Source organism: Pseudophryne corroboree, chromosome 3 (genome assembly GCF_028390025.1).
Source record: "Pseudophryne corroboree isolate aPseCor3 chromosome 3, aPseCor3.hap2, whole genome shotgun sequence".
In the NCBI taxonomy this organism is placed as follows: domain Eukaryota; kingdom Metazoa; phylum Chordata; class Amphibia; order Anura; family Myobatrachidae; genus Pseudophryne; species Pseudophryne corroboree.
The window spans coordinates 6,668,299-6,740,387 of record NC_086446.1 but is presented as its reverse complement, the minus strand read 5'-3'; the positions used below and the strand labels follow the sequence as shown (position 1 = coordinate 6,740,387).

Here is a 72,089-nt window from a genome sequence, read left to right as displayed (position 1 = left end):
CCAACCTCCTACAACCCATGGTTTCCCTGTGGACCCTATGGACTTCGAAGAAAAATAGTTAACAAAGGTAGGTCTACCACAACAATTGTCTCAGTGATGAAGATAAAGAAATCCCCACTGACCCTCCTGTGAAACTAATATAAAGTAAAAGTGGAAACCGTAGCAATGATCACTGGCCAATTGCAGAAAATGTCTACTCATACATATAACATAAGCAGGCAATCTTCTGGACTGATGGCTCAAGAACAAAATGTTAAAGAGGGTACAGTCATTTTATTGACGGACTTCTTTTAAAATGATGCCATTCAGTTTCAAAACGAAGTCATGGCAGCTGATTGGGCTCATCCTGATGATGCAACAGTAACAATATATACATCTGCTGTATATTTCCAAGAAGAAGGAAATCTGAAAGAAAATCCATTGCCATTATGTCAGATGCAAACACACACAACTACAGAAGGAGTACTGTGGAACCATCTACTCTTGTAGGACCTGAGAAGGTTTACTGAAGGAGAAATTACACATCTAGAAACATGGACTGATGGTGCATCCCAACATTTCAAAAACAGAAAAGCAATTTCAGTTTGATGGAAATACCATGAATCATATCATGGTAAGGGTCCCCGTGATGGTGTTGGTGTCACCTTAAAGAGGACAGCTGTATTGCAATATTATGAAGAATTATTTGAGGTCGCCAGCCAATCCACAAAAATCCACTGTATAATTGCTGAGTCTACTCTGAAACAACAATTCATGTATGACAATCAAGAAACAATGTTCGCCAAACTCTAGGATGCGGAAAAGAACTCGTGGAGCAAGATGTGTGGTTCCTGTCGAGGAATTTGTTGTGAAATGATATGAAAAGACTGGGGAAAGTTCTCTTCTTAGTAAATGGCAAATAGAAAACACATTTCTGATGCTGAAAATGGTCAAGGTCAGAATTCAACAGTCTGCTGTTACAACTGCTAATTGTCACGCCTGAAGGTTGGGTTTGGCTTTGGTAGGCGCAGGGAGCTGGAGCTAAAGGAACATGGAGGAAGCTGCGAGGCTTAATCCAGCTCTTATTCATGGAGTGTTAGGGAAGAATGGAAACTGCTAGCTAGTGGACTTCAGGCGTTACGTTGGGTTCTAGCAGTATCTGTACCGAAGCCATGAGCAGGAAATAGCAATAAACTTTATTGTACAGGAAATGGAACATACTGGAACTGGATTGGTAACCGAACTGGATCTGGATAGTAACTGACCTGGAACAGGATTGGTGACTGGACTAGAACTGGAATGATGACTGTATTGGAAGTGGACTGGTGACTGACCTTGAACAGATGGGGAAACCGGAGAGTGAACAGACTGGAACCGGTGGGGCAACCAGACTGAAACTGGTGAGGTGTTGCTAGGGACATGTCCCTGAATAACCAGACTGGAAGCTGGAGCATAGCAGAGACTTGAAATAACCAGACTGGACCCGTGCTGATACAAAGTACCAGGGAGCTCAACACAGAGCTGTTACTTCTGCAGAAGCGACATTGAGGGTCATTCCAAGTTGATCGTAACCCTGAACATTTTTGCAGGGCTACGATCGTGTCCATAGACATTGCGGGGGGACGCCCAGCACAGGGCTATCCCGCCCCGCATGTCAGTGCCGCCCCCCCTTCCCCCCGCGCAGAAGTGCCAAAGCATCACACAGCGGCAAAGCTTTTGCACTTTAGGAGTAGCACCCGGCCAGCTCAGCTTTAGCGTGCTGGCCGGGAGCTACGCGTCGCTCCCCGGCCCGCATCGGCTGCGTGTGACATCACGCAGCCGCTGCGGCCCGCCCCCCGCACGGTCCGGCCACGCCTGCGTTGGCTTAATCGCGCCCGTCTTCCCCCCCCCCGCTGCCCATTGACCGCCTCTGCCTGCCGATCGTAGTGCAGCGACTGCATACGGCCGTCGGGCATGCGCCGGCGCACTGTGGCGCCGGCACATGCACAGTTCTGACCCGATCGCGCCGCTGCGATAAACTGCAGCGTGCGATCGGGTCAGAATGACCTCCTTTGTACTGGCAATTTGTGCTAGTAGTGACGTTCCCTTTATAGCTGGTCTGGAAGCAGTGCTCTGAGTGGCTGAGGAAAGTCAGGTGACTGATTCTAATATGACTACGCTCATACTGGTGTTCAGCCTGTGCAGCAGAATGCTGAGTGGAAGCGGAGCACTGTGGAGAGACACACTTTGGATTAGCCTCAGGACGCTGCAGGGACAGTGGGAACAGACCTCACTGCCAGCTGGGAGCAATGTGCAGCACGAGGGGACCTCAGCACCAGCCAGAACAGACACCACAAAGGTAAAAAGTTAAGTTTAAAACTTTGGAGCATGACCCGAATACCTAAGAAGTTGGATCCCAGATCACGGTTCCACGTGTGAACTCATTTGTAGTAGTGAAGTACCCCACAGTTATAAGGCATCACAAACACGACATTGCAGACATTATAAGTATCAGTAATGACAACTTTCTTACTGTACAATACTTGAAAAGAAAATTTGTTCTGGGTTTACAGGAATATTATGTTTTTCCTGAGAAAGATAACACGGACATCATAAGCACAGATTTAGGTGGTCATTCCGAGTTGTACGCTCTGTATTTTTTCCTGGCAACGGAGCGATAAGTCGCTAATGCGCATGCGCAGTGTCCGCAGTGCGACTGCGCCAAGCAAATTTGCTATGCAGTTAGGTATTTTACTCACGGCATTACAAGGTTTTTTCTTCGTTCTGGAGATCGTAATGTGATTGACAGGAAGTGGGTGTTTCTGGGCGGAAACAGGCCGTTTTATGGGTGTGTGCGAAAAAACGCTACAGTTTCTGGGAAAAACGCGGGAGTGGCTGAAGAAACGGAGGAGTGTCTGGATGAACGCTGGGTGTGTTTGTGACGTCAAACCAGGAACGACAAGCACTGAACTGATCGCAGATGCCGAGTAAGTGTGGAGCTACTCAGAAACTGCTAAGAAGTGTGTATTCGCAATTTTGAGAATATTTAGTTCGCAATTTTACTATGCTAAGATTCACTCCCAGTAGGCGGCGGCTTAGCGTGTGCAAAGCTGCTAAAAGCAGCTAGCGAGCGAACAACTCGGAATGAGGGCCTTAGTGTGGTGTACATGGCAGAGCCAGGTGAATTACGTGGCAAACATTATTTCTCTGATATGCTGAGTAATATTGAGTTTTGTTAAACGTTTATTGTTTTACTGCATAGAGTATCATGTATAGTCTTTGGGAGGTATCCTATAAACCATGATAATACCACGGCTGCGAATAATGGGGGAAACGGGGGGGGGGTTGCTATTTTTTAAATTTTATCACCAATGTTTCTCTAACGTCCTAGAGGATGCTGGGGACTCCGTAAGGACCATGGAGATAGACGGGCTCTGCAGGAGACATGGGCACTTTAAGAAAGACTTTGGATCTGGGTGTGCACTGGCTCCTCCCTCTATGCCCCTCCTCCAGAAGTCAATTTGATACTGTGCCCACTGGGAGCTCTCCTGAGTTTCCTGTCAGAAAGTATTTTGTTAGGTTTTTTATTTTCAGGGAGCTCTGCTGGCAACAGGCTCCCTGCATCGAGGGACTGAGGAGAGAGAAACAGACCTACTTCTCCGAGTTTCAATGCTCTGTTTCTTAGGCTACTGGACACCATTAGCTCCAGAGGGATTGGTACGCAGGTCTCACCCTCGCCGTCCGTCCCAGAGCCGCGCCGCCGTCCTCCTCGCAGAGCCGGAAGATAGCAACCGGGTGAGTATGAGAAGAAAAGAAGACTTCAGAGGCGGCAGAAGACATCTTGATCTTCACTCAGGTAACGCACAGCGGTGAAGCTGTGCGCCATTGCTCCCATTCACCTCACACACATCTGTCACTGTAAGGGTGCAGGGCGCAGGGGGGGGGGGGCGCCCTGGGCAGCAATATAAACCTCTCCTGTGGCAAAAGTACATGTATACATGTACAGCTGGGCACACTACATGTATATAAAGAGCCCCCGCCATGTTTTTAAGAATTTTGAACCGGACAGAAGCCCGCCGCCGAGGGGGCGGGGCTTCTCCCTCAGCACTCACCAGCGCCATTTTCTCCACAGCACAGTGCTGAGAGGAAGCTCCCCGGACTCTCCCCTGCTTACTCACGGTGACAGAGGGTTTTCAAGAGGGGGGAGCATACAATTGGCGCATATACATACATAAAGGCGCTACTGGGTAAACATTCTGTGTTTTTCCAGGGTCATATAGCGCTGGGGTGTGTGCTGGCAGACTCTCTCTCTGTCTCTCCAAAGGACCTGGTGGGGAACCTGTCTTCAGAAAAGAGCTTCCCTGTGTGTGTGTGGTGTGTTGGTACGCGTGTGTCGACATGTCTGAGGTTGAAGGCTCACCTAAGGAGGAGGGGGAGTGTATGAATGTAACGTTGGCAGCGCCGACACCTGACTGGATGGATATGTGGAATGTTTTAAGTGCTAATGTAAATTTATTGCACAAAAGATTAGACAAAGCTGAGGCTAGGGAACAGTCAGGGAGCCAAACCATGTCAGTCCCAATGTCGCCGGGACCTTCCGGGTCTCAGAAGCGCCCACTATCCCAAATAGTTGACACAGATACCGACACGGATTCAGAATCCAGTGTCGACTACGATGATACAAGATTACAGCCAAAAGTGGCTAAATGTATTCGATATATGATTATTGCAATAAAAGATGTTTTGCATATCACAGAGGAACCCCCTGTCCCTGACACGAGGGTACACATGTATAAGGGAAAGAAACCTGAGGTCACCTTTCCCTCCTCACATGAGCTGAACGAATTATGTGAAAAAGCGTGGGAAACTCCAGACAAAAAACTGCAGATTCCCAAAAGGATTCTTATGGCATATCCTTTCCCGCCAGGGGACAGAATACGGTGGGAATCCTCCCCTAAGGTAGACAAAGCATTGACACGCTTATCAAAAAAGATAGCGCTGCCATCCCAAGATACAGCTACCCTCAAGGATCCTGCTGATCGCAAGCAGGAGGTTACCTTGAAGTCCATTTACACACATTCTGGTACCTTACTCAGACCGGCAATTGCGTCAGCCTGGGTTTGTAGTGCTGTAGCAGCATGGACAGATTCCTTATCAGCGGAGATTGAGACCCTAGATAAGGATACCATTTTAATGTCCCTAGGGCATATAAAGGATGCTGTCTTATATATGAGAGATGCTCAAAGAGACATTAGTTTACTGGGTTCCAGAATAAACGCTATGTCTATTTCTGCTAGGCAAGTCTTATGGACCTGACAGTGGACAGGTGATACCGACTCAAAGAGGCATATGGAGTTTTTACCTTACAAGGGTGAGGAATTGTTTGGAGAAGGCCTCTCGGAACTCGACTCCACAGCTACGGCAGGTAAATCGAATTTTTTGCCTTACATTCCCTCACAATCTAAGAAAGCGCCTCATTATCAAATGCAGTCCTTTCGTTCAAATAAAAGCAAAAGAGTGCGTGGATCGTCCTTTCTTGCCAGAGGTAAGGGCAGAGGGAAAAAGCTGCACAACACAGCTAGTTCCCAGGAACATAAGTCCTCCCCGGCATCTGCAAAATCCACCACATGACGCTGGGGCCCCCCTGAAGGAGTCCGCTCCGGTGGGGGCACGTCTTCGACTTTTCAGCCACATCTGGATTCACTCACGGGTGGATCCCTGGGCAATAGAAATTGTTTCTCAGGGATACAAGCTGGAATTCGAAGAGGTGCCCCCTCGCCGGTATTTCAAATCAGCGCTATCGACTTCTCCCCTAGAAAGGGAGATAGTGTTAAATGCGATTCAAAAATTGTGTCTTCAACAAGTGGTGGTTGAGGTTCCCCTACTTCAAAGATGAAAGGGATACTACTCAACTCTGTTTGTGGTCCCGAAACCGGATGGTTCGGTCAGACCCATTTTCAATTTAAAATCCCTGAACCTATACTTAAAACGGTTCAATTTAAAAATGGAATCGCTCAGAGCGGTCATCGCCAGCCTGGAAGGAGGAGATTTTATGGTATCTCTGGACATAAAGGATGCATATCTGCATGTTCCCATATATCCTTCTCATCAGGCGTACCTGAGATTTGCGGTACAGGATTGTCATTACCAATTTCAGACGTTGCCGTTTGGGCTTTCCACGGCCCCGAGGATTTTCACCAAGGTAATGGCGGAAATGATGGTGCTCCTGCGCAAGCAGGGTGTCACAATTATCCCATACTTGAACGATCTCCTCATAAAAGCAAGATCACGGGAGAAGTTGCTGGACAGCGTATCACTTTCACTGAAGGTGTTACAGCAACACGGCTGGATTCTCAATATTCCAAAGTTGCAGCTGAATCCTAAGTCTCATTTGACCTTCTTGGGCATGATTCTGGACACAGACCAGAAAAGGGTTTTTCTTCCGATAGAAAAAGCGCAGGAACTCATGACTCTAGTCAAGAAACTGTTGAAGCCGAAACAAGTGTCAGTACATCATTGCACTCAAGTCCTGGGAAAGATGGTGGCGACATATGAAGCCATTCCCTTCGGCAGGTTCCATGCAAGGACTTTCCAATGGAACCTACTAGACAAGTGGTCCGGGTCACATCTACAAATTCATCAGCGGATCACCCTGTCCCCCAGAGCCAGGGTATCTCTCCTGTGGTGGCTGCAGAGTGCTCACCTCCTAGAGGGCCACAAGTTTGGCATTCAGGACTGGATCCTGGTGACCACGGACGCGAGCCTCTGAGGTTGGGGAGCAGTCACACAGGGAAGAAATTTCCAAGGTCTTTGTCAGACTTGGTTTTGTCTGTGTCCCCGGAGGGGGCGCTAGTGGGTCAGTGGAGGTGGATGGGAGAAAACGAGGAGGCTGGATTATGTTTCTGCGCATGAGCGCAATGATATTTATTACACAGATGATTCACAAACGGCAGCAGAAAATAACAGTAGAAATGCAAATGTCAATTGTACAGCGTAACAGCTGAAAGTCTATGGAACAGAAGGAATGATGACTGATGAAATGATAACCGGTAGTGATGATAACAGATGAGTGATAACTTGGTAGAGAATATTCTGGTATGGGAACCAGAGCAGATTAAAACATGGAACTTTAGCAGAGATGATGTTGTATGGCAAACCTGGTAGCAGAGGCAGGAGTCTGACTATGTCCACAGTGCAGGTGATGAGGCACTGACAGCAAGCAAGCTGTATCACAGGTGGAGAGATGGAACACACCTGGAGTCAGTCTCTACTGCTAGGCTGAAGCACACAGAGATGGTGGTGAGTGTGAAGCCTGTAGATGGAAGCAGGTATTGCAGGAGCTTGTAGTTCCACGGAGCTGTGAGAAGTAACCAGGAGTACAGAGTCTCAGGTAGATAGCCAGGAACACGGAACAGCAGGTAGGTATCCAGGTACACGGAGGAAACAGGAACCAGATCCTTACACATGAGTCGCAGGAGTGACACAAAGTTCAGGATGCCTGCAGACTGATCCTGCAGCTTCATATATACCCCTTGTTACACAGTCATTGGTGGAGTGAGGAAAAGTGGGTGCGGCCAAGCACCGGATTGGCCGCCGTATGCTGACTGCTGGAGGCTGTCATGGCGGCGCCCATGCCGCGGCCTAGCGGGAACGTGGCGTGCTACACGCCCGCTATCACAGGAGCGCTCCCAGGCCCAGGATGGCGTCTGATGGCAGAGACGTGGATGACAGATGAACGCAGGGACCCGGGACAGAGTCCGCAGCGGCGGACAGATGTCAGCTTGGTGAGTCGATTCCTGACAGTACCCCCCCTTTAAGGGTGGGCACCGAACACCCACGTGGCTTGGAAGGATGAGTGTTATGGAAGACACGGACCAACCTTGGAGCATGGACATCCAACGAATTTACCCAACTTCTCTCCTCTGGGCCATAACCGGACCAATCGACAAGGTATTGAAGACGTCCATACCGGCAACGGGAATCCAGAATCTTGCCAATTTCGAACTCCACGCCCCTCTGAGTTCGAACTTTGGGGCCAACTGGAAGAGCTCTTTGGAAACGATTCAGGACTAAAGGTCTGAGGAGAGAAACATGAAAAGCATTAGGTATTCGTAGAGAAGGTGGTAACTTCAGCTTGTAGGCCACAGGGTTGATGACTCTTTCGACAGGAAAGGGGCCAATGAAACGTGGTGCAAATTTCATAGACGGGACCCTAAGACGGAGGTTCCGGGTAGACAGCCAAACCTTGTCCCCAGGTTTCAGGCTAGGAACTGCGCGTCTTTTGCGATCAGCAAAGTATTTATACCGGCTGGAGGCCTTTTTGAGAGAAGTGTGAATCTTCCTCCAGATTGAAGAAAACTGACTCAGGGCAGTAGTGGCAGCAGGAACATCCATGTGAGGGAGTTCTTGGAAGTCTGGAACACGAGGATGTTGCCCATATACTGCAAAGAATGGAGTTGTCTCAGTAGCAGTGTGGTAGCGGAAGTTGTGGGCAAACTCGGCCCATGGGAGCAGATCAAACCAGTCATCCTGAGAAGATGAAACATACAATCTTAAAAATGTCTCTAGTTCTTGATTTACCCTCTCTGTCTGCCCATTCGTCTGAGGGTGGTAAGATGACGAGAACTTCAGTTTAACCTGCATGGCAGAACAGAGAGCCCTCCAAAACCTCGCTACAAACTGTACACCTCGGTCGGATATTATTTCTGAGGGTAGACCATGTAAGCGGAAAATCTCCCGTAGGAAGATTTGGGCGAGTTTTGGGGCAGAAGGGAGACCCTGGAGAGGAACAAAATGGGCCATCTTGGTAAATCTGTCCACTACAACCCAGATGGTATTGTATCCTTGAGAAGGAGGAAGGTCGGAGATAAAGTCCATGGACAGGTGTGACCAAGGGCGACTAGGAACAGACAATGGTTGTAACTGACCTGCTGGAGACTGACGAGGAGTCTTGTGCTGCACACACTTAGGACAGGATGCCACGAAATCCTTGATGTCAGCTTTCATCTTTGGCCACCAGTATGTCTCAGAGAGGAACTTGAAGGTTTTCAGGACACCGGGATGACCAGTGAACTTGGATTGATGGGCCCAAGACAGCAACTTGGGACTGAGTTCTGGGGAAACAAAAATCTTACCAGGAGGAGGAGCTGGGGAGACTTGAGATGCAGCAAATACCACTGGACTCAGGATGGAATGTGGAACTGAGTCAGGCGTTTCCTCTTCGGATTCCATAGATCGGGATAAGGCGTCAGCTTTAACATTCTGCGAACCTGGGCGGAAATGAAGCTTAAAGTTAAAACGTGAGAAAAACATAGCCCACCTGGACTGGCGAGGATTAAGGCACTGGGCTGCCTTTAAATATAGCAGATTTTTATGATCCGTGTAGATGTTGAACGGATGTTTGGCCCCTTCCAGGAGATACCTCCATTCCTCGAGGGCCAGCTTAATCGCCAGTAGTTCTTGATCTCCAACGGAGTAGTTAGCTTCTGCAGGGAGGAATTTACGAGAATAAAATCCACAGGGGTGGATTTTCCCATCGGTTCCCTTCTGGGAGAGAACAGCTCCAACTCCAACTGTAGAGGCATCCACCTCCAACTCGAACGGTCTGTTTACATCTGGCTGGGACAGAACTGGAGCAGACATAAAGGCCAGCTTGATCTTCTGGAAGGCCGCTAAAGCCTCTTCTGACCAGTTGGAATGGTCTGCCCCTTTCCGAGTTAAGTTGGTAATAGGAGCGATGAGAGTGGAGAATCCCCGAATAAATTTCCTATAGTAGTTGGCAAATCCCAGGAACCGCTGAATAGACTTGAGAGAATTTGGAATGGACCAATTGGCAATGGCTTCCAACTTTGTCGGGTCCATCTGGAGATCCGATCCGGAAATTATATAACCCAGGAAGGGTATAGAGGAAACTTCAAAGGTACACTTGGATAGTTTACCGTAGAGCCGGTTCTCACGAAGACGTCGGAGGACTTCACGGACTTGTAGACGATGAGAGGGAAGATCTTGAGAGAAGATGAGGATATCATCCAGATAAACAACGAGGTATTTATACAGAACGTCACGGAAGATTTCGTTCACAAAGTGTTGGAACACTGCTGGGGCATTACTCAACCCGAATGGCATTACCAGGTACTCGTAATGACCATCTCGAGTGTTAAAAGCTGTCTTCCATTCGTCACCACTCCGGATTCTGATGAGGTTGTAGGCACCGCGGAGATCTAGCTTGGTGAAGATGCGGGCTCCTTTAACTCTGTCAAATAATTCGGTAATGAGTGGTAATGGATAACTATTTTTAATGGTAATGTCATTGAGACCCCGGTAGTCAATGCATGGACGCAGTCCTCCATCCTTCTTTTTAACAAAGAAGAAGCCTGCACCAGCGGGTGATGATGAAGGACGGATGAATCCCTTCTGTAAATTCTCCCTGATGTAGTCACTCATCGCTTCAGTTTCGGGAACAGATAACGGGTAGGTACGCCCCCTAGGTGGCTTCTTGCCAGGAAGGAGATCGATGGGACAATCCCATTCTCTATGGGGCGGCAGGACATCCGCGGCTTTTTCACTAAAGACATCGGAGAAATCTTGATAAGCCGCAGGAAGACTTGACTGGGTCTTTACTTCAGTAGACTTGATTGGACAAACTTGGGCTAAACAGGACTGATGGCAATGTGAACCCCATGAAGTAAGTTGTAACGTGGACCAGTCAAACTGTGGATTGTGTAGCTGGAGCCAGGGCATGCCCAAAACGATCTCCTGGGTGGCTTGAGGGATGACTAAGAACTTTATTAATTCTGAGTGTAGGAACCCAACTCCCAAAACCACTGGTGCAGTTTGGTGAGAAATATTCCCCTTGGAGATTCGGCTACCATCCACGGCGGTAATGTAGACTGGGTAAGAAAGTTCACATACAGGCAAGCAAAATTTATTTACCGCAGCTTGGGTGATGAAATTTCCTGCGGCTCCACAGTCCACTAATGCTGATGCAGACTGAAGCCCAACTGAAGTCTCTAAAGTCACAGGAAGGATAAGGTCTTGATTAGAAGGAGCTTGTCTAGAAGATCCCAACTTGACTCCTCCTTTACAAGTCAGGATCTGGCGTTTCCCGAACGCACTGTGCAGGAATTAATCTGGTGACCTGCAGCCGCACAATAAAGACAAAGTCTCTCACGAAGTCTTCTTGACCGCTCCTCAGGAGTTAGGCGGGACCTATTTATTTGCATAGGCTCATCAGAAGGTGGAGACTGGAACTGTACGGAAGGTATCATCCTTGATCTGCGTGGCTCACTCCGAGCACGTTCATTGTTGCGTTCGCGGATGCGAGAGTCCAACTTGATGCACAGGGAAATTAAATCAGACAATTGTACAGGAAGATCGCGGGTTGCCAGTTCGTCCTTGATCCGATCAGAGAGTCCATGCCAGAAAGCTGCTACCAGGGCTTGATTGTTCCACCGAATCTCTGCGGCCAACGTCTGGAACTGGATGACATATTGTCCCATACTACGGGTACCTTGACGAAGTTGGATTAGGTCCGCAGAAGCTGATGTTGCACGACCAGGCTCGTCAAAGATCCGTCTGAAGGTTGACACGAATTCTGTATAGTTGTTAATCAGAGGATCGGCACGTTCCCACAGAGGAGACACCCAACTCAAAGCAGATCCAGAAAGTAGAGAGATGATGTAGGCAACCTTGGATCTTGACGTGGGGAAATTATGTGACAACAATTCAAACTGGATTTCACATTGGTTGAGAAACCCGCGACATAACTTTGGGCTGCCATCATACTTGCTTGGCACGGGCAGGTGCAGACGTGACACTGGAGCTGATGCAGCCGGCATAGAGGAACTCACAGTACTGGCAGGTGCTGGAGTAACAGGAACTGTAGAAGTGTGTACACTAGGCAGGGATTGCTGTAGTGTATCTATCCGGGAGGACATCCCTTGCAGGAACTGGAACATCTGCTGCTGCGCAGCCTCTTGACCATCCAGACGGGAGACCAGATTTTGCAAGGCCTCTGACCCCACACTCCGTCCACCATCCGAGTCCATCGATCCTGAACTTACTGTCAGACTTGGTTTTGTCTGTGTCCCCGGAGGGGGCGCTAGTGGGTCAGTGGAGGTGGATGGGAGAAAACGAGGAGGCTGGATTATGTTTCTGCGCATGAGCGCAATGATATTTATTACACAGATGATTCACAAACGGCAGCAGAAAATAACAGTAGAAATGCAAATGTCAATTGTACAGCGTAACAGCTGAAAGTCTATGGAACAGAAGGAATGATGACTGATGAAATGATAACCGGTAGTGATGATAACAGATGAGTGATAACTTGGTAGAGAATATTCTGGTATTGGAACCAGAGCAGATTAAAACATGGAACTTTAGCAGAGATGATGTTGTATGGCAAACCTGGTAGCAGAGGCAGGAGTCTGACTATGTCCACAGTGCAGGTGATGAGGCACTGACAGCAAGCAAGCTGTATCACAGGTGGAGAGATGGAACACACCTGGAGTCAGTCTCTACTGCTAGGCTGAAGCACACAGAGATGGTGGTGAGTGTGAAGCCTGTAGATGGAAGCAGGTATTGCAGGAGCTTGTAGTTCCACGGAGCTGTGAGAAGTAACCAGGAGTACAGAGTCTCAGGTAGATAGCCAGGAACACGGAACAGCAGGTAGGTATCCAGGTACACGGAGGAAACAGGAACCAGATCCTTACACATGAGTCGCAGGAGTGACACAAAGTTCAGGATGCCTGCAGACTGATCCTGCAGCTTCATATATACCCCTTGTTACACAGTCATTGGTGGAGTGAGGAAAAGTGGGTGCGGCCAAGCACCGGATTGGCCGCCGTATGCTGACTGCTGGAGGCTGTCATGGCGGCGCCCATGCCGCGGCCTAGCGGGAACGCGGCGTGCTACACGCCCGCTATCACAGGAGCGCTCCCAGGCCCAGGATGGCGTCTGATGGCAGAGACGTGGATGACAGATGAACGCAGGGACCCGGGACGGAGTCCGCAGCGGCGGACAGATGTCAGCTTGGTGAGTCGATTCCTGACAGTCTTTGGTCAAGTCAAGAGACTTGTCTCCACATCAACATCCTGGAACTGAGGGCCACATACAACGTCCTACGTCAAGCGGAAGCATTACTTCGCGACCAGCCAGTTCTGATCCAGTCAGACAACGTCACCGCAGTGGCTCATGTAAACCGGCACGGCGGCACAAGGAGCAGAGTGGCGATGGCGGAAGCCACCAGAATTCTTCGCTGGGCGGAGAATCATGTAAGCGCACTGTCAGCAGTGTTCATTCCGGGAGTGGACAACTGGGAAGCAGACTTCCTCAGCAGACACGACCTACATCCGGGAGAGTGGGGACTTCATCAGGAAGTCTTCGCGCAGATTGAAAGTCAGTGGGGACTGCCTCAAATAGACATGACGGCGTCCCGTCTCAACAAAAAGCTACAAAGTTATTGCGCCAGGCTGTGGACGCCCTAGTGACACCGTGGGTGTTCCCGTCGGTCTATGTATTTCCTCCTCTTCCTCTCATACCCAAGGTGTTGAGAATAATAAGAAAAAGAGGAGTGAGAACAATCCTCATCTTTCCAGATTGGCCACGAAGGACCTGGTATCCGGATCTGCAGGAAATGCTCACAGAAGATCCGTGGCCTCTTCCTTTAAGACAGGACCTGTTGCAACAGGGACCCTGTCTGTTCCAAGACTTACCGCAGCTGCGTTTGACGGCATGGCGGTTGAACGCCGGATCCTAGCGGAAAAAGGTATTCCAGATGAGGTAATTCTTACGCTAATAAAGGCTAGGAAGGATGTGACATCAAAACATTATCACCGAATATGGCGAAAATATGTTTCTTGGTGTGAGGCCAGGAAGGCTCCTACGGAAGAATTCCATCGAGGCCGTTTTTTCCACTTCCTACAAACTGGAGTGAATTTGGGCCTAAAATTAGGATCTATTAAGATTCAGATTTTGGCCTTATCCATTTTCTTTCAAGAGGAATTGGCCTCTCTCCCAGAAGTACAGACTTTTGTGAAGGGAGTACTGCATATTCAGCCTCCTTTTGTACCTCCGGTGGCGCCGTGGGACCTTAGCGTGGTGTTAAGTTTCCTAAAGTCACATTGGTTTGAACCACTTAAAATGATGGAGTTGAAATATCTCACCTGGAAGGTGGTCATGTTGTTAGCCTTGGCTTCGGCTAGGCGAGTTTCGGAATTAGCGGCTTTATCACATAAAAGCCCCTATCTGGTTTTCGATATGGATAGGGCGGAACTGCGGACACGTCCTCAATCCCTACCTAAAGTGGTCTCATCGTTTCATATGAACCAACCTATTGTCGTGCCTGTGGGTACGCGGACTTGGAGGATTCCAAGTCCCTTGATGTGGTCAGGGCTTTGAAAATTTACGTGGCCAGAACGGCTAGAGTCAGGAGGACAGAAACACCGTTTGTCCTGTATGCAGCCAACAAGGTTGGTGCTCCTGCTTCAAAGCAGACTATTGCTCGCTGGATCTGTAACACGATTCAGCAAGCACATTTTAAGGCTGGATTGCCATTACCAAAATCGGTTAGGGCCCATTCCACTAGGAAGGTGGGCTCTTCTTTGGCAGCTGTGCCGAGCTGCTACTTGGTCGGGGTCAAACACCTTTGCAAAGTTCTATAAGTTTGATACCCTGGCTGAGGAGGACCTCCTGTTTGCACAATCGGTGCTGCATAGTCATCCGCACTCTCCCGCCCGTTTGGGAGCTTTGGTATAATCCCCATGGTCCTTATGGAGTCCCCAGCATCCTCTAGGACGTTACAGAAAATAAGATTTTACCGGTAAATCTTTTTCTCGTAGTCCGTAGAGGATGCTGGGCGCCCGTCCCAAGTGCGGACTACTTCTGCAAGACTTGTATAAAGTTATTGCTTACATAAGGGTTATGTTATAGTTTCATCGGGTTTGGACCGATGCTATGTTGTTTTTCATACTGATAACTAGATAGTATATCACAAGTTATACGGTGTGATTGGTGTGGCTGGTATGAATCTTGCCCTTGGATTAACTAAAATCCTTTCCTCAGACTGTCCGTCTCCTCTGGGCACAGTTTCACTAACTGAGGTCTGGAAGAGGGGCATAGAGGGAGGAGCCAGTGCACACCCAGATCCAAAGTCTTTCTTAAAGTGCCCATGTCTCCTGCGGAGCCCGTCTATCTCCATGGTCCTTACAGAGTCCCCAGCATCCTCTACGGACTACGATAAAAAGATTTACCGGTAGGTTTAAAATCTTATTTTTTCCAGCGGTATCCAATTATATTGCCCCGTTTTTCTTGCGAAGATATATAGTGTCTGCGAAAAGCCATAGACCTATGTATTTTTGCTGCCTACGGCAGGTAAAACCGGGTGCGGTATTGAAGGTTGACAGTAACTAGGTCGGCAGTGCCTAGGTCGACCACTATTGGTCGACAGTAACGAGGTCAACAGGGTCTCTAGGTCGACAGGTTAAAAGGTCAACATAACTTTTTTTGGGGGGTCTTGGTGTTGTTTTCTTCGTAGAGTGACCGGCAACCCCAATTAGTGCACCATGTCCCCTCGCATAGCTCGCTTCGCTTGCCATGCAGCGGGCAAGGTGCCTCGCTGCGCTCAGCACAGGTTACTATTCCCAATCGTAGTCTACGTGGATCGTTAAGTATGAAAAAGTTAAAAAAATTGAAAATAAAAGTGAAAAACTCATGTCGACTTTTTGACCTGTCGACCTAGAAACCCTGTCTACCTAGTTACTGTCAACCAATAGTGGTCGACCTAGACAGTGTCGACCAAGAGACCGGATCCCGGCAAAAGCAATCCCCAATAAGTGCCGGCTATCGGGGCTAATAGGAGAGCCCCCGGCAAACCAATTAGCCACGGTAAATTATTGCAGCTTGTTGGAACTGATATCGCTGCTGTCTAGGTAGCAGTGGTCCGGTTCCTTCAAGTATCATGTCACCTCTGGATATCAGGTCATAATGTATTGCTGAGAGAACCAAATAAGACACACAGCCGTATGTCTCATAAGTAATCTGTTTACTGTAGTTTCCATAGGCGTGCGCAGCACATTTTATTAGGGGGTGCACTTTTGGAGGGGTGTGTCTAGCACCGCCTTTTGGGCATGTCTAGCACCATCTATTGACGGTCAACGCAATATAAAATATCCACCCTGGATATATGCAGATGCATTGTCAGATGTTGTGGTGTGCACCAAACAAACACCCCTGATGGCACTCACTGCAATTACACTGCTCCTTCTCAGCCTGGTCTGGCTCCCCCTCTCTTTCCCCTGCAAGCTGCAGCATCTTACTTACAAATCAGTCAATCACTGACACTGACAGACGCAGACTAGTACTGCTGCTGCTGGAAAAACGAGTGACGTGTCAATGCTGCTGCCGACCGCCTGCCAGTATTGAATTTGTCTTCCTAAAAGGAACGCTGGCTGCATGCTGCTCCTTACCAGTGGCTGGCATTGGCATAGAATAGAAGGAGAGAGGTGGGCGTGTGTGACGGGTGGGCGTGCGAGCAGCATGATGTCATGTCACATCACGCTGTTTTTGTACATTAAGTTGGATCCGGGAGTTTGAAAGCCAGTGGCAGTGGCTCCCTTGCTAACCCAGGCGTCCAGTCAGTAATGCAGTCCTGACAGGGTGAAGCGCAGAGGGAACAGTAATCAGCCTGGTCGGCGATCGCTGCATCAGGCATGTGAGATCGGGTTGCCGGACATTAGGGGGTGCCTGTGCGCACAAGGAACCCCCCCTGCGCACGCCTATGGTAGTTTCTTCAGAGCATATATAAGGCACATTGTACATATTAGTCATGGTGGTCAGCTCACATTACTGTCCCCGAAGGTGGGGGCACACTCAGTATAACATATGTTCTTTCCATCTTTGGTAATCAGCAAATGTGCAGTGTACAGTTCATTTTATAACAAAATTACATCATACACTCTCTATAGATGTTTTCTCCCAACAAACAGTGTATATTCTTAACTCTGTACTTATAAGCTGCATCCAGCTGTCCTTTACTTCATATAGATAAATATAGTACAGACAAGTTTGCTGACTGTCTCTAAGCTCAATACAGTTCATTAAATATGTTTCATATAGTGAGGCTTGTAACATATTCAGCCCTTACTTGGAACTCACTTCTTTATTCAACACAAAAACCTCCTATATGTGTATTTATCCTTTTGATTATTATAACACAATATAGTAATAAAACATTAAGCTAACAGAACCCCCCCCTTTGTGTACCATAGTTATATTATGTGATATTAGTTATAAAAACATACGCCTATTTTGATAAAAGGCAAAAATGGAAATTTATGGTATTTCATTTAACTAATTATATAATCTTATGCAGGACTATTGCTATTGTGAATGGAAAAGTTGTCATTTTATCTCATTTAATACATTTATAAAAACACATTTTTTAATACTGGCTTTTTTAATCATTCATGGCATGTAGTCCTAGCTTTTTCAAATAATGTGTGCAAAACATTATTTCTCTGATTTACCGAGTAGAATTTAGTTTATTCTTATTATACTATACTGAGAACTATTTTTCCTGTATTATATCCTCTCTATGTAACGCTAGTTACATGTGTTTAACGTTAGTTACTAGAACATCTGTTTTATAAATACTAAAAACCATTGAAATTCATGGTATTTCATTTAAATAAACCAACATGATAATTTTTAGTGCTGTACTAAAGAAAACAATTGCCATTTATAGCAACTATAATGAAAAGCAGAACATAAAATGGTAACAAAGGCTGTTACTTTTAATCACTTATTACATGTAATGTTAGTTACAGCAAACTGGATCCAAATTTTTAATTCACTATCAATCATGTGTTTAGTAAAGAAAGTCAACTACACTTATCGAAAACACATTAAATTCCACTTATTCCGTAATACTATATTTTATACATCTTCCATCTATTTGGAAGTTGTGCAGTGTTTTTCACATAATGGACAGTAGATATGTAACGTTAGTTACTTTGCACATTTTCACAAAATATTGATCATAAAATGTAATGTTATTTCCAACAGATGTATGTAGCAGAAGGAATATCTCAGAGAAAAATCTAATTTCATCTTCACATTGTAAAATAGAAGACGTCATCACACAAGATTCTCATGGACAACACCCTACTGGTCTACTTATACCTCCAGTTCCTCACAGTGTGGATGTGTCATCTGGCTCCTCTAATCGTGGGGAATGTTCTCATGATAACTCTGCTATTGGTGCATCTGTTTCAGCTCTTACAGTAGATAAAATATTTCCCTGTCTGTAGATGCCAAATGTTTAACACAGAACACAAACCTTATTACCCATCAGCCAGCCAAAGCAGGTTAAAGGCCATTTCCATGTTCTGAGGGTGGGAAATGTTTTACACGGAAATCAGATCTTGTTATACATCAGACATGTCACACAGGTGACAAGCCATTTCCATATGCTGAGTGTGAGAAATGTTTTCCACACATGTCAGCTTTTGTTGTACATACATACAGGAGAAAAACCATTCTTGTGTTCTAAGGGTGAAAAATGTTTTAGCAATAAAAATTCAAAACTTCACACACGTATGAGAATGTGTAACATGACAATAATCGAATCTTCATATACCATACTTTATTTACACGGGTGAAAATGCGCATGTTTGCAGATAGAAAATTATTTATCTTAAAAATAAATCTCATTTTAAACAATTTTTGTTAATGGGCTAAGTTGGCATTGTTTGTGTTCATTTTCTTTCCATCCATTGGTGGACACTAGATTTCCATAAGGTATAGGTGGTGTTGTTCAGAGACGGAAGCAGCTGCATCCACTCTAGCAACCAACATGTTTCGTCCATGTGGTTTACGCCTGAGGAAGCCTAGGGAAGAGGACATGGTTCCACTTGGACGAAACGCATTGGGTACTTGCTGCATGCTGATTTTCAGATGAGCTGTTTCTTATTATCTCTAATGTATGCGCATTCACGTGCCTAATTCATGCTCCAAGACTGTAAACTGGTTCACACTATGTATGTCCATTTTTTTAATGTTCTTTGGATTCCCGTTATACCATCTACAAATGTATTGGTGTAGGTGACCTTGTGAGTATCTCCATATGACATGAGATAAGCTGTTCAATTATTATTCACATGGTACGGGTTAATTTATAGCCCTTTTCACACATATGGTGGTGTTTATATTTTATTGCACTAGTGGGCGCCCTTGTTCTTTACTATTTTTCAGATTGAAGGAGTTGGTGTGCTTGAAAACAAGGAGCTTTGGCTGTCCACTGCGAGTGCATCTTCCTGGTCACTTAGCACAATCCTTGGACTTTATAATGAACACTGGCCCAGCACTAAATTTGTATATATAGTTCAAGCAAAGTCTTTATTCAAATATAAAACCATTGCATCCAAAAAGTATTAAAATTACTGTAAGAATTCCCGACTTGTTGGAAAAACTGCATTTTCCAACTTTTTTAGGTCAAATCTGGATTCGACCTATTCAAATCTAGAGCCGTTTTTCCAACAAGTTGGGAAATCTGACTTGTCGGAAAACACCTGGATCGGCGGGTTAGCCGTGGATCCACGTATTTGGTTGGATTTGCGGGGGTTTCCGACAGGTTTTTGGCCCGTTTCCGACAATGCCGATCCGACTTTAAAAAAAGTCAGAACAGCATTGTCGAAAACGGGCAAAAACCTGTCAGAAATGCCCGCAAATTGAATACTGAAGTGTTGGATCCTCTCCGTTGGAGTGGATCCGACAATAATTAAATAGACCCCTAAGTTGTTTATAGTAAATATGGTTTATTAAGTATCAGTGTTGGAGTGTATTATTATTGCAGAGCTGGAGAGATAGCCAGTAACTTAACTCTGTGTCAGTGATGAGAGCCTAACACATCTCATGTTACATGAGCAACTGGGTCCTGGTACAGTTGTCTCCCCAGAGTAGCGGGGCCATGATTTCCACTTTCACATTTCCACATTGATCCGTCTCCAACTGGCATTCTACCCAATCAAAATGTGTCTGTAAAGTTTCACAGTAAACACTAACCAAACTTTTTTATATGATGTCAAGAAGATAATTTCCAAGTTATCTAGTAAGATGGTCACATAACTCTGTAAAATAGAATAAAGAAAACCTCAAAATGTAAGCATTGATTTTAAGCGCCTTGAGTCCTATTGGAGAAAGAGCGCTATATAAATAAAATAATAATAATTATTATTATTATTTAAGACCAGTAGGACTACAGGAAAAATCCAAGAGAGGAAGAAGAAGAGGGAGGTGAGAGGGAGAGCATGATGACACAGAGAGAGAAGAACGCAAGAGCATTGCGAAGGAACCTATGAGGGCATCAAGGGGTAGAAGACCCAATGGGATTGAGAGGGAGAAGTGCACGGGGGCACTGAGAAAAAATAGCACAAGGACATCGCAAGGGAGCAAATGAGAGCATCGAGGGGTAAAGAACACAAGGGTGCTGAAAGGGAGAAGAGAACGGAGAGGGAGAAGAGCATGAGGGCACCAAGAGGGAAAACATGAGGGTGTGGAGGGGAAGAAGAATACATGATGGAGCCCAGAGGGAGTTGAGTGTGAGATGGAGAACGGGAGCACATTGATGGGAAGAAGTACACTATGGAGCTGAGGGGTATGGGTCGTTGGGTTGATCCAACTTAGGTTGACACTCATTAGGTCGACCACTAAAGGTCGACATTACCAATAGGACAGATCAAAAGGTCGACATGAGTATTTTTTTTACTGTTTTTGATGTAGTTTTCTGTGTAAAGTGACAGGGAACTCAAATTAGTGCACTGTGTCCCCTGGCATGGCTCGCGTCGCTCGCCATGCTTCAGGCAAGGTGCCTCGCTCCGCTACCATTTCATTCAGCACAGGTTACCGTTCCAATCCTAGTCCACGTAGGTCGTTAAGTATGAAAAAAATAAAAATGTGAATGGTCATGTCGACCTAATGGCAATGTCGGCCTTCAGTAGTCGACCTAATGGGTCTCGACCTAAATTGGGGCGACCTAATGACCTTAACCCGGAGCTGAGATGGACCATGAAAGGGAGAAGAGCACGAGGATGCCGAGAAATGCATGAGAACATGAGGGAACCAAGCGTATTATGTGTAACTATGTGTCAAACAGATGTCCTGGAGAGGTACAAAGGCACAAACAGGAGATGCAGTATATTCTACAAGGACCCTTGTGGGTGACCTGTTTGAAGAAATACTGTTTGCCATACACAAAATACCACCGAATCACCAAACCCGCAAGGGGCTTGCTGCACTCGCCACCCCCCTGACGTGATCCGCTACTGGGATCCTGGCATCAGGAGACCGCCGGTCACGCATAGCACACCCGTATAATTACTATGTGGAGTAAAAATTTCTCACATAGAAACTGAAATAAGAAAATAACATTCTCAACTGCTTTTTAGTACCCTGAAAAACATATTCAGTAACACAGTGTACATGACAAAGATAAAGAAAGAAGATGGGATGATAGGGAAGGGGTACCAGGGAGCACCCATGTTGCAAAGGTAGGAGGTTTTGTAGGATGATTTCTTATATTCTAACCAGGTGGCTGAGAAGTTTTAATGTTTACTAGATCATCTCATCTGTATACATATAATAGTCAATTTTTGAGAAACAGTCCTCCAGAGAACTGGGATCATGGTCACATTATTAACGGTGTCTAAGAAGAGATTTCTTATGGGTGTTGGCCAAAGCTTGAAAATAATTTAGGAGACAGAACCTTCCGAACATTACCTTCCAAAACTGACTCCACACGGTTTATAATAGATTTCCAAAGAGGAATGAGCATTGGGAAAGCCCACCAAACGTGTAGGAAGTTTCCAGTGTCTGCATTACACCCCTAACACCTATTAAAGGCCCCTGGGTAAATTTTGTGTCTTTAGAGAAGGTTGCCTATACCACCGTGATGAGTTGTAGAGTTCCAACAGTTGCAGAGCCTAATGAGCTAGTATGCTTGGTTTGAAAGATTTTCTGCCAATAAGATTTGTGTACCATATCCTGGAGGTCCCTCTACTACGCTGAAGCAAAGAGGGCAGTGTGTGGAAGAAGTTCTCAATGACTATATAATGTGGAAAGTATGAGAAGGGCCCTGAATGGAGACACAAAGAGACTCAAAGGCGGTGAGAGCACTGGATAGATCCTTATTGTCAATTAAGGAGGTTCAGAAGTAACGGAGATGGAAGTATTTCCAAACTCTGAGCGTGGTAAGTTCCAGGATGACTGTATGCCTGATACGGAATACACCCGCTTCTGTCCAAACTTTAAAGAATGGGACATGGATACCTGGAGCAAAGTCAGGACTAAACCAGAAGGAAGAAACATGGCAGTGGTGTGAGATGTTCCAGCAATGGACAGTGGGAGTGATGGTAGGGTGATCTACATTAGGGATTTTTCGGAAGTCAAGGAATAATTTCTATCGGGTAAGGAAAACAACATTCCTCCAGCGAGACCCATTGTTTTGCACTAGGGTTAATGTTTTTGTCACACGCCAATTAACCTGCCATCATATTTCTGGATTGTGGGAGGAAATCGGAGCACTCAGAGAAACCCACCCAAGCATTGAGAGAACATACAAACCCCAAACAATGAGGGCCATGGTGGAAATCGAAGCCATGACTTCGGTACTGTCAGGCACTACTGCTAACCATTACACCATCCGTACTACATTCATCCTAACTTTCCAAGATCGTGGCAGTGATTGCTATTTACTAAAATTGGTACAAGTAGCCTTCAATAAGGGAGAGATGGTTTATGAGAGACGTCCCACACACACTAATTACCTGTGTCCGCGGTGCATCTCCAGCCCGGGGAAAAGTTTTATTTTTTATTTAAAAGTGGGAATAATTGTATCACATCTGATGTCAGGACTACATGTATTATTCCTATACACCGGCAACTTGTCATTTAATGTGGTAATATAACTCTGCAGCGTCCCCAGCGCCAGTGTTACATTTATACTGGTTATAGACACTCTGATACCAACTGGCCACTTCTAGGGATTCATGTGGCCAAGATCCACTCTACTTCCGGTATCTGCGTTCCATACCTTACTGCCTGTGCATTCCACCGTACTTCCGCTATCTGCAATCCACCCAACGTACAGCATCTGCGTTCCACACGATTTCCGGTATATGCGGTCCACCGTACTTCCGGTATCTGCGTTGCAACACCATACAGCCTATGCGTTCCACACTACTTCCGGTATATGCGTTCTAAAACCTGACAGCCTCTGAGTTCCACCAAACTTCCGGTATCTGCGTTCCAGCAGCTTAAAGCCTCTGCGTTCCACCGTACTTCTGCTATCTGCGTTGCACCCCTCATCCGGAATCTGCGTTCCATCCACAGGAATAGCGTAATTAACGTCCATTGGTGCAAGTTCTGGGTGTAGAGAGACGTGTCCGCACCAACAGGTAATATACTGTACAGGGGAAGCAGCCTTTGGTATCCTGTTGTTATTATTATTATACAGGTGGAGCTGCCTGTGGTGTCCTGTTATTATTAGACAGGAGGAGTTGCCTGTGGTGTCTTGTTACTATTATTATACGGGAGGAGCAGCCTGTGGTGTCCTGTTATTATGATTATTATTATACAGGAGGAGCAGCCTGTGGTGTCCTGTTATTATTATTATTATTATTATTATACTGGGGCAGCTTCCTGTGGTATCCTGTTGTTATTATTATTATACAGTGGGAGCAGCCTGTGGGGTCCTGTTGTTATTATTTTACAGGGGGAGCTTCCTGTGTTGTTGTTGTTGTTGTTGTTGTTGTTGTTGCTGTTGTTGTTGTTGTTGTTGTTGTTGTTGTTGTTGTTGTTATAATAATAATAATAATAATAATAATAATACAGGGGGAGCAGCCTGAGGTGTCCTGTTATTATTATTATTATTATTATAATAATACAGGGGGAGCTTCCTGTGGTATGTTGTTGTTGTTGTTGTTGTTGTTGTTATAATAATACAGGGGGAGCAGCCTGTGGTGTCCTGTTATTATTATTATACAGGGGCAGCTTCCTGTGGTATCCTGTTGTTGTTATTATTATTATACAGGGGGAGCAGCCTGTGGTATCCAGTTGTTGTTGTTGTTGTTATTATTATTATTATTATACAGGGGGAGCAGCCTGTGGTGTCCTGTTATTATTATTATACAGGGGCAGCTTCCTGTGGTATCCTGTTGTTGTTGTTATTATTATTATCATTATACAGGGGGAGCAGCCTGTGGTATCCAGTTGTTGTTGTTGTTGTTGTTGTTATTATTATTATTATTATTATTATTATACAGGGGGAGCAGCCTGTGGGGTCCTGTTGTTATTATTTTACAGGAGGAGCAGCCTGTGGTGTCCTGTTACTATTGTTATACGGGGGAGCAGCCTGTGGTATCCTGTTGTTATTATTTTTATACAGGAGGAGCAGCCTGTAGTGTCCTGTTGTTATTATTATACAGAGAGAGCAGCGTGTGGTGGTGGTGGTGGTGGTGTTATTATTATTCAGGAAGAGTAGCCATTGGTGTCCTGTTATAATTATTATACAGGGGGAGCAGCCTGAGGTGTCCTGTTATTATTATTACATGTGTTGTTTGTGATGTGTGTTATATGTATTATATTTATTACTAGACACTCCACCCCTGAAGAACCAGAGTCCTTATTACACGTCACACGTTCAGTATTCTCACTGATTAACTCAGGATGGACACGGCCAAAAGTCTGAAGACTGAGAGGATAATAAATTTAACCTTGGAGATCATCTACCTGCTGACTGGGGAGGTGAGGGGATCTGGGATTGTCACAGTGACATCATTTATATCTATAGTAATAATACAGTGACATGACTGGGGAGGTGAGGGGATCTGGGAGTGACACAGTGACATCACTAATATCTATAGTAATAATATAAGGACATGACTGGGGAGGTGAGGGGATCTGAGAGCGTCACAGTGACGTCACTTATATCTATAGTAATAATACAGGGACATGACTGGGGAGGTGAGGGGATCTGGGAGCATCACAGTGACATCACTTATATCTGTAGTAATAATACAGGGACATGACTGGGGAGGTGAGGTGATCTGGGAGTGTCACAGTGAAATCACTTATATCTATAGTAATAATACAGGGACATGATTGGGGAAGTGAGGGGATCTGGGAGCGTCACAGTGACATCACTTATATCTACAGTAATAATACAGGGGCATGACGGGAGGCGAGGGGATCTGGGAGCGTCACAGTGACATCACTTTTATCTATAGTAATAATACAGGGACATGACTGGGGAGGTGAGGAGATCTGGGAGCGTCACAGTGACATCACTTATGCCTATAGTAATAATACAAGGACATGACTGGAAGGTTAGGGGATCTGAGAGCATCACAGTGACATCAGTTATATCTATAGTAATAATACAGGGACATGACTGAAGAGGTGAAGGCATCTGGGAGCATCACAGTGACATAACTTATATCTATAGTAATAATACAGGGACATGACTGGGGAGGTGGGGGATCTGGGAGTGTCACAGTGACATCACTTATGTCTATAGTAATAATACAAGGACATGACTGGGAGGTTAGGGGATCTAAGAGCGTTACAGTGACATCACTTATATCTATAGTAATAATACAGGGACATGACTGGGGAGGTGAGGGGATCTGGGATTGTCACAGTGACATCATTTATATCTATAGTAATAATACAGTGACATGACTGGGGAGGTGAGGGGATCTGGGAGCGTCACAGTGACATCACTTATATCTACAGTAATAATGCAGGGGCATGACGGGAGGCGAGGGGATCTGGGAGCGGCACAGTGACATCACTTTTATCTATAGTAATAATACAGGGACATGACTGGGGAGGTGAGGAGATCTGGGAGCATCACAGTGACAAACAAAGAGGAAGGGGGGTGCAAATCCCCACCCCCAAATTCCCTTCCGCACACTGAAAATTACCTGTAACCATCCCTGAATCTATCTGGTAATAAAATTCAGAGAATTTGTCACAAATGTTTGCAAACACATGTTTAAGCTGCTGGCCACTTCACGGCTTCTCTGATACAGCAGTCCTAACTACTTAATAGCAGTGCCCACATTGGGCCATGTAATTTGTCACAGTACGCCTCATGATAGAGGTCAATACTAAAACATTTCCAGACAGAGAGCTAACTTACCAGGGAGCCACCCCCAGGATCTCCCATTGGCACTACAAGGAACAGCATGCCTTCCAAATGCTGCTCCCATTCAATGCCTCATGCACACAAGCAGACAAACAATTTGGAAGCTGCTCAATCATACCTGGAGATAATTATATATCAGGTGCTGAAAGGGGGAGGGGTCATAGACAAACAAAGAGGAAGGGGGGTGCAAATCCCCACCCCCAAATTCCCTTCCGCACACTGAAAATTACCTGTAACCATCCCTGAATCTATCTGGTAATAAAATTCAGAGAATTTGTCACAAATGTTTGCAAACACATGTTTAAGCTGCTGGCCACTTCACGGCTTCTCTGAAACAGCAGTCCTAACTACTTAATAGCAGTGCCCACATTGGGCCATGTAATTTGTCACAGTACGCCTCATGATAAAGGTCAATACTAAAACATTTCCAGACAGAGAGCTAACTTACCAGGGAGCCACCCCCAGGATCTCCCATTGGCACTACAAGGAACAGCATGCCTTCCAAATGCTGCTCCCATTCAATGCCTCATGCACACAAGCAGACAAACAATTTGGAAGCTGCTCAATCATACCTGGAGATAATTATATATCAGGTGCTGAAAGGGGGAGGGGTCATAGACAAACAAAGAGCATCACAGTGACATCACTTATATCTATAGAAATAATACAGGGACATGACTGGGGAGGTGAGGGAATCTGGGAGTGTCACAGTAACATCACTTATGTCTATAGTAATAATACAGGGACATTACTGAAGAGGTGAAGGCATCTGGGAGCATCACAGTGACATAACTTATATCTATAGTAATAATACAGGGACATGACTGGGGAGGTGAGGGGATCTGGGAGTGTCACAGTGACATCACTTATGTCTATAGTAATAATACAAGGACATGACTGGGAGGTTAGGGGATCTAAGAGCGTTACAGTGACATCACTTATATCTATAGTAATAATACAGGGACATGACTGGGGAGGTGAGGGGATCTGGGAATATGTGCAGTGATATTTGGTATCTATCCAATACACAGGATTTCACAGTAGTCAAAAAGACACTTAGTGAGTGTGAGACACCCATCAGCTGTCCCCGTGTGTCAGGAGGACTGAGCAGGATCCAGAGCCCCATCACGGTGCCTCCACCTCACTCACTGATACATGAGAGGCACAATGACCAGAAGATACTGGAACTCGCCAACACGATCATTCAACTGCTGACTGGAGAGGTGACTGCTGGAAATGGGACATTATACAGTAACACCAGGGGATGTGTCTGGGTGATGGTTGGAGAGGTGACTGCTGGGAATGGGACATTAATACAGTAACACCGGGGGACGTGTCTGGGTGATGACTGGAGAGGTGACTGCTGGGAATAGGGCATTATACAGTAACACCAAGGGACGTGTCTGGGTAATGATTGGAGAGGTGACTGCCGGGAATGGGACATTATACATTAACACCGGGGAATGTGTCTGGGTGATGACTGGAGAGGTGACTGCTGGGAATGGGACATTATACAGTAACACCAGGGGATGTGTCTGGGTGATAACTGGAGAGGTGACTGCCGGGAATGGGACATTATACAGTAACACCTGGGGACGTGTCTGGGTGATGGCTGGAGAGGTGACTGCTGGGAATGGGGCATTATACAGTAACACCAGGTGATGTGTCTTGGTGATGACTGGAGAGGTTACTGCTGGGAATGGGAGATTATACTGTAACACCAGGGGATGTGTCTGGGTGATGACTGGAGAGGTGACTGCTGGGAATGGGACATTATACAGTAACACCGGGGTCGTGTCTGGGTGATGACTGGAGAGGTGACTGCTGGGAATGGGGCATTATACGGTAACACCAGGGTATGTGTCTGGGTGATGACTGGAGAGGTGACTGCTGGGAATGGGGCATTATACAGTGACACCAGGGGATGTGTCTGGGTGATGACTGGAGAGGTGACTGCTGGGAATGGGGCATTATACGGTAACACCAGGGTATGTGTCTGGGTGATGACTGGAGAGGTTACTGCTGGGAATGGGGCATTATACAGTAACACCAGGGGATGTGTCTGGGTGATGACTGGAGAGGTGACTGCTGGGAATGGGGCATTATACAGTAACACCAGGGGATGTATCTCGGTGATGACTGTATCACTGTGTGTGTCAGGTTCCTATAAGGTGTCAGGATGTCACTGTATATGTCTCCATGCAGGAGGGGGAGTATATAGAGGAACACAGGGGTCTGTACAAGGACGTGATGATGGAGAATCACCGGCCCCTCACATCACTGGGTAAGAGGAGACTGTCATGTATTGTACAGGGAAGAGCAGGTATGGGGTCCCCTATATACACACATCATCTGATAATCACATATATACACTGTATTCAGTCACTGTGTGTCTCCTACAGATGGACCCAGTAACAGAGATACCCCAGAGAGATGTCCCCGTCCTCTGTATTCCCAGGATTGTACAGAGGAGAATCACAGGACCCCACAGGAGGATCAGGTAGGTGGGATTTAGGGTCTCACCAATATACCAAAGTGACTGTCACTATATGATCTGTAAAGGAGCTGTGTGTCTTATACACTGATATTATACTGTTTACTCTCTAATTTTGAATCGTGATTTTCTCTGAGTGTTTAGGGAGAAGTTATGACTGATATAAAGGCCGAATCTATAGAGGGAGAAGAAGAGACGTATGTGAGGGGTGATCAGCAGTGTAAGGAGGAGGAGATCCCTACAGATATCAGCACAGGTGAGTAATAAACACTAATTACAGAATAGTCACAATTCTCCTTGCCCAGTGGTGGAGACAGGATACACTAGTTTATATTATACTCCTGCTCTCCCCCTCACATCATGTCACTGTGTGTTACCAGCCCAGAGATCTGACCAGTCTCCTCCCCACAGTCTCTGGTGTATCTCATACATCAGGAGCCATCAGCCCCTATTATGCTCCTGCTCTCCCCCTCACATCATGTCACTGTATGTTACCAGCCCAGAGATCTGACCAGTCTCCTCCCCACACTCTCTGGTGTATCTCATACATCAGGAGCCATCAGCCCCTATTATACTCCTGCTCTCCCCTCACATCATGTCACTGTGTGTTATCAGCCCAGAGATCTGACCAGTCTCCTCCCCACACTCTCTGGTGTATCTCATACATCAGGAGCCATCAGCCCCTATTATACTCCTGCTCTCACCCTCACATCATGTCACTGTGTGTTACCAGCCAAGGGATCTGACAAGTCTAGCCCCACACTCTCTGGTGTATCTCATACATCAGGAGACATCAGCCCCTATTATACTCCTGCTCCCCCCCTCACATCATGTCACTGTGTGTCACCAGCCCAGAGATCTGACCAGTCTCCTCCCCACACTCTCTGGTGTATCTCATACATCAGGAGACATCAGCCCCTATTATACTCCTGCTCTCCTCCTCACATCATGTCACTGTATGTCACCAGCCCAGAGATCTAACCAGTCTCCTCCCTACACTCTCTGGTGTATCTCATACATAAGGAGACATCAGCCCCTATTATACTCCTGCTCTCCCCATCACATCATGTCACTGTGTTACCAGCCCAGAAATCTGACCAGTCTCCTCCCCACACTCTCTGGTGTATCTCATACATCAGGAGTCATCAGTCCCTATTATACTCCTGCTCTCCCCCTCACATCATGTCACTGTGTGTTACCAGCCCAGAGGTCTGACCAGTCTCCTCCCCACACTCTCTGGTGTATCTCATACATCAGTAGCCATCAACCCCTATTATACTCCTGCTCTCCCCTCACCTCATGTCACAGTGTGTTACTAATCAAGAGATCTGGCCAGTCTCCTCCCCACACTCTCTGGTGTATCTCATACATAAGGAGACATCAGCCCATATTATACTCCTGCTCTCCCCTCACATCATGTCACTGTGTGTTACCAGCCCAGAGATCTGACCAGTCTCCTCCCCACACTCTCTGGTGTATCTCATACATCAGGAGCCATCAGCCCCTATTATACTCCTGTTCTCCCCCTCACATCATGTGACTGTGTGTTACTAATCAAGAGATCTGGCCAGTCTCCTCCCCACACTCTCTGGTGTATCTCATACATCAGGAGCCATTCCGCCCTTAAATTGCGTTCCGTTCGCAGTCTAAGGAGACGGACTGCGATGCTGGTGTGGACACTGTGGCCGTGCAGGGACCCCAATATATCCACCAGGGCATGGGAGCACAGGTCGGATAGCAATATATCCATTTCAATATGGCTCCATAGTCCCCAGGTGAGGACCAGCATAGGGGATAAGGCGCTTGATCTGAAGGTGCTTGATCTGTAGCCAAAAAATATATAAAATCGAACAAACAGTTTTAATAGTACATATGAATAAAATACATAAAAGGTCATAAAATATCCGAATCAGGTAAAAAGGTAACAAGGTTAAAAACTTAGCTTTAAAATAGGCAGGGGGGGTCACAGCAGGGAACCCAACGCGTTTCGTCACATCAGACTTCTTCAAAGGCCTTTATATACTAAGATATCACTGAGACTATACCCCACAAGTGGCGCTGTATCACCCATTGTAATATATATATATATATATATATATATATATATATAGGGAAAAGGGATAGGGTTAATAGCGACCTACAGTGTCTAATAGAACAATAAATATGAAGAATTTGGCAGGATACGTTCTTATAAGAAGTAAAAAATGTGTTTATACAAAATCTTACTTAAAAAGGTGGGCTAGGTGGGCGGGCCATCCAGCATGGCTGCTTTTTAGATGGGCTCCGTCTTGCAGGCTGAGAATCCTCAAGCATCCTCCTGCAATCTGCCCCACATCCTCCGGTGTGACCCTTCCAGCTGTTCCCTGGACTGTGGGGAACTTGGGCATACCCTGCAAGAGGAGGTACAGGACTGTGTGCCCCCGGAATCTGTCCCTCAGAGAGACGGCCTGCATGACCGCCGGTGAGCAGACTGGCACGAAAAGTGGACGACCGGAGCTGACCCGGACTCTGCTGTCCTAGCATCAGTCGCTCACGCTGAAATTGCCGTACCTGCTGCTCCTTGGTGATGAACCTTGTGGATCGTGGCCGTGTGGATACGTAGACCCGTGGTGACAGACTGTGATTCCTGAATCCCGCTGACTACCTGGTTGATCTTCTGCCCGGCGCGTGTGGAGGATCCCGCGGCTGGCTGCAGTGTGGCGCCGGGACGGCGGCGGCTAGCGGCTCAGTGACCTCTGCATCTTTTCCAGCTCCCCCTGCTTTTATTCCCCCTGGCGGTGCTGAGGCCCTCGGAGACGGTGCTGTCGTGGCGGAGCTGCGGGTGGCACCCGCGACTGAGGCCCGGTGAATGAAGACGCCGGACAACGCCTGCATATGACAGCGGGGTGGGCACCGGCCAAATATGGGGCCGAGAGAAGTCTGCCGGGCGCGTTTGATCGTGGAGGGGGTGAGTGTCGCTCGTGTTTCAAGTCCGGGGGAGGGATGGCTGCTACTGCCCTAGCGCTGCCCTCTGCCAGCCTCACTCATAAGCCCTGTGGCCCTGAGGACCGGGATCTCCAGGAAAGCGCTCTGACGGCTGGAATCACTTGTCCTCCTGTGGTGGTCGGACAACTGGGGTGACAGTTGAGGTGGGTTGTTTGTGTGCCAGAAACCGCTGGGGTGCCTTGGGGGACCCGCTGGAGTGCCTTTCCTTTATTGACTGCAGCTTTGGGAAGGGGGCATCGGTGGAGTGTGCTCCGTTACAATTGGCCTTGCACTGGCAGCTGAGGTAACTCTTTAAAGGTCTACGACGGATCACTGGCTGCTAGATCCAGTTGCTGGGACTGCATTAATCCCGGGTGAACTTGTGTGGATCCCTTTACATTTAGTTATTGCCAGCTGGCCAATTGCCTCTACTCCACTCTCTTATTAATGTTTGTATGTTTATGCCTTGCCTGACTTACTTTTCTTTTCTTTTTTTGTTTTTATTTTGTCCTTTTTTTTTTTGCCCACTTTCGATATTGTAATTATTATTACTGTTTGATTCTGCCCCACAGAGCACAGGCTCAGGGTATAGTGGGGATCATTGCGGTCACATTGCTCCATAGTCTCTCAGGCTATATTGCCATATAGTGGCTATTTGCTGTTGTACTGTTCAGTTACATTTAATTGGATTTATTTCTCTGCTGTTACATTGTAGAGTTCTCTGCCCTGCGCAATCTATGGTGTTTCTAACAGTGTTTTTCAATTCTATTCAGCTGTAATTTTTGCCTACACCTGGCAGTTGAACGGCGACTTGCCTAAGACCTACTGTTTAAATTTTTTGTTTTTTTGGAGTTTTCAAGCATAGGCCTGTTAGGACTTATTAGTTTAATAGGCGGTAGGGCTATGCTGCTGAGCAAGTGTTCTCGGCTCAACACAATTAATATCATGTAGTAGCGATGTATATTTGACCAGGTGGCTCTGTTGCTCCTCTGCAGATTGTGCTAGTATTATAGACGTGTAACTGTGCAGGCATTCTCTTTGGTTACTACGTTGGAACTCGTGGCCCCCCCACCACCCTAACTTTGCGGTAGGGTGGATGGTGTGTTATGGACAAATACGTCCATAGGACCTTGTCTGGCAGATCGTCCCAATCAACTGTAAACACTAGAATGAGTAAGAACAATCAGACTCAAGGGAAATCGCATCCTCCCTCGCCCTCCCAGGGGGGGGTAACCTCCCGGATGGGGTGACGGACACCCTTTCCAGAATGGCTCAAGAACACTCCAAATTCTTGATGCCTCAGATAGATAGCAAACTTGAAAACATACAATTTATTGATCGAAAACTTGAACAGATCCAGACAGCGCTAGACACCACACTGGCTAAACTGGAGACTCATTCTTCCAGACTCACTTCAGTGGAGCAGAGGGTGGGCGATACTGAGGATCAGGTGCAGACACTGCAGCAGACCTCAGATTCTCACTCTACTGTTGTTGCTGCCATGCAAGCCAAGATAGATGACTTAGAAAATAGAGATGGGAGCTCGAATCTGAGATTTGTGGGTATCCCGGAATCTGTCCGTGATTCGCAACTCCCAGAATTCCTGTCTCAGGAGGACTTTACTGCACTGGGGGTTCCTGAAGGGTCGTTTCTGCCTCACATAGAGAGAGCCCACAGAATTGGTCCGACGAGGCCGGATGTGGACTCGAAACCGAGACCGGTTATTGCTAAATTTATTGATTTTCGTATGAAGGAACAAGTTCTCCGTTCCTACCGTAGTGTTTCCCAACTGAAGGTGAGGGACAGGACTGTCCTCATTTTTCAGGATTTTTCTGCCTCTGTGGCGCAGAAACGACGGGAGTTTTCTAATGTCTGGAGGTTGCTCCATGACAATAATACTCGGTTAGCATTGATGTACCCGGCCAAGTTGCATATCCACGACAATGGGTGCACATTTTTCTTTTCAGACCCGAGTGAAGCCAAATCTTACGTTACTAGAATGCTTGATCCCAGAAGTCCAGATACTCCTTAACTTGCACATGTGTAATTTATTCTAATTTTCCCGCTTAGTATAAAATGGTTATACATACTTATTAGAGCTACTTGGTCGATTTGTTCTCACATTTATCTTATGTTTTTAGGTTCAACACAAGTGTCACTCATACTGAGGACGCTTGTTCGGTTAGTGTGGTTTGGAAAAATAGTTAGAAAATGTTTGAAGCAATGTATTGATTTTTGGTTATGCTTTTTGTCCAGTCTGCGCCTGGTCTCCCCTCCCCGGGGCGTGGCTTGCCCACGCGCGCTTTGTAATATCTATCTGCGGCTCCCTGCTTGCTGGGACAGGGAGTGGATAACTGACACTTTGGTATCTGACTTGATCACGCACCCTCGTATAGGTATTGGCTAATTCCACTCATGATCCTCACTCACACCCTGTGGCTCCCACTGGTTCTGGTTTTAAGTTAGTCTCTTGGAATGTTGGGGGACTTAACTGTTAAGCGGAAGCGGATGGTAACACACTTGAAGAGATTCCGTCCCCACATTGTGTTTTTGCAGGAAACGCATTGGCTGGACGGTGCGGATTCCTCTCTTAGAGCTCCATGGATAGATGGCTGTATTTCGGCTGATTATCATAGAAAGGCGAGGGGGGTTGCCATCCTATTTCACAAAAACCTGAATTACACCATATTAAATTCAATTCAAGATAGTGAAGGCCGATATTTGATATTAGAAATAGAAATTTGGGGAACAAAGTACACCTTAGTGAACGTATATGCGCCTAATGTGGGGACTGTAGATTTTATACAGGACCTGATGGGCCTACTCTCGCAGAGGGACAACTTTGCTTTGGTAATAGGGGGCGATTTTAACTCGGTAAATAACCCTACTCTAGATAAACGGCCTCCCCCAAGAAATTTGACTTCCCCCATTGTGGAAACAGCTGCTATTGATGAGGACCACCCTCCAGCTCACAGATATATGGCGGCTGCTGAACCCCACAGACAAGTCGTACACATTTTACTCTAACGTGCACCACTCATGGTCCAGAATAGACGCTGTGTTGATAGCGGACTCCTTAGTGATGTGCGTGAAGAATACTGATATACACAATATCTTAATATCCGACCATGCTCCCGTTACCCTAACTTTAGAAAGGTCTGCACATTCAGACGTCACTAGATTCTGGCGGTTTCCTAGTTATTTATACAAGTCGGATGACTTTCAGAAATTTCTCACGAGCCATTGGTTGAATTATTTGGACGACAACTTAGACTACTGGGACAGACCACATATTTTTTGGGGTGCGGCCAAAGCGGTTCTCAGAGGCCAAATAACTGAATATGTAGTTAGACACAAAAGAAAGTCCACAGCTACCTACCGCTCATTACATACATCCATGTCCGAGGCCCTCCATGATCACCTTTCATTGTCAACGGAGGACTCACTACACAAATACACTCAAGCTAAACAATTATTGAATTACTTTTTATTGTCCCAGGCCAAGAAAGATATAGTATTTTCTAGATACAAGTATTACCAATGGGGAAACAAGACGGGACGTCTTCTGGCTACTATGTCCAAAAGACGGCGCCCTGCCCGTTACATAACGGCTATTAGAGACAGACTCTAGGGCAATTGTGGACCACTTTGAATCTTATTTTACTAGCCTGTATTCCAGTCTTCCTTTCGATAGTGAGGCGCATGACGGGTTGCTGAGACGAGCGGATTTACCTTGGCTGTCACAAACTCAGGCTGAGGCACTGATTGCACCTATCACAACTTTAGAGGTGGATACGGCAATATCGAATCTTCATCTGCATAAGTCTCCGGGGCCGGATGGCCTGTCCAATGAGTTCTATAAAATTCTTCATCCACATATTGCCCCCACATTACTCAAATAATTTAACGATATTATGCGGAATCACACATCGTTTCACCATTTTAACACTGCTCACACTATCCTGATCTCTAAACCTACTCAGGATCCCCAATCAGTGAACTCCTATAGGCCTATTACTTTACTAAACACTGACATTAAACTGTTTGCCAAAATACTTTCAGATAGATTACAAACGATTTTGCCTCACGCCTTGACCCCTCATCAACTAGGATTTGTTAGAGATAAACATTCGGTGAAAGGGGTGCGAGCAGCAGTGGCGGCCAGCGTTATCTCTGCGCAATCGCACCTGTCCAAAAATATTTTGCTGAGCCTTGACACGACAAAGGCCTTTGACACAGTGCTGTGGCCCCATTTATTTTCGGTGTTACGCCATAGGAATTTCCATCCGGACTTTATTAAAACAAAACAATACCTGTATACTTCCCCCTCCACAACCCTCTTGATAAATGGCGCAAGTAGTTACCCGATTATTATGAACAGGGGCGCGCGTCAAGGCTGCCCGCTGTCCCCACTTTTATTTAACTTGGCGATAGATCCGTTACTGCGCATCTTGCAAAATGATGTCCAGTTCAAAGGACTCAAGATAGGGCGTAGGGAGATTAAGCTGACTGCATTTGCCGACGACGTGTTGTTGTTTATAGGTAACCCGTCAGAATCATTACCTCACATTTTTGAACTTTTGCAAGCATATGGAAACGTTTCGGGCTATTGTATCAACTGGCCGAAATCGGTGGCACTCAGATTGGGTTCTGGGAACTTTGCAAGGGAAGGAATGGGCAATTTACCTTTAACATGGACGTCCGACTCAATATCATATCTGGGCGTTAGGATTCCTCGACTTCCGGGACTGTTATATAGTTTAAACTTCACCCCTATTATACGAAAGATTGCTGTTGAGCTGGAGGGCTGGAAGTCTTTACAGCTGTCATATCTGGGGAGAGTCAATCTAGACAAAATGGTGTCCTTCCCTCGCCTTATGTATACAATTCAAACCCTTCCATGTATGATTTCGTCTAAGGACGTTCAATATCTAAATTTCTTGTTTAGACGGTTTATATGTCAGGGGAAAAAGCCACAAATTAGTCTACTTAAACTGCAACAGACGGCTAGTAACGGAGGTTTGAACTTCCCTAATGTGGTTTGGTATTCCCAGGCGGCTCAGATGAGATATCTTGGTAATTGGTTACATAACCAGGATAATTACGCTAACACGGATTTGGAAAGAGAGTTCTTGCGGGGCAGAGACTTGGTCAGCTTCCTACATACGAGTGACCGAGAAGTCTCAGCTCAAGTCAAGGGGAACCCGCTTTTGTGGTATGTCAGAAACTTATGGGTGGGTTTGAGGTGTCAGCATAACGTGAATGCACATAAGTCCCTTTTCCTTCCGTTTATAGATAACCCGGACTTTCAGAGTGGAAACGCATATTTCCCGTATAACATTTGGAGAGCGGGTGGAATTCTTAATATTGGGAGTCTGGTTGACACCCGAAGAGGGAGGCCCTTGACGTTCCAGGAGGCAGCTGCTAAGTTTCCAGTGGTAGAGCCATACCCAATAGCTTTCTTACTGTTAGGCGCCGGAGTCCGCTCGTCGCTGCGGCCCAGCGCCTAGCAACCAGGGACGCCGTGCGCGTACAGCCGCCGGCTCCCTGGCAACGCTAGACGCCGGGCGCACGGAGCCGCACGGACCCTAGCAACGGGGACGCCACTTACGGACTGCGTTCCCCGTTGCTGGGTTCAATTTAAATAATGAGATGTCTGTTTTCCTGGCCATGCAGCTTGGCAGCTGTATGGCATTTAATCCAATCAGCCTCCAAACAGCTGATTGGAAGACTCCCTGTTAAATACACTTCCTGGGCTTCTCACAGACGCCGGTAATAGCTTCCTGAATGCTGAATCTGTTTGCTGAAAGTGTTTCCAGTCCTGCTGTATCCGGTCGTTCCTGTTCTCAGTTGTCCTGTACTCGGAAGTCGTCATCTGTTCCTGGAGTCCTGACTGAGCACCTTTGAACATCCAGTGGTGTTCGTGAGTCACGGCGTAGCCGTGTGTTGCGGCTTGGGCCGCTTAATTGTTTATCATTTATTATGTGTTCCGGAGCTTTTGCGGAGGATTCCGCTCCCACAGATCCATTCTGGTATCCAGCGGTGCTGGGTAGGAGTACGGACTAGTGGATTTTGGTTGTCCTTTTCCCTGGCGGGTTACCGCACATACCTCAGGTTTAGTCAGTTAGCTTGTAGCCCCTGGCCTGGTTGTTTAGTCAGAGGGCCCCTTGTTATCACTCTGTCTCGGATTTCCCTTTGTCTCCCATTAAGACCTGAGGGGGCATCGGAGTTGGGCAGACATAATCCGCCCTTCAAACGCGGCTGCCATGGGCTCAAGCAACCATAGTCTCGCAGGGGATTTCTGACCACACGGGCGAGACAACGGAGTTAGGGCGCCAGGGGGCTACTTTCTATTCCCGCTCCCTTCCCCAGCATTCCGTTCCAGTGCTCCGGTCCTTGCAATACGACCACCTCAGACCAGAGTGCTGGAATCATAACATTATTACCGGCCACACCAAAACTTAAAATTAAACAGGGTTTGATTTTTTCCCTTATTCAGTTTTGTAAGGTTTGTCGGCCTCATGAATCCCACTGGTTTAGGGCCAAATCCTGGCCAGCTTCTAGTTAGCCAGATTCAAGAACTTACTCAAATGGTTCAGGATCTTTCCCTTCGGGTGAAGTCGCAGGAAGATCTTTTACGAACTTCCCCGAGGGTAGTTCCTGAACCGAAAATGCACTTGCCTGACCGTTTTTCTGGTGATAGGAAGCAGTTTTTTAATTTTAAAGAGTCCTGTAAACTTTATTTTCGTTTAAGACCTATCTCCTCAGGTACTGAATCTCAGCGGGTCGGAATTATTATTTCTTTGCTCCAGGGGGATCCCCAGACCTGGGCTTTTGGTTTAAAAGCAGAGGATCCGGCATTGTTGTCTGTAGACGCCTTTCTGGGGTCTTTAGGGCTTTTGTATGATGACCCTGATAGAGAGGCATCTGCCGAGAGTCAGTTACGCGCTCTCAGACAAGGTAGAAATCCTGCAGAGGTTTATTGTACAGAGTTTCGCCGTTGGTCGAACGACTGTGGCTGGAATGACCCAGCCCTGCGCAGTCAGTTTCGCCTCGGCTTATCTGAGTCTATAAAAGACAGTCTCCTTCAGTATCCCGCTCCTGAGACTCTCGATAAACTCATGGAGCTTTCTATTAAGATTGATCGTCGTCTCAGAGAGCGGAGGGCTGAAAAAGGAGCACCTGTCAGATCTACTCCGTGTGTATTTTCCATTCCTGAGGACATAGAGGAGCCCATGCAGATGGGTCTCTCCAGGCTGTCTCCAGAAGAAAGAGCCAGAAGGCAAAACTCTGGTCTTTGTTTGTACTGTGGGGGTAAGGGACATTTTGCCCGTAATTGTCCGAACAAGTCGGGAAACGCCTCGACCAAGTGAATTGTGAGGGGGTTCACTTTGGTCTGCAGCTTATCTCCTCGAATAACTCCATGTTAGTCCCAGCTAAAGTTTCCTTTGGCAGCCTCAGTTCTTCTGTGTCGGCTTTTGTTGACAGTGGAGCTGCAGGGAACTTTATGGACTTAACGTGGGTCAAGGCCTTAGGTATTCCTCAGTTAAACTTGGGTAGGTGTGTCACCATGCATGGTTTAGACGGGAGTCCCTTGTCCAATGGGGTTATTTCCCTCTGTACACCCCCTGTACTACTTACGGTAGGAGCTCTTCATTCCGAAAAGATTGAGTTTTTCCTTACCCATTGCCCAGCAGTTCCAGTGGTTCTGGGTCACCCTTGGCTGGCCTTTCATAATCCCATCATTGATTGGCAGTCGGGGGAGATCTCACAATGGGGTACCATCTGTAATAAGGAATGTATTACGTTTCCCGTCAGAATAGCTGCTGCCATTCCCGAACCCATTCCCGTGGAATACCAGGACTTTGTTGATGTATTTTCCAAGGGCAATGCGGACATTCTGCCTCCCCATCGGCCTTATGATTGTGCTATTGAGCTAATTCCTGGTGCCACATTGCCAAAGGGAAGGTTATATGCATTGTCCGGACCAGAAACTGCGGCCATGAATGAGTATGTTAAGGAGAGCCTAGGGAAAGGATTTATTAGGCCATCTAAATCCCCTTTAAGTGCAGGCTTCTTCTTTGTGGAGAAGAAAGATGGATCACTCAGACCTTGCATCGACTTTAGAGCCCTGAATAAGATCTCAGTTAAAAATACTTACCCTCTGCCGCTGATTTCTGTCCTCTTTGATCAGCTGCGTTCGGCTGTGATTTTTTTCTAAGATTGACCTGAGGGGAGCGTATAACCTCATCCGAATCAAGTCGGGAGATGAGTGGAAAACGGCGTTCAGTACTCAGTCGGGTCACTACGAGTATCTGGTGATGCCGTTCGGCTTGTCTAACGCTCCGGCAGTTTTCCAGGATCTCATTAACGATGTGCTCCGTGATTTTCTTGGAAGATTCGTGGTCGTTTACTTAGACGATGTCCTGATCTATTCTGACTCTAGTGAACAACGTGTTACCCAGGTGCGTCAGGTTCTTCAAAAATTTCGTGAAAATCACCTATATGCCAAGCTGGAGAAGTGTGAGTTTCATGTCACGGAGGTATCCTTTTTAGGGTACATTATTTCCCCTCGGGGATTCTGTATGGAACCAAAGAAGCTCCAAGCCATCCTTAGTTGGGCGCAACCCACCAACTTAAAAGCAATTCAGCGCTTTTTAGGGTTTGCGAATTATTATAGAAGATTTATTCATTCTTTTTCCGACCTGGTTGCTCCCATTGTGGCACTGACTAAGAAGGGAGCGGATCCTACCAACTGGTCACGTGAAGCTGAGTTATCCTTTCAGGCCTTGAAACAAGCTTTCGTCTCAGCCCCAGTCCTCAGACATCCCAACCCAGAATTGCCCTTCATTGTTGAGGTTGATGCCTCGGAGGTTGGAGTGGGGGCTATCCTATCCCAGAAGGATCCGGACTCTCTAGAATTACATCCTTGTGCCTTTATGTCCAGGAAATTCTCATCCGCTGAATCCAACTACGATGTTGGTAACCGGGAGTTACTGGCTATTAAATGGGCTTTCGAGGAGTGGAGGCATTGGCTTGAGGGAGCAACACATACCATTTCAGTATTGACTGACCACAAAAATCTTCAGTACATCGAGTCAGCTAAGCGGCTGAATGCCCGGCAGGCTCGTTGGGCTTTATTCTTTACTCGTTTCAAGTTTATTATCACCTTCAGGCCAGGTTCCAAGAATACCAAGGCGGATGCCCTGTCACGCAGTTTTCTTCCAGTTCATAATAACAGTCCTGTTACTCCCATACTTCCGTCTTCAGCCATTTGGGCAGGCCTCACACAAGATTTATTTACCCAGTTAAAGCAGCTTCAACATCAAGCTCCTGGGAATACTCCTGCTGGTCGTCTTTATGTCCCTGAGTTTTTGAGAGCTACTGTTTTGACTGAGTTTCACGATAGCAAAGTTGCCGGGCATCTGGGGATCTCTAAGACTTTGGAATTAGTCTCCCGCTCAGTATGGTGGCCTGGTCTTTCTAAAGACATTAAGGAGTTTGTTTTTTCTTGTCAGGTCTGTGCACAGCATAAAGTTCCCCGTTCCTTGCCTATCGGGCAACTTATGCCCTTAAATGTTCCTCTCAGGCCATGGTCTCATATTTCCATGGATTTTGTGTTAGACCTCCCTCTGTCAGCCGGATTCCGAGTCATATGGGTGGTAGTGGACCGTTTTAGCAAGATGGCCCATTTCATTGCTCTTCCCCGACTGCCATCTGCCCAGGGATTGGCAGTTTTGTTTCTCCGCCATGTTTTCAGACTTCATGGGTTACCCACTGATATTGTTTCTGATCGGGGTCCACAATTCATTGCACTGTTTTGGAAGTCTTTTTGTGCCTCATTAAAGATGAAATTGTCTTTAACGTCCGGCTACCATCCCCAATCCAACGGGCAGACCGACCGAGTTAATCAATCATTAAAACAGTATTTGCGTTTGTACTCAGCCAAACTCCAGAATGATTGGTCCGAGTTTCTTCCTTTGGCGGAGTTTGCGTACAACAATTCTTGTCATTCCTCCACTAATGTGTCTCCATTCTTTTCAGTTTTTGGTTTTCACCCCAGAGCTAATTCTTTTTTTCAACATTCCTCTGTCTCCTCGCTAACCTTAACCTCTCATCTCAGACTCATTTGGAGAAAAGTGCACTTTGCTCTCAGAAAAGCGGCATTTCGAGAGAAATTTTTTTCTGACAGGCTCCGGCGGCCTTGCACTTTTAAGGTGGGAGATAGGGTATGGTTGTCGACTCGTAACATTAAACTTCGACAAACCTCAGCTAGATTGGGCCCCAAATTTATTGGACCATTCCATATTATTAAAAAAATCAATCCAGTTGCTTTCCGGTTACGTTTACCAAGAGCTCTCCGGATCGGAAATACGTTCCATTGCTCCCTGTTGAAACCATACGTTTCATCCAGTAGATTTCCTCGGAAGATCTCTCAGGGGAAATCACCAGTAGATGTACAGAGTCATCAGGAGTTCTTGGTAGAGAAGGTTCTCGATTCCAAATTGTCCCGGGGTCGGCTTTATTTTCTGGTGCACTGGAGAGGCTATGGTCCAGAAGAAAGGTCTTGGGTCCTGGATAAGGATCTCCATGCCCCGAGGCTCAAGAGGGCATTTTTTCGGGAATTTCCTCGGAAACCTGGCTTTAGGGGTTTCTTGACCCCTCCTCAAGGGGGGGGTACTGTTAGGCGCCGGGGTCCGCTCGTCGCTGCGGCCCGGCGCCTAGCAACCAGGGACGCCGTGCGCGTACAGCCGCCGGCTCCCTGGCAACGCTAGACGCCGGGCGCACGGAGCCGCACGGACCCTAGCAACGGGGACGCCACTTACGGACTGCGTTCCCCGTTGCTGGGTTCAATTTAAATAATGAGATGTCTGTTTTCCTGGCCATGCAGCTTGGCAGCTGTATGGCATTTAATCCAATCAGCCTCCAAACAGCTGATTGGAGGACTCCCTGTTAAATACACTTCCTGGGCTTCTCACAGACGCCGGTAATAGCTTCCTGAATGCTGAATCTGTTTGCTGAAAGTGTTTCCAGTCCTGCTGTATCCGGTCGTTCCTGTTCTCAGTTGTCCTGTACTCGGAAGTCGTCATCTGTTCCTGGAGTCCTGACTGAGCACCTTTGAACATCCAGTGGTGTTCGTGAGTCACGGCGTAGCCGTGTGTTGCGGCTTGGGCCGCTTAATTGTTTATCATTTATTATTTGTGTTCCGGAGCTTTTGCGGAGGATTCCGCTCCCACAGATCCACTCTGGTATCCAGCGGTGCTGGGTAGGAGTACGGACTAGTGGATTTTGGTTGTCCTTTTCCCTGGCGGGTTACCGCACATACCTCAGGTTTAGTCAGTTAGCTTGTAGCCCCTGGCCTGGTTGTTTAGTCAGAGGGCCCCTTGTTATCACCCTGTCTCGGATTTCCCTTTGTCTCCCATTAAGACTTGAGGGGGCATCGGAGTTGGGCAGACATAATCCGCCCTTCAAACGCGGCTGCCATGGGCTCAAGCAACCATAGTCTCGCAGGGGATTTCTGACCACACGGGTGAGACAACGGAGTTAGGGCGCCAGGGGGCTACTTTCTATTCCCGCTCCCTTCCCCAGCATTCCGTTCCAGTGCTCCGGTCCTTGCAACACGACCACCTCAGACCAGAGTGCTGGAATCATAACACTTACTAGCTCAACACTATGTAGGAGAGGTGGTTGGACATCTCTCCCCAGTGGACTGGCACAACCCGGTTGATGCCCTGCTCCAACAAACTCCTATGACTAAGAAGGCCATTTCGATCACCTACAAACACCTCAGACTAGTTGTAGATTTTTCAAAGCGGTTGGAAGGCTTAGCGGCTTGGAAAACCTATTTCCCTCACATAGCCCTAGATAGGATCCTAAAGGCACACACCATGGCATGCAGGACCCTCCCGTCAGCAAGATATAAGGAAATGTTTCTTAATGTTTTACACAGGACATACCTTGCCCCCCATAGACGATTCCTGATAGGTCTTTCTCCTTCTCATGATTGTTGGAAATGTGGTGGGTCCCAAGCTAATCTTTACCATTGCTTATGGCTTTGCCCATTGATTAAGGGGTTTTGGGTGCAAATTCGTAGATATGTAGCGGAACACTTAGTAAACTACTTACAACTAACGCCAGAATGGGTGCTTTTTGGTATCTTCCCAAACAATCAACGACTGTCCAAATGCACCAAAAAGTTGTTGTTAGCCGTTAGCGCTGCAGCCCTGAAATCCATTCTGCAGGTTTGGATCCACCCAGAACTCCCGTCACTGACTTTATTCAAAACAAAGTTGTTCTATCTGTTCAGGATGGAATGGGTGGGGATGATGTTCGAAAAGGACAATAAAGCAGAAACATTTTTTTGATGTTTGGGAAAGTTATGTGGCCACGTTGTCTGCCCCTCTAAAATTGCAACTCCATCAATCTTTAATGAATAATCTGTGGTACATGACCAGGGTGATGGGGGGGGGGGGGATCCTACCATTGCCCTGTAGTGCCCTCCTTTTTTATGTCCTGGGGAGTAGGGGGACTGGTGCGGACGCTAATTCTATTAATTTTTACTTTTTCTTTTCTCTTTTTTGGATTGCTGTATGTATGTATTGGTCTTTTTAGCCACTTGGCAGAAACAACTGTTTTACTGTACTTTTATGTTGCTATTCCACCGTGCTACGGAGAGTATGTACAAAAACTGTAGCATGTACATTTGCATGTTTTCGATCCCATACGCCACAAACAAAAGCCAACTGGATGGTGTTAATAGTCAACGTTTATTGTGACAGATGAATAATATGTACAACTTCCTGAATGATAATTGTATTCTGTTCGCTGATATATACATTGCTTCAATAAAAACACATTTAAAAAAAAAAAAAAAAGTGGGCTAAAACAATACAGGCATAGGATGTTACTAAAACTGCATCAAATTATAACTAGAAAAAAGGCACAATAAAAAGCTAAAAGCAACAATCTAATAGGATAAGAATATGGTGCTTACCTTAAAAATGGAGGATCAATTGAGGTACATCCAACGCGTTTCGTCCGTCAGACTTCATCAAGGGGTCTGACGGACGAAACGCGTTGGGTGTACCTCAATTGATCCTCCATTTTTAAGATAAGCACCATATTCTTATCCTATTAGATTGTTGCTTTTTGCTTTTTATTGTGCCTTTTTTCTAGTTATAATTTGATGCAGTTTTAGTAACATCCTATGCCTGTATTGTTTTAGCCCACCTTTTTAAATAATATTTTGTATAAATAAACAAATTTTTACTTCTTACAAGAACGTATCCTGCCATATTCTTCATATTTATTGATCTATTAGACACTGTAGGTCGCTAGTACCCCTATCCCTTTTCCTATATATATATATATATATATATATATATATATACACTAGTCCAGTTTTATTGTCTGACTAAAATAATTATCTGCATTGTCACTGTGACTGTGTGTGCCTGTATCTGCTGTGTGGATCTCACTTTCAGTGTTTCCCACCTATAGCTATCACTGTATTCTGTACCCTAAGGGACTAGGTGCTTCAGGGTCTATTATATAATGCTGCACAGTATTTACAGTTAAGTCTATTCTACTGGGTATTTTAGTCACCTCATACCGCATTTATTCTCTGCTTGTGTCCTGTATTAACTGTCACATACATAGGGGATTTATTTGCAGGTATTGTACTTGTCTGGCTGTATCGTACTGTTAAGCTCTTCAGTTATATTCACTATAATGTCTGCCACAAAGGGCGGTAAATCCGCTGACGCTCCTGCATCATGCAGCGCATGCACCAAGTATTTGCCTGAGGGGCAAGTTTTGAAAGATGGTTTGTGTAATACGTGCCATACATCTCCCAGTCAGCCCGCTTCTCCTGCAGCCAATCAGGAACCGCCTTGGGCGGCGCTCTCAAATATGCTTAATGCGCTTGTGACACGCCTTACTCCCCTTATGGGACCTCCTGTGCCATTGCAGCCACATATTGTCCCTGTGTTAAATCCGCCCTGGGCGGACACTCTCTACCCAGATATAACAATTGAATCAATCTTTGGTTAGACAAAAAACTACCCCACGTCCCTCTGGGGTCAAGGGGTCATCTAAGCGGCTGCTTCCTCCTCATAATCCACTAATATCTCAAATGATACTTCTGATGAGGATGGGGAATATTCTGATCCGTCAGACACTGATACAGCTGCTTCTGACGAGAACCTACAACTCATGTTGTTGTCCCTGACCTAGTGGAGGCTATTAAGCAGATTCTACAAATCGATGATGATGTAGATCCCACCACTGTGTCTAGGAAACCTGATAAATTTAAACGTCAGAAGGTTTCTAAAGTAGTCTTACCGCATTCTGACCATTTAGTAGACATACGTCAGGAACCCTGGTCTTCTCCAGGAAAGAAATTCTCTCTGTCTAAAAAGATGCTAGCTCGTTATCCTATCCATGCTGAGTTCAGTAACAAGTGGGTGTCATGTGCAGCATCAGCAAATCTGTCAGTTCAGCTTTCAGCATTGATCAAGCACCTGGATGCAGCTGCTGCTCTCTCTTCTTTGTATTTCAGGTTGTTCCTGGTAATTAGGATACTAGCTGCACAGCTTATGTGGAGTAACTCATTAACTAATATTACTCATGTTTTGCTGGTTATTCTTATGACTTACCTCTGCTTCAGTTTGTGGAACTACAGGTCACAGCTAGGTCCTGCATAGTTCTCTCCCACTGCCTCCTGCATTCAGCAACTGACTCCACAGGTGTCTGCATTCTGTAATTACAGCTGGTTACCTGAATCCTACTATTTAGTCTGTCAGCCCGCTCAGTCTGCACTGCAGCTGCATGATATATCAATTACTGGGGGCCTGTCTGGTGCTCTCAGCTAATTGGTCCAGCTTGTTCTTTTAAGCCTCTCAATCCCAAGATGAATTGCCAGTTATAGCTCATGCTTCCTGTGTTCAGCTCCATGGTTCCAGCTATCTGTCCAGTGGGTTTTGCCTTGCTCCTGCATTGAATTCCAGCTTCACCATCTTGCTGACGAACTTAGTCTGCCGACTACCGTTACCCTGTCTCCTAGTGTCTGCACCCCAGTCCTTCCGTGTACTGCTACCTCCTGTGTCTCTCCTAGAGTTCCTGCTTGTTCCTGCGTACCCCTGTGGTTTGTCACATACATCTGGACTATCATACAACAACTTTGACATAACTCTAGTCCAGTTCAGGTATCAAGTGACCCAGACACGGGGCCGCGACCTGCACGTCGGGAGCCGCGAAGCCCATATCCCCTTGCGGGGTTCCCTGGTGAAAACCTCCCGGCGTGTTAGACTCCGCGCCTCCGTTCTGGGTAACGTCAACTACTTGGTACCTGACCCCACGTTCCAGATTCTGTACCAAGTCTCTGACATTCAACCGGTCCCTGACATTGATTCCAAATTCCAGATTCTGCACCAAGTCTCTGACACTCACCCAGTCTCTAACAGTGGGAAACCCCACCGCCGGTGGATTCCGATGTCTCCTGTCTTGTGGTGTCATCTACTCTGCCTGTCACCACTGTCACCTCACTGAAGGAACCGACAGATAAGCATGTGGAGGGATGCCTGAAGTCTATTTACTCCCATACAGGTGCTGTATATAGACCCACTATAGCAGCCTCCTGGGCCGCAAAAGGAATTGAAGCATGGGTTCAGGCAATAGAGGAAGAGCTGCCTCCTTTAGACATCAAGGGAAGGCAAAAGGTCAGACGTACCCGAGACAATCTCTTGCTCCCAAAACCACTAAGCCCAAAGCAAAACAATCCTGGGCCGCCCGTCAGCCTGCTTCCAAACAATACAACCCTGCTGCATGACGGGACGGGCCTCCCCCTGGGGGATCCCAGGGTGGGAGCAGACTTCTGCAGTTCACCCAAGTCTGGTTAAGGACCACTTCAGACGCATGGGTGCGAGAAGTTGTCTCTCACGGGTACACAGTCTCTTTCAATGGACGTCCCCCTCGCCAGTTCTGCACGATGGTTATTCCTTCGGACCCGTTGAAGGCGCAAGCTCTACACCTGGTTGTGCATTCCCTCCTGGATACAGTAGTGGTAGTGCCGGTACCCCTGTCCCAGAGAGGCAGAGGTTACTACTCGACCCTGTTTCTTGTCCCGAAACCCAATGGGTCTTTCTGGCCTATACTCAACCTCAAATCATTGAACAAATTTTTGAGAGTATCCAAGTTCCATATGGAAACACTGTGCTCGATTTGTACTAGCCATGGAACCCGGAGACTATATGGTATCCCTGGATATACAAGATGCTTATCTGCATATACCTATTGCCATATTGTATCAGCAATTTCTGCAGTTTGCTATTGGCAACCTACATTATCAATTCCAGGCTCTGCCGTTTGGACTGTCCACGGCTCCTCGGATCTTCACCAAGGCTATGGCCATGATGACGGCTCATCTCCGTCGTCAGGGAATCAGGATCCTGCCGTATCTGGACGACTTGCTAATCCTGGCGAACTCCCAAGATGTCCTCCTCAGTCATCTGCAACTGACAGTACACTTCCTACAATCCCACGGATGGCTCGTCAACTGGAAGAAGTCCTCACTGGTCCCTGCTCAGAGCATGGTGCACCTGGGGGCACTGCTGGACACACACAGCCAAATACTTTTTCTGTCTCCAGAGAAAGTCCTAAAACTTCAGGACAGGATCAGATACTTCCTCTCTCGCCCAAGGGTGTTGATACACTCTGCGATGCAAGTACTAGGCCTCATGGTGTCAGCTTTCGACATGGTGGAGTACTCTCAATTTCATTCCCGCCCTCTACAGAGGTTAATCCTTTCCAAGTGGGATGGCCTGCCTCATCAGATCAGGTCTCAAATGATCTCCTAGACTCCAGAAGTTCGTCTGTCACTGAGCTGGTTGTTACAGGACCAGAAGTTGAACAAGGGCTGTCCCTTCTGGATTCCCAACTGGGTCCTACTGACTACAGATGCCAGTCTGGGGGGTTGGGGCACGGTACTGGAGCAACACTCTCTCCAGGGTCGGTGGACCAAGGAGGAATCTCTCCTCCCGATAAACATTCTGGAACTGCGGGCAGTGTTCAATGCTTTGACTCTTGCACTGCCTCAGATACAGAACAGGCCTGTTCAAGTACAATCAGACAATGCCACCATGGTGGCATTCATCAACCATCAAGATGGCACTCGAAGCCGCATGGCAGTGTTGGAAGTGTCAAAAATCCTTCAATGGGCGGAACACCATCTGCCAGCAATATCGGCAGTGTTCATTCCGGGTGTCCTCAACTGAGAAGCGGACTTCCTCAGTCGTCAGGACGTGCACGTTAGAAAGTGAAGTCTTCATCCGGTAGTCTTTCAACTGCTGGTGGACAAGTGGGGCCTACCAGATGTAGACCTGATGGCGTCTCAACACAAGCACAAAGTTCTGGTCTTCGGATCAAGAACAAGGGATCCTCAAGCAGCGTTCGTGGATGCTCTGGCAGTTCCATGGAACTTTCGGCTGCCATACGTGTTCCTTCCGGTGTCACTCCTGCCCAGGGTACTGCGGAAGTTCAAACAAGAAGGAGGAATACTACTTCTAGTTGCTCCAGCGTGGCCCAGACGGCAGTGGTTCTCAAACCTACATGGTCTATCAACAGAGCGTCCTCTTCTACTTCCTCAACGACCAGACCTCCTCGTCCAGGGCCCTTGTGTCTTCCCAGATCTGTCCAGGCTTGCTTTGACGGAGTGGCTTTTGAAGCTTCACTCCTAAGGACAAAAGGATTTTCTGAGGTGGTCATCCAAACTATGTTGAAAGCCCGCAAACAGGCATCTGCCCGGATCTATTACAGAGTCTGGAATTCTTACTTTAATTGGTGTGCTGATAAGAACTATGATATGATGTTCACAGCTAAATTTATCACATCTACGATCAGTTACTCTGACATGCGGGGATACGCCCAGCACAGGGCTAGACCGCCCCGCATGTCAGGCTCTACACCCCACCCCTTCCCCCGCACAGGTACAAAATCATCGCACGGCGGCAATGATTTTGTACCTGGTGAGTAGCTCCCTACCTGCGCAGCTCCTGCACGCAGGTGAGGAGCTACTAGCCAAATCCCAGGTCGTAGCGGCTGTGTGTGACGTCACGCAGGTGCCATGGCCCGCCCCCCCCTTCCCCAATGGTCCCGCCCCACGACTGCCTCTGCCTGTCAATCAGGCAGAGGCGATCGCAGCCAATGAGATGCTTATAGTATCTCACTGGGCTTCCCAGGGTGCGCACGTGCAGTACGGCCACTGTGCGTGCTCACTCCACAAAGTAATTCAGAATTATGCATTGTACTTTGAAAAATCTTCAATTTATAAGGTTGATGTTTATATAGGGACATTTCACAAAATATTGATCATAAAATGTTTTTCCCAACAGATGTATGTAACAGAGGGAATATCTCGGAGGGAAATCTAATTTCATCTTCGGATTGTAAAATAGAAGATGTCATCTCACGAGATTCTCCTGGAGAAAACCCTACTGCCCTACTTATACCTCCAGTACCTCACTGTGTGGATGTGTCATCTGGATCTGCTAATCATGGGGAATTTTCTTCTGATAACGCTGATATTGGTGCATCTGTTCCAGGTCTTACAGTACACAAAATATTTCCGTGTTCTATAGAAGCCAAATACTTTACAAAGAACACAAATCTTATTACCCATCAGCCAGCTAAGGCAGGTGAGAGGCCATTTACATGTTCTGAGTGTGGGAAATGTTTTACACGGAAATCAGGTCTGGTTACACATCAGAGAAGTCACACAGGTGAGAAACCATTTACCTGCTCTGAATGTGGGAAATGCTTTACAGAGAAATCAGCTCTTATTATACATGAGAGAATACATATAGATGAGAAGCCATTTTCATGTTCTGAGTGTGGGAAATGTTTTACAGAGAAATCAGATTTTGATAAACATCAGAGAAGTCACACAGGTGAGAAGCCGTTTCCATGTTTTGAGTGTGGGAAATGTTTTAGATGGAAAACAGCTCTTATTATACATGAGAGAAGGCACACAGGTGAGAAGCCATTTCTATGTGCTGAGTGTGGTAAATATTTTACATACAAATCACATCTTGTTACACATCTGAGACATCACACAGGTGAGACGCCATATCAGTGTTCTGAGTGTGGGAGAGGTTTTACAAATAAATCACATCTTGTTATGCATCAGAGAAGTCACACAGGTGAGAAGCCATTTCCATGTTCTGAGTGTGGGAAATGTTTTACACGCAAATCAGCACTTATTATACATGAGAGAATACATACAGGTGAGAAGCCATTTCTATGTTCTGAGTGTGGGAAATGTTGTACACATAAATCTCATCTTGTTACACATCTGAGAAGTCACACAGGGGAGAAGCCATTTCCATGTGCCGAGTGTGGGAAATGTTTTACACGCAAATCAGGTCTTATTATACATGAGAGAATACATACAGGTGAGAAACCATTTCCGTGTGCTGAGTGTGGGAAATGTTTTACACATAAATCACATCTTGTTACGCATCAGAGAAGTCACACAGGTGAGAGGCCATTTCCATGTCCTGAGTGTGGGAAATGTTTTATACGGAAATCACATCTTGTTACACATCAGAGAAGTCACACGGGTGAGAAGCCATTTCCATGCTCCGAGTGTGGGAAATGTTTTATACGGAAATCACATCTTCTTACGCATCAGAGAAGTCACACAGGTGAGAAGCCATTTCCATGTGCTGAGTGTGGGAAATGTTTTACAGTGAAATCACATCTTGTTACACATCAGAGAATTCACAAGTGAGGGGCAATTTCCGTGTTCTATGGGAAATGTTTTAGCAGTAAATCATGTGTTAAACATCACAAACTTCACACAGATGAGAATGTGTAACATGGCAGGAATCAAATCTTGATAAAACAATACTTTATTTCCACAGTTACAAATTTGCATGTTTACAGATGAAAAGTTGTTTATCTTAGAAATAAATATAATTTCTCAAATTTTTTTTTTTAAAGGGCTGAGCTGGAATGGTTTATGTTATTTTCCTATCCATCCATTGGGGGACACTGAATTTCCATAAGGTATAGAGGGTGTGATTCAGAGATACAATCTGATGCATCCACTCTAGCATCCATTGACAGTTGTGGGTGCATTAATATGCAAATGCAACTTTCAGCCTTCCCCTTGCGCACTAGCATGTGCCGGATAGTGCAAGACCTGAGAGGGCCATTATCTGCGCCCCTGTATGCTGTAGCACCACAGATAAATCTATGGCAGGCAGTACCTCTATATGAACATGGGGACTAATTCAGATTGCATGAATCATGTTGCACTGCCGGTGGGGCAGATGGAACATGTGCAGAGAGAGTTAGATTTAGGTGGGGTGTGTTTAAGCAAATCTAAATTACATAAACAAAGAAATTGAGACTGCGCTTCTGACTTAAATAATATATTTTTATATTATCACAGTTAAAACAAACTACAGTACATAGATACCGGCCAGTACCACACAATACATAAAAACAAATACTATATATTTAGTATACCCCCGCTATAGCATTATAATACCAATTCTTTATATGGGTATTCCACACTAAAAATCCTAATTAGGAAAATGAATTTAATATCAGTCCCAATGAAGTAGCAATTGAGAATAAACCTGAGATCCACGTTAGAAATCCAAGTGAGCACAGTTAGTAAACTACGAGACTTTTTCCATAGTGTTGGCACTTCCACAATAATTAGTAATAGAAGCTTAGAGTTCATGCAATATGCAATGTTAGCACTTCCACACAGTGGTTAGTAATAAAAGCTGATAGTTCATGCAATATGCACATGCATAAATTCAGCAGTAAGATATATATAACCAGCAGATAGAGAGCACCATGCGATGCAATCAATAACGAAACCTCTCCCAGTAATTGATTTAAACAGGCAGCTTTTCTCCTGATATTATGCGCTGGTGGGTAAACGCTGGTTCCTTCCCCTATGCACTAGGGTCTGCTGATAGTGCTGTGGCCGGCTCCAGGAACTTTTACACAGGCAGATATATGCTGCAGTGTCTGTGATAGTGTCCTTTCCTCTCCCAAACGCGTTTCTCCACCTCCAAATAGGTGTCGGCAGCTTCCTCAGTGGTTGAAGTGTGTCCATAGGCATTCAGGCATTTAAATACCGTTTTGCCCGATCTGCGCATGCGCACTTCGTCCGCGGGTCAAGCCTTGTTTCAATGTAAAATAAAGCGATCACAACATTTGTGGACTACATGTGAAAGCAGCCAGTATTTACCCTGCACAGAAAAATTATAACCCACCCAAATCTAAGTTTATTCTTTGTTTTAGGTAGGTTAAGTTCGAGTAGACTCGGATGGGTGGATTCCCAGAAAAGTAGTTCAACAAATAACTTGAATATATAAATTGTATTGTATACTTAGCTACGGTCATTGACCAATTCAGCAGATGTTCAATATAGCAATCACATCAGCATTCTCAGGAGCCCCGCCCTCTGCGTCTAGAGGCTGAGTTATATTCAGATCATCCTTGCACTTCTGAAGTCAGTGAGTCATCCAGGCGGATTGAGGCTATGTTAACACTGACAGATTCTATTTTATATAGGCTGGAAAACTCCTGAATAAGCAATTTCATAGGTACAAGGGTCACATTAGGAAATACATAAATGCTAAGAAACAGTAGGGGGCATTGTTGCCTCAATTTTGAGTGTTCGAAATAACTTCGAAATACAGTGTTTAACATGGATTATATAGGTTTAAGACCTTTACAATAAATATTTATTTGTGCGTCCGCTAGGGGGCACAGGAGATGCTTATATGCTAGGTATTGGTGGTGTGTGAGTGAGCAGGCACCAAAGAGTTAAACAAATGTTCTCAGCATGCCTCAGTCCCCCTTCCCCTATACCCTGGCCCTCCGGCCCAGACCTGCCAGTTTCTTCTTTGGCGCTTGCGGGTGCGGAACATTTAGAGTGGGGCTGGTGTTCATCCCTGAATTTTATTTTTATTTATTTTCTCTGAGCTGCGGTATGGGCATCCAGTGGATGCCTATACAGCAGCTGCAACAGCCGGCGGCGGCAGCACCAGCAACTGGGTCAGTGACTTCCACAGCGGGGTACCTCAGTGGAGAGCACATACTTCCAGGAGACCCCGCATCTGCATCCGGATGCCTGGAAGGTGAGTGAATGGCTCCCTGATGCTAAGGGATCTGCGACTTGGTGGCGATCCTCCCCGCTGTGGTAAGGGCACAGGGTACTGCGCAATGCCACTAGACCACCAAGGCATATGTTGCAGGTCCTTTTGGGGGGTTAAAGTAGCACCTGAAGGGGAGTGGGCCTGGTCTGCAGCCCCTCCCCTATCCCTGAGGCTCGCTTGGAGCCTGAGATAACTGCCTGTCTCAGGGTAAACATGCCTCCCTCATGTTTCTCCGTCTTTTTAATGCTAAGCAGAGATTTTTTGAACACATGCTGTTTCGGTTTGGCACAGAGTGGGAGGCTCAGGGCTTTCTCTTTCCTGTACCCTGCTCACAGAGCCTAGTCCTTTGCTGGACTCCTGCCTGCTTCATATGTCTGGACAGTTGAGTATGATTGCCCATTTCTTTTAGTGCTTTGAGGGTTCTTTGTGCTTGTGAATTTTTTGCTCTTGCCACTCACCATGGGGTATATTTACTAAAAATCGTATTTCTCTAACGTCCTAGTGGATGCTGGGGACTCCGTAAGGACCATGGGGAATAGATGGGCTCCGCAGGTGACTGGGCACTCTAAAGAAACATTTAGTACTACCTGGTGTGCACTGGCTCCTCCCTCTATGCCCCTCCTCCAGACCTCAGTTAGAATCTGTGCCCGGCCAGAGCTGGGTGCTTTTAGTGAGCTCTCCTGAGCTTGCTAATAAGAAAGTATTTTAGTTAGGTTTTTAGAGTCTGGCAACAGACTCTCTGCTACGTGGGACTGAGGGGAGAGAAGCAAACCTACTAACTGCGGCTAGGTTGCGCTTCTTAGGCTACTGGACACCATTAGCTCCAGAGGGATCGAACACAGGACCTGACCTTGTCGTCCGTTCCCGGAGCCGCGCCACCGTCCCCCTCGCAGAGCCAGAAGCCGTCCAAATCGGCGGTAGAAGACTCCTGTCTTCATACAAGGTAGCGCACAGCACTGCAGCTGTGCACCATTGCGCCCACACACTCCGGTCACTGTAGGGTGCAGGGCGCAGGGGGGGGCGCCCTGGGCAGCAATTAAGTACCTCATGGCAAAAGCAGCATATATACAGTTGGACACTGTTATATGCATGAGCCCCCGCCATTATTTGACACAAATTCGCAGGACAGAAGCCTGCGGCGGAGGGGGCGGGGCCTTCTTCCTCAGCACTCACCAGCGCCATTTTCTCTCCACAGCTCCACTGAGAGGAAGCTCCCCAGGCTCTCCCCTGCAGATTCACGGTAGAAAGAGGGTACAAAAAAGAGAGGGGGGGGGCATATAAATTTAGGCGCATTGAACATATATACAGCAGCTATTGGGTAAACACTAAGTTACTGTGCAATTCCTGGGTTATATAGCGCTGGGGTGTGTGCTGGCATACTCTCTCTCTGTCTCTCCAAAAAGCCTTGTGGGGGTTCTGTCCTCATTTAGAGCTTCCCCTGTGTGTGTGGTGTGTCGGTACGCGTGTGTCGTCATGTTTGACGAAGAGGGCTATGTGGAGGCAGAGCAAGTGCAGATGACTGACGTGTCGCCACCGTTGGTGCCGACACTTGATTGGATGGATATGTGGAAGGTGTTAAATGATAATGTCAACTCCTTACATAAAAGGTTTGATAAAGTTGATACCTTAGGGCAGTCAGGGTCGCAACCCATGCCTGATCCTACAGCGCAGAGGCCCTCAGGCTTCTCAAAAGCGCCCACTATCCAAAATGGTTGACACAGATATCGACACGGATTCTGACTCCAGTGTCGATGACGATGATGCAAAATTGCAGCCTAAAATGACTAAAGCCATCCGCTACATGATTTTAGCAATGAAGGATGTTTTGCACATTTCAGAGGTAGACCCTGTCCCTGACAAGAGGGTTTATATGTATGGGGAGAAAAAGCAAGAGGTGACTTTTCCCCCTTCACATGAGTTGAATGAATTATGTGAAAGAGCGTGGGATTCCCCCGATAAGAAAGTACTGATTTCCAAAAGGTTACTTATGGCGTACCCCTTCCCGCCAACGGACAGGGTGCGCTGGGAATCGTCCCCTAGGGTAGATAAAGCTCTCACATGCTTATCTAAGAAGGTGGCCCTGCCGTCACAGGATACGGCCGCCCTAAATGATCCTGTGGATAGAAAGCAGGAAAGTATCCTGAAATCTGTTTATACACATTCCGGTACTCTACTGAGGCCGGCAATTGCGTCGGCTTGGATGTGTAGTGCTGTAGCAGCGTGGACAGATAATCTGTCTGAGGAAATTAATACCTTAGACAGGGATACCATTATGCTGACCCTGGGGCATGTTAAAGACACTGTCCTATATATGAGGGATGCCCAGAGGGGCATTTGCCTACTGGGCTCTAGAATTAATGCAATGTCAATTTCTGCCAGGAGGGTCCTGTGCACTCGGCAGTGGACAGGTGATGCCGACTCCAAGAAACACATGGAGGTGTTACCTTACAAGGGTGAGGAATTGTTTGAAACTTTTTGCCATATATCCCCTCACAACCTAAGAAAGCATCGTATTACCAAATGCAGTCCTTTCGCTAACAAAGAAGCAAGAAGGTCAGAGGCAGAGGTAGAGGAAAAAAGCTGCACCTTGCAGGAACCCAGGAACAGAAGTCCTCCCTGGCTTCCACTAAATCCACCGCATGACGCTGGGGCTCCACGAGTGGAGCCAGGAGCGGTGGGGGTGTGTCTCCGACATTTCAGCCACCAGTGGGTTCGCTCGCAGGTGGATCCCTGGCTATACAGATTGTGTCTCAGGGATACAAGCTAGAATTAGAAGTGATGCCCCCTCACCGTTACCTCAAATCGGCCCTGCCAGCTTCCTCCATAGAAAGGGAAGTAGTGTTAGCGGCAATTCACAAGCTATTTCTCCAGCAGGTGGTGGTAAAGGTTCCCCTTCTTCATCAGGGAAAGGGATACTATTCCACAATGTTTGTGGTACCGAAACGGGATGGTTTGGTCAGACCCATATTGAGTTTAAAGTCCCTGAACATTTATCTGAAAAGATTAAAGTTCAAAATGGAATCGCTCAGAGCGGTCATTGCAAGCCTGGAAGAGGGGGATTTTATGGTGTCTCTGGACATCAAGGATGCTTACTTGCATGTCCCCATTTATCCACCTCATCAGGAGTACCTCAGATTTGTGGTACAGGACTGTCATTACCAATTCCAGACGTTGCCGTTTGGGCTCTCCACGGCACCGAGAATATTTACCAAGGTAATGGCGGAAATGATGGTGCTCCTTCGGAAGCAAGGAGTCACAATTATCCCATACTTGGACGATCTCCTCATAAAGGCGAGATCCAGAGAGCAGTTGCAGATCAGTGTAGCACACTCTCAGGAAGTGTTGCAGCAGCATGACTGGATTCTGAATATCCCAAAGTCGCAGCTGATTCCTACGATGCGTCTGCCCTTTCTGGGCATGATTCTGGACACAGACCAGAAGAAGGTGTTTCTCCCGGTGGAGAAGGCTCAAGAACTAGTGACTCTAGTCAGAGACCTCTTAAAACCGAACCATGTGTCGGTGCATCACTGCACGCGAGTCCTGGGAAAGATGGTGGCATCGTACGAAGCCATTCCCTTCGGCAGGTTCCATGTGAGGATCTATCAATGGGATCTGTTGGACAAGTGGTCCGGATCGCATCTTCAGATGCATCGGCTGATCACCCTGTCCCCCAGGGCCAGGGTGTCTCTTCTGTGGTGGCTGCAGAGTGCTCGCCTTCTCGAGGGCCGCAGGTTCGGCATACAGGACTGGGTCCTGGTGACCACGGATGCGAGCCTCCGAGGGATGGGGGCAGTCGCTCAGGGAAGAAACTTCCAAAGGCTGTGGTCAAGTCAGGAGGCTTGTCTGCACAAAAATATCCTGGAACTAAGGGCCATATACAGCGCCCTGAGTCAAGCGGAGCCCCTGCTTAGCAACCAACCGGTGCTGATTCAGTCAGACAACATCACCGCAGTGGCTCATGTAAACCGCCAGGGCGGCACAAGAAGCAGAGTCGCGATGGCGGAAGCCACTAGGATTCTTCAGTGGGCGGAGAATCACGTGCAAGCACTGTCAGCAGTGTTCATTCCGGGAGTGGACAACTGGGAAGCGGACTTCCTCAGCAGGCACGACCTCCACCCGGGAGAGTGGGGACTTCATCACGAAGTCTTCGCTCTGATTACAAATTGATGGGAACTGCCACAGGTAGACATGATGGCATCCCGTCTCAACAAAAAGCTACAAAGGTATTGCGCCAGGTCAAGAGACCCTCAGGCGATAGCTGTGGACGCACTGGTAACACCGTGGGTGTTCCAGTCGGTCTATGTGTTTCCTCCTCTTCCTCTCATACCCAAGGTACTGAGAATCGTAAGACGAAGAGGAGTGAGAACAATACTAATTGTTCCCGATTGGCCAAGAAGGACTTGGTACCCGGAACTGCAAGACATGCTCACAGAGGACCCGTGGCCTCTACCTCTCAGACAGAACCTGTTGCAACAGGGACCCTGTCTGTTCCAAGACTTACCGCGGCTGCGTTTGACGGCATGGCGGTTGAACGCAGGATCCTGGCGGAAAAAGGCATTCCGGAGGAAGTTATTCCTACGCTGATAAAGGCTTTGAAGGACGTGACAGCAAAGCATTATTACCGTATATGGCGAAAATATGTTGCTTGGTGTGAGGCCATGAAGGCCCCTACAGAGGAATTCCAGCTGGGCCGGTTCCTGCACTTCCTACAGTCTGGAGTGACTATGGGCCTAAAATTAGGGTCCATAAAGGTCCAGATTTCGGCCCTATCCATTTTCTTTCAAAAAGAACTGGCTTCACTGCCTGAGGTTCAGATGTTTGTTTAGGGAGTGCTGCATATTCAGCCCTTTTTTGTGCCACCAGTGGCACCTTGGGATCTTAACGTGGTGTTGAGTTTCCTGAAATCTCACTGGTTTGAGCTACTTAAGACCGTGGAGCTAAAGTATCTCACGTGGAAAGTGGTCATGCTATTGGCCTTAGCTTCGGCTAGGCGTGTGTTAGAATTGGCGGCTTTGTCATGTAAAAGCCCCTATCTGGTTTTCCATATGGACAGGGCATAATTGCGGACTCGGCCGCAATTTCTGCCGAAGGTGGTATCCTCTTTTCATTTGAACCAACCCATTGTGGTGCCTGAGGCTACTCGTGACTTTGAGGACTCCAAGTTGCTTGATGTAGTCAGGGCTTTGAAGATCTATGTAGCCAGGACAGCTGGAGTCAGGAAGACTGACTCGCTGTTTATCCTGTATGCATCCAACAAGTTGGGTGCTCCTGCTTCAAAGCAAACCATTGCTCGCTGGATCTGTGGCACGATTCAGCAGGCTCATTCTGCGGCGGGATTGCCGCATCCAAAATCTGTAAAAACTCATTCCACAAGGAAGGTGGGCTCTTCTTGGGCGGCTGCCCGAGGGGTCTAGGCATTACAGCTTTGCCGAGCGGCTACTTGGTCGGGTTAAAACACATTTGCAAAATTCTACAAGTTTGATACCCTGGCTGAGGAGGACCTTGTATTTGCCCAATCGGTGCTGCAGAGTCATCCGCACTCTCCCGCCCGTTTGGGAGCTTTGGTATAATCCCCATGGTCCTTACGGAGTCCCCAGCATCCACTAGGATGTTAGAGAAAATAAGATTTTACTTACCTGTAAATCTATTTAGTCCGTAGTGGATGCTGGGCGCCCGTCCCAAGTGCGGACTTTCTGCAATACGTGTATATAGTTATTGCTTACTAAAGGGTTATGTTATGGGGCATCCGTTGAGTGATGCTCGTTTATTGTTCATACTGTTAACTAGATATGTATCACAAGTTGTACGGTGTGATTGGTGTGGCTGGTATGAGTCTTACCCTGGATTCCAAAATCCTTTCCTTATAATGTCAGCTCTTCCGGGCACAGTTTCCTTAACTGAGGTCTGGAGGAGGGGCATAGAGGGAGGAGCCAGTGCACACCAGGTAGTACTAAATCTTTCTTTAGAGTGCCCAGTCTCCTGCGGAGCCCGTCTATTCCCCATGGTCCTTACGGAGTCCCCAGCATCCACTACGGACTACGAGAAATAGATTTACCGGTGAGTAAAATCTTATTTTTTCTGAATGAGGTTAAAGTTCAAACACGAATGACATTGAATGTGTGAATTTGCAACTTTTTGAATTTTGTACGCCTCATTTACTATGCTCTCATATTCTTAATTTTCGTTTTTTCCGATGTCGATGTCATTCGTAATTTCGGCCAGTGTTTTACGGGAGTGATTAGTAAAACACTGCCGAACCTAACACAATGAATCCCGGCCGAATCTGTGAGATCCGTGCAGGGCTTCATTGTGTACCTTAAAAACAGTGTTTAAAGAGTTAAAAATCAGAAACAAAATTGCGTGGGGTCCCCCCTCCTAAGCTGGTGTTAAAAATACGGGGGACCCCTACACTTTTTGTCCCCCGTATTTTTGTCATCAGGACCAGGCGCAGAGCCCGGTGCTGGTTGTTCAAATATGGGGGTACCTCTGTCAATTTCCCCCCCATATTTTTACAACCAGGACCGGCTCAAAGAGCCCGAGGCTGGCTATGTTTAGGAGGGGGGACCCCACACAATTTTTTTTTCTGATTTTTTAACCCTTTCACACCCCTTCCCACTGATAAACATGCAGGGATCTCACGGATCCGTGCATGCATGCCTACCAGAACACGGTAAAAAAAAAGGCAGGTATATTTTAAAACTGCTTTTTTTTTACGATTTGTATTTTTTCACGGCAGTGTTTGGCTATTGCCGGCAGTGTTTGTGAATTAGAATTATTTGTAAATTACCGAGTTGTATCAAATATCAGGCGTATTTGACCGATGATGTATTTATTCGTATTTTTTTTCTTTGACTTCCAAAAAAATACGAATGCCCTCATCACTGCCGAGATTTTAGTTTAGTAAATTCCAGATATGACACTTTGACGAAAAAACACCAAATAGGTAAAATCGAGACCTTAGTAAATATACCCCCATATTGGAACAAACCTCTTGGAAGGTGTAAACATGCCTTCTAAAGGTCAGAGTTGACAAGAAGGTTACTACCCCTGTGCCACGCACATGCAAAGTTTGTTGCAACATTCTCTCCCCATAGTATCCGGACAATGACCCTCATTCCGAGTTGTTCGCTTGCTAGCTGCTTTTAGCAGCAGTGCAAACGCTAAGCCGCCGCCCTCTGGGAGTGTATCTTAGCTTAGCAGAAGTGCAAACGAAAGGATCGTAGCGCTGCTACAAAAAAAGATTGTGCAGTTTCAGATTAGCTTCAGACCTACTCCTAGCTTGCGATCACTTCAGACTATTTAGTTCCTGTTTTGACGTCACAAACACGCCCTGCATTCTCACAGCCACGCAGACGTTTTTCCAGCCACTCCTGCGTTTTTATCTGGCACGCCTGTGTTTTTTCACACACTCCCCAAAAACGTTCAGTTACCACCCAAAAAAACCCACTTCCTGTCAATCACTCTGCAAAAAAAAAAAAAAAAACTGCATCGGCTTTTGTGAAAGTACGACGCGCGTGCGCACCATACGCATGCGCAGAATTGCCGATTTTTAGCCTGATTGCTGTGCTGCGAACAACGGCAGCTAGTGATCAACTCGGAATGAGGGCCATTGATGGCATGTGCTACGGTTGTTTTATGGTTCCAAGGCGTGAATCGCCTACGGTGGCATAGGTTGGGCTTCTGCATTGATGCAGGTGATGTGCCAGTTAGTGGATCGCTTGTCTGCTCCTCCATCGATTATACCTGCTGCTGTGACTCCTGGTACACCAGTAGTCATGGCAGGGATGGCACAGCCTTCACAGGCTTATGCTGAGACACCATGGGTACAGTCATTTGCACAGTCTGTACAGCGCTTGGCAGATGTTTCAGCTGGAGCACAGCCTCTGGGTCAAGGGTCAAGGATCCTGGCGCAGGTCACTTAAACAGGTGAGTTCTACTCCTTTTCAGAGGAAGACTCAGAACCGGACTCGTAACAGGAGTCCCTTTCAGAGCAAGGGTCAGCCGGTTCTGACTTCGAGTCCACTATGGTTCCTGAGGACTTCATTTCTCTCATGGATGTAGAAGTACTGGTCAGGGCAGTGAGAGCAGTGATTCAGATTGAAGAAGTGGACCCATCACCCCAGGATAAGGCTCCACTTTTCAAACATCAAAAGAAGGAAGCTACTAATTTTCCTTCATTGGCCCAGCTTGAGGACCTTTCGGAGGCAACATGGGCCCAGCCAGCTAAGTGGGTACTGTTATCCAAGCATATGCTTCCTTTTACCCTTTTCTACCTAAGGAGAGGGCTAGGTGGGAGTGTTGATGTGTATGTGGCACACTTGGTTAGATCCTCTGTGCGTCCTTTACCAGATTAATCTTCATTAAAGGATCCCACAGATCGGAAACTAGAGAATTTCTTAAAATCTGCTTATTCTCAGGCCAGAGCTATTACTTGCCCGAGACTAGCATTGGACTGGGTGGCTAATGCTAATGGGGAATGGGCAGAAAAGGAGGAGCATGGACGTACAGGAAGTAAGAGCAAATCAGAATTGCTGGCGCATGTATTAAATATTCAGAGGGCAAGTATCTATTTGGGTGAGGCAGCTATTAATACCGGAGTGTTAATGTCCAAGGTTTCAGCCTCCATGATAGCTGCCAGAAGCGTACTTTGGCTATGGTCTTGGTGAGCAGACGCCAGTTCTAAGAAGGTGCTTGAGGCTCTTCCTTTATCAGGTAATACACTGTTCATGAAGGCGTTAGACAAGATAGTGTCTAATCTAGAGGCATCCATGTCAGTCTTCTTGCCTTCAGTGGCACCTTTTTGGGCCAGAACTACTTTTCGTTCCTTTCGTCCACTGGGTAGAGCAAGGGGGCAGGCATCCACTAGCTATCAGCCCCCTACCAAGAGTTCCAAAGCCCGAGGGAAACAATCCTATTCTACCAGACGTCCAACCGCAAAGCAGCGGGAAAAGCCCACTGCCTGATGGGACGGGCCTCCTCCTGGAAGATCCCAGGGTCAGAGGCCAGCTTCTGTCTTTCGCTCCAAGGTGGATAGATACCACAAAGTATGCATGGGTCAGAAAAGTCATCTCGCAGGGGTACACACTGACATTTTGTACAGGACTTCCAAGAGATATAACAAAGGCGGAAGCACTTCAGTGGTCAGTGCCAGCTCTGCAGGCCTCCAATGGTATCCCGGTGCCCCAAGTTCAGAGGGGGTGGAGGTTTTATACCAACCTCTTTCTAGTTCAGAAGCCGGATGGCTCCTACCGGCTCATACTCAACCTAAAGAAACTGAACAAGTATCTACAAATTCCCAGGTTTCGCATGGCGTCCCTCCGGTACATTATTTTAGCACTGGCATAGGGGCATTTCATGGTATTCTTGGACATTCAGGATACATATCTGCATTTTTCGATAAGACCAGATCAGCAGTGTTTCCTCCACTTTGCCATCAGGGAGGTCCATTTCCAGTTTCAGGCATTACTGTTTGGTTTGTCGACAGCCCCTCAGGTGTTTACCAAAATTATAACTGTTATGGCGGTGCACCTACCCCACATAGGAATCCGCATACTGCCTTATTTGGACGATCTTCTGATTTTGGCACAGACTCCAGAGGTATTACAGGATCACGTTCTGATCACGTTGAATCTTCTTCAGTCTCACGGCTGGAGGATAAATTTGGTAAAAATCATCTTTGACGCCTTCGCTGGAAATGCTTCACTTGGGGGCAGTTTTGGATTCCTGCCTTCAACGTGTTTTCCTTGTTACATGTGCTGCTGCAGCTCTGTTCTGTCTGCTTTATTGCTGTAGTAGCTGCATGTGATTAGTGATCTTTGGAGGCTTGGCTGCAGGAGGCTGTTGATTGGCTCATGTTCCCTTTATCTCCTGAACCTGACTTGCACTGCTTGCTAGTCATAGAGTTGGGGTGCAGCGGAAGCCTTTGTCTCTCTGTGTCAAATTCCAGTCCTGTTGGAACACTGCTTCCATTCTATGATAGCTGCAGCTCTGCAGTATCCCTGTTTTTTTCGTCCCTGTAACCAATCCTTCATTTGTGTCCATGTTTCATGTGCTGTTTGTAGGTGTACATTGTATAGTTCATTAGTTACTGAACAGCAATCGCCACCTGAGTGTTATCATCTCCTAATATTTGTTTTGCTCCTTAGTGTTGGTTACTGCAGTTGCTAGGGGTAACATCCACTGGCCTGGAGCATTCTGTGTGTTTGTGTATCTGTTCTGCTCTCCCTGTCTGTACCCTATTGTCAATTACTTCGGTTGTTGCCAGTAGTTACTACGTCTGGTACAGAGCATTCCTTGTTTATGTACCAGTTGATATTTGTTCCTTGCCTGTCTCTTTAAATCAGATTACCCTATCTGTAGTCGGTTGCCATCTCTCCAGACTACTTCCTCATTGCTATTTGCTATTCTCATTGGTGCACCACTCTTTCTGTATCTCTCAGTACCCAGGTATCTCGTTAGTACCTTTACCCTATTATTATTCTTTGTTATTAATTCACTGTTCTCTTGTCTTATTCTTGTCTTCTTGTGTTCTTGGTCTTGTCCTTGTCTTTTCTACCTGCATTGATTCAGGTCACTCGAGGGTTAAGCTCATACTACTGCCAGTGGCGTAAGTCCTGGTGGGCAACCTAGTACCGGTACTGGTGGGTTCTATAGGGCAGGTGTATTAACCTGGAGAAGGCATAAGGAAGTGATAATGCAGTGATAAGTGCCAGGTGATAGACACGCCAGCCAATCAGCTCCTAACTGTTAATTTACATATTGGTGCTGATTGGCTTGTGCGTTTTATCACCTTGCACTTATCACTGCTTTATCACTTCCTTATGCCTTCTCCAGGTTAATACATCTGCCCCTATGAGACTTAACTCAGGGTGTACATGGGGTCACTGCCCAGAAGATGATCTACAACCTCAACTCCTAGAACCTTCGTTGCATTCATAACATTCCTGCTACTTTGATCCTGGTTCCTTACAGTCCAGGATTAAAGTTTTTTCTTTATCATCGGGGGGTCTCCATTCTGCATATATGAGGATCCTCGGATCAATGGTAGCAACATTCAACATGGTGGAGTATGCTGAGATTTACTCCCACCCTCTGCAGCTACAGATCCTCAGCCAATGGGATGGATCTTACCTGCATATCTAAACGCAGGTCATGGTCATTTCTCCAGAAGTTCGGCACTCCCTCATGTGATGGCTCTTGTGAGTCAATCTGACACAGGGCAGTCTGTTCTGGATTCCAAATTGGGTGCTGGTAACTACCGATGCCAGCCGTCGGGGCTCGGGTGTAGTCTACGGCGCTCAGTCATTTCATGGCTGCTGGATGGATCGGGAGAGTCAGCTCTCAATAAATGTGTTGGAGCTCATAGCAATCTTCCGAGCTCTTTTTGTAGCAGAACACCTCATCCAGGGACGCCCAGTGAAAGTGCAATCAGACAATACGATGGTGGTGGCCTACATAAATCATCAGGGGGCACTCGCAGTCAACGGGCAATGACAGAGATATCAGAGATCTTTCACTGGGCAGAATGTCATCTACCATCACTCTCGGCAGTCTTCATACCCGGAGTACTCAACTGGGAGGCAGACTTTTTGAGTCATCAGGTCATTCACTCTCTTCCCAGTGAGTGGGCATTATACCCAGAAGTGTTTCAGATACTGGTCCAATGATGGGGTCTTCCAGACATCGTTATGATGGCGTCACAATCACCAGGTTCAGAGGTATGGGGCTTGAACAAGAGATCCCGAAGCCTTTCTGGTAGATGCATTGATGGCTCCATGGTAATTTCAGCTGATGATCCTAAGGGTCATCCGCAGCTTCAAGAAGGAAGGGGGTACCATGTGACAATGCTAAATTCCCTTGTCGTATAAACAACCCTTTATGAAGCTAAGAACACTGTACGCTGTTTACTTAAGAAGTACCGTAATGGTACGCTAGTTGCGTAACGATCGCTCAGCCGTAGGCGAGACGCTCAAGCGTCACGTTCGCTCACGGCCCAGCGATCACAGGACACGTTATTGGCTATGACTAGAGTAATGATTCGCTATGGCGTAGCGGACGCTCGAGACCACGAGGAGATCACCAGCGGCGCAGACGCTCACAACGCTATACCTTTATGTCTAAACCTTATACCAATGAAATACACGGAATACCTTAATGTGAATACAGGGTGTAAGTGCAACCTTGTGTAACCTGACTAACTACAAAGCTGCTTGAGCGTCACCGACGCTCAAGTGAACACTTAACACTATAGGAAATACACAGATACTGGTTTAGGGTCCAAAGCCTATTAACTGTATTATATCTAGTATACTTGTAAAAAGGGGATAACAGTACAAATGATACACTACAATATAACAAAGACTTCCTAACCAAAATACAATACTATCTAATACAATACAATACTAGTCTTGGGGAGATACGAGAGAAAGAGAAGGGAAAGAGAGAGAGATACGGAGAGAGATGAGAGAAATTGGCTCACAGAAAGACAATGATTACGGAGAGAAACTTACGCACAAGGGTAAACGATCGCATGCGCCTGGACATCCAGCACCCGATTTTCAGCAATGAGAACCGTTGAAGAGTGAGAGCTGGATGTGGTCGGCCTGCCTATTTATGCCCCACACACAATGCAATCCTACAGTCCCTACAATCCCATTGTCCATTGGACGTCGGAATTCGGCCCTGCATCATAACAAAAGGTCATAGGTTGATTCATACAGGTGGGCTGTGACGATTTCAAACAGCTCAGGTGGGTGGGGAACTAGGTTTTCCCGCCGCATACCTGAGTATGAGTAAATAGTAGAAATGGACATAAACTTCTTATGTCCATAACTATTCGCACGAGTGATTAATACGCTCCAAACCAACACCGGAATATTGCTAATTAAATACTCTTCCGATGGGTACCAAACACTGCTGTATGATTCCTGTTAGACCCTTCGTACGATACAAAGAGGGATTCCTTAGCTCAGGGACCTTCTATATTAACCAAACTTTCAGAAACTATCAAAGGGACCATGATCTATAAACTACATTAATTGTGAAAATATGTAACGAATGAGTCGCACGCTACGACTACATAAACTCTACCGTAAATACGCATACCGCGCCTGCGAGTGCACGCTATTGCGGGTATGCGCCTTCACGGGAGAGCGTACGCATGCGCAGCACGGACCAGTGTGCGGTGCAAATATGGCAACGTGCATAGAGACATTTTTCTGACTTTGACAGTCCACCCTTTGGCAGTCAATAATAACTGCCACAAAACATTTAAGGAGAAAAATGCAAGTCAGGGGTTAGTTGATTTCCATGGTGGGGTAAGGAAGAAGAGAGGAGTAGGTGTGAAGAGGGTATGACCTAGTGAGAAAGTAGAAGCATGTGTGTATGAGTCCATGTTTGGAGGGTCATGTATCATCGTGCCGTACGTGTTGTAAATCAAGCTTCGAGGTATTGCGAAGTATACATTTGAATTCCTTCTTATCCTGTGGTACAGCTCTGTGGATGGGCTGTCAAACTTTACCGAGCTCTTTTCGGATTTTGAACAAAATGGGGAGCACATTTTAGTTGATGATACATGAATGGGGGAGGTATGTGGTTGCTGATATCTGTGCCTGTATTCCCTATCGTCTATGTGTGTCATTACCTGAGGGTTGTAGAGATGAAGATAAAGAACACTTATGGAAAATGCAATGATATTCTATGTCAGGGAAATGTACATCTGTCGTCGAAGTTGTGTTCGGTATCTGTTGAGAGTCGTCTTCTTTGCGCTGTATTGCTCCTTGGGCATGAGCAAATAGCTTTGTCTGAGCCATCAGATTTACAAAAAATGTTGGGCTAGCGTGAGTTTAAAAGTACTAGGGAAACTGGGGATCCATGGCAAAGTTCATCAAGTGTCCATTTCTCAAGTGGTCAAAACTTCATCTTTGGTGCTTGTCTGTTGTCTGTATAGCGTCTCGTCAACTTTCTCGTCCAAGGGGGTCTTTGTATCTTGGAGAAAAGCAGAAAAACAGGTGAAAGAAACGGACCGTATAATCGCATTTTCATCACATTCGGGTTTCTATTATTGGGTCATAAATCAAATCCAGGTTAATTACAGTTTCCTCACTCCTCAAGCTCATCACTCTTGTACTTTGTTTGCACCTCATTAAAGCCTGCCCGCATCTAAATATCAATCCAATCGATATAACGACACCCAAGATACATAGTAGAAACTTTCCAACATCCATTATGACTCCTTGAGCCCAGTCTCCTAAACCGGAGAACCAATTTCGCGGGTTCAACCATGACACCCAACCAGTCAGCTCATTACCTACAGCAGCAAGGGTGAGATTGTGTTTTCGGCGAAATTCCCACTTTAATTGGAGAATGTCGTCCATCTTTTGGTCTATGACCTCTACCGGATCCTCGGTGCTATTTGTGATATACGTGCAACACTTTATGCCGTACTGTGTTGCCAATGTAACACAATATCCGCCTGTTACTGCTGTAAGATAATTAAGAACCATCCTATGCTGAACTAGTTCTGTTTTATAAGCTTGAAGTTCTCTTCCAGTGTATCTAAACGTGTCATCATACATTTCAGTGATATTATCTAACAAATTGGCGAGTGCGGAAATGTATCTATAATTCATCACTCCTCGAGCGGTGCGAGTGAAATCTAACGCTACCAGAACCTGAATCCCGGTGGATTCATGGATAAGATCGGAGGCCGGATGCTCTAACCTTTCTGACAGTTGTCTTTTAACTCGGTGCTCGTAATGAGTGTGAGTATAAGGAGCTTGGGCACCACGGTGTATGTCTTTCATTTTGTCATGTGTTACAGTCATCACTTCAGGCAATACTTTTCCAATATAACACAATCCTTCAGAGTTTGGGGCAAGCCACTTGTACGCCTTTCTCCCGCATATGAAATATGCGTCATCGGGGAGAACATATGGGACGGAGAAGGACATGACCATGTTACAAACCTTCCAGGTGAAATCTCCTGACCCTAATTCTTCCATCTGCTTAATGCACGTATCAGTTTGTACGATATGTGCACAGTATCCTGGTGATACCTCTCCAACTCTAGTAATCCTATTTCCTAAGGTATATCGATACCGAAAAGATTTTCCTCTACTGGCTATGTGGCGTACCAGCTCTGTATCTGTAGGCATTCTATCTGCTCTGTGTGAAAAGGTCATGGTAAGGTTGCTCCATGACACTTCCCAATTTCCCGGTTTTCTGGGATTGGAGATATTGAAACATAAGAGGGACCTATCCACATGGTATTGGTGGAGCTTCAAACTAGGAGGGCTGGAGATATTAAACCTCCGGTCCACCGGTCTCCCACCATTTAGCTCAAGTACCTCCCCTAACGTTAAAGGAAATGGTACTAGCCCTGATTTGCTGTGACCCTGAGGTACTTGAGAGCATACCCAACAATCTGTTTGGTTTAACACGTTACCCACTAAAGAGTGATAGTCACTCAATGGATGCCGGTCTATATGGATATTAAAACTAGATTGGCATTTCTTTATGCATCCATCTTCAACCAGATTATCACAGAGCCTACAGATACAATTTTCTTCAGCTAACAATCCATCACAATTTCTTCTATCGGATCGTTTTCTGATACTCGCCTTTGCTTGTTGGTTTGGTTGATCTTGGAAAACTACGCCTCCATCATCATAATCGGAACCCATTCCAGAACCTCTCTCGACCTCTATGGTACTCTCGCCGGAACAGACTGCTCTGGTCAACATCATGGTTAACATCAAAATCCGGATCACAGTCTCTTGGGGCAAGTCCATCTTTGAGGAGGAAATAGAGAAGAATGAGAAGGGGGAAAAAAGAAATTTCAAGGAAGAGGGGATGGGAAGTGGAGAAAAACAATAAAAGGGAGAAGGGAGTCGACAACTGCTTTCGGTCTTCAAGGCTCAGGTGCCGCCTCAGTCCTCCTGGAACAGACACTCCAGTGATACAACCTCTACCGTCTGTTCCTTATCACGGGACTTCTCTGGATCAGCAACCTTTTTGCAGTGGGATGAATGGACCCAAGTCTCTCTCTCAGCCACCTTCAATGCTGTGGTGCTAGTCAATAAGACCTGGTATGGTCCTTCCCATCTATCAATAAGACAACCTGAGCGTAGAAAATTTCGTATCATTACATAATCCCCAGGTTCAATGTCATGACAATTACTATCTGGTAAATCAGGAATCATCAACTTCAGATTATCATTTTGATTCCTCAACTGCTTACTCATGTTAATCAAGTACTTTACAGTTACTTCATTGTTACATTTCAAATCATCCTGAGGGTTAATCATGACATGCGGTTGTCGACCAAACAAGATTTCAAAAGGAGACAGATTAAGAGGGGACCTGGGAGTGGTTCTGATGCTATACAAAACAATGGGTAAAGCTTCTGGCCACGTCAATCCTGTCTCTGCCACTACTTTACTCAATTTATTTTTAATAGTGCTGTTCACTCTTTCGACCTTCGCGCTCGCCTGTGGACGGTACGGAGTGTGCAGCTTGCTATCAATTCCCATCAACTTACACATTCCTTGAAAGACATCACCTGTAAAATGGGTACCCCTATCACTTTCAATGATTCTAGGGATACCATATCTACATACAAATTCCTGCACAATTTTCTTAGCTGTAAACATAGCGGTATTTGTAGCTGCTGGGAAAGCTTCGACCCAATTTGAGAAAACATCTATACAAACAAGTACATATTTCAAATTTCGACATGGGGGTAATTGAATGAAGTCAATTTGTATTACCTGGAAAGGGCCGCCGGCAGGTGGGATATGGGATGGTTCTGTAGGTATTGCTTTTCCAATATTCTTTCTCAGACAGGTAAGGCATGACATTGCTCTTTTACTCGCATGAGAGGAGAATCCTGGGGCGCACCAGTATGCTCTCACCAATTTGCACATCCCCTCCTTGCCTAGATGAGTCAGCCCGTGAGCTGCTTCAGCCAGACATGGAAGGTATGCCCTGGGGGCCACTGGTTTACCATGTCCATCCGTCCAGAGCCCTGAGGACTCCTGGCCATATCCCTTTGCCTTCCAGACTGCTTTTTCCTGTGTGGAACACAAATTCTGCATCTCACACAACTTCTGTGTGTTGATGGTATTAAATACCATCAGTTGTGTGGTGTCTGTCTGTATGGGGGTAGCAGCTGCAAGCTTTGCGGCTTCGTCTGCTCGGCCGTTACCAAGGGATACTGGGTCTTGGCTATATGTATGTGCTTTACATTTGATAACAGCCACTCTGTCGGGTTCCTGTATCGCTGTTAGAAGCCTTTTTATGTGAGCTGCATGCGCTATCGGTGTACCAGCCGCCGTCATGAAATTTCTGAGCCGCCATAGGGCTCCGAAATCATGTACTACCCCGAAGGCGTATCTAGAATCGGTGTAGATATTGGCTGACTTACCCTTAGCCAATTCACATGCTCTGGTTAGGGCGACCAGTTCAGCAACCTGGGCTGAGTGAGGTGGGCCTAGCGGTTCCGCTTCTATGGTGTCTTGGTCATCTACGACTGCGTATCCAGTACACAAGTCTCCCGAGTCTGACTGTCTATGACAACTACCGTCCGTGTAGAACGTTAGTTCTGCATCTTCCAGTGGGTTGTCACTGATGTCAGGCCTTGCGGTAAAATTTTGGGTCAAATATTCCATACAATCATGTGTATCTCCCTTTGCATTAAATCCTCCTTCCCCATCACTCTCACCTTCCACCCTTTGTGTCTGACCAGGCACACCTGGGAGAAATGTTGCAGGATTTAATGCGCTGCATCTCCTTATGGTGATGTTTACTGGGGCCATTAATGCCAATTCCCATCTTGTAAACCTTGCTGATGAGACGTGTCTGGTTTGGGCAGAATTCAATAAGGCAGATACCGCATGCGGTGTATGGATTGTGAGGTTGTGGCCTAGCACGACATCTTCGCTTTTCGTCACTAGCAATGCTATCGCCGCAACGCTACGCAAGCATGTGGGGAGGGATCGCGCTACCGTGTCTAGCTGGGCGCTGTAGTATGCGACTGGCCTGCTGGCGTCACCGTGTTTTTGGGTTAGTACACCTGCTGCGCACCCAGCACTTTCTGTTCCGTATAGTTCAAAGGGTTTCCCATAGTCTGGCATACCTAGTGCTGGTGCCTGCGTTAGGCACTGTTTGAGTCTCTCAAATGCTGTTTCAGATTCGTCTGTATGCGAAATCCGGTCAGGTTTGTTTGGAGAGACCATTTCCTGCAAAGGTAACGCCAATATGGAAAACCCTGGGATCCAGTTACGGCAAT

The 72,089-nt window shown here is 46.6% G+C and overlaps 1 protein-coding gene across 1 annotated transcript; it reads left to right on the top strand.

Moving 5' to 3' along the window:
- Window positions 1–23,314: 23,314 nt before the first annotated feature.
- LOC135054519 (gastrula zinc finger protein XlCGF57.1-like) lies at window positions 23,315–51,616 on the top strand. Its single transcript, XM_063957648.1, has 7 exons — window positions 23,315–23,408; window positions 24,607–24,756; window positions 27,193–27,384; window positions 28,367–28,445; window positions 28,564–28,661; window positions 28,800–28,911; window positions 50,009–51,616. Exons 2-7 carry the CDS (start codon window positions 24,679–24,681, stop codon window positions 51,403–51,405), a joined length of 1,956 nt encoding a protein of 651 aa, XP_063813718.1. The 5' UTR covers window positions 23,315–23,408; window positions 24,607–24,678; the 3' UTR covers window positions 51,406–51,616.
- Window positions 51,617–72,089: the final 20,473 nt, after the last annotated feature.

Bases quoted from the DNA above. Each gene is read 5' to 3' on its own strand.
- LOC135054519 (XM_063957648.1), top strand. From the start codon at position 24,679: ATGGACACGGCCAAAAGTCTGAAGACTGAGAGGATAATAAATTTAACC. The intron at 24,757-27,192 runs GTGAGGGGATCT...TCCAATACACAG, and splicing joins TCTACCTGCTGACTGGGGAG to GATTTCACAGTAGTCAAAAA. The intron at 28,662-28,799 runs GTAGGTGGGATT...CTGAGTGTTTAG, and splicing joins GGACCCCACAGGAGGATCAG to GGAGAAGTTATGACTGATAT.